This window comes from Nyctereutes procyonoides, unplaced genomic scaffold (assembly GCF_905146905.1).
Source record: "Nyctereutes procyonoides isolate TBG_1078 unplaced genomic scaffold, NYPRO_anot_genome, whole genome shotgun sequence".
NCBI classification, from domain to species: Eukaryota; Metazoa; Chordata; class Mammalia; order Carnivora; family Canidae; genus Nyctereutes; species Nyctereutes procyonoides.
The window spans coordinates 48,431,244-48,503,332 of record NW_026575142.1 but is presented as its reverse complement, the minus strand read 5'-3'; the positions used below and the strand labels follow the sequence as shown (position 1 = coordinate 48,503,332).

Below are 72,089 nucleotides of genomic sequence, written 5' to 3'. Positions count from 1 at the left end.
TTAACTATAGGACATACATACATACAACACATTGACAACACACAAACAACACACATACACATACGCACACACTGCACAAACCCCATGCACACACCCTGCTGTCCCGCGAGGGCTCCAGAGGAAGTAGGCTAGAATAGAACTCCAAGAATTATGGGGAGCAGATGAGTGGTGAGTTTACAACTCGAGAGCATAACCCCACAGCCCCCAGACAATCCACACATCATTAGAGTCACTGTAAAAAAAGCCTATTAAAATACACACATGTTAACCACATGTGACCCAAGGGTTACATGAAGTCACTGACACCCACTAACACATTAGCACAAATTTACTGAGCACTGGGGGTGTGTGGGGGGGTAATCTTTTGTCACAGGGTCACAGTGGAGAAGAATGATAACCAGCCTTTAAGGATTCCTGACTATGTGCTGACACCATTCCAGAGGCTTGTGTGCTTTCTTTTCTTAATGCTCGCAGCACCACAGCTCACAGTGCTGTGAGCACCAACATAGCCCCAGTTTACAGAGGGGAGCCCAAGCCTCAGAGAAGCAAGGTGGCCCACCCAGGATCACATAGCTATGTAAGCAGAGGAGCTGTGATTAAATACTGCCCCAAAGGCACTCACAATTAGTTGGGAGATAGGTACAGAAGAAGATCCAAAACAACACAGGAGGGGCTAGCAAAGAGCAACCTCCTTTTCTTTCTGCCTGTCTCTCTAAGAACTTACCATGTTTAATTTGAGGAGCTTCGCCTGAGACAGAAGTGACTCTGCGTTACCTGAGACATTAACAGCTCTGTCACCTGAGCCATATGACAGGCTAACATGGTGCCAAAGGGTTCAGTGGCAGGGAGAGAGGCCTTGTGGGGTTGGTGGCAAGCTCCCATGGGACACTCACAATGAGACCCCTTTGTTCTCCAGCAAGGTCCTGCCATCTGCAGCAGAGAACTATTCATCAACCAGCAAAACAAAAGAAACTTCCATGGGACACCAAGTGACCATACAGCTGAAGCTGCTCATCCTGAGCTGGGTCTGGTTAGGATGGAAGGCTGGGCAGGCATGGCATCAGTCCCTTGTACAATGGAGATGGTACCTCCAGGACTGAGCATGAGCAGGAACAGAAAGTACAGGTCAGCTGTGTCTCTCCAACCCCCCCACCCCGACTGTTGTCCCAACAGCTCACACCCACAGCAATAGGGATTCCTGTCCAACCAGCTGAAGGAGGAAAAAAAGCCAGAGCTGGGGTTACGGATGGGCCAGCTTCCTATGCATGTGCCAATCGTAAATGATGGTAAGGAGTGGCCTTGAAAAACATGGGTGAAAACCCTCCAGTAAAAATGGAGAGTTATGGATAATGCAGCTAATCATTTCCTTTGTGTGGACAGAGAAGTGTCCTGAAGTTAAATGTGTACAATGTGTGGGCAGTGGCTGATGGCATGGCTGGTCAAGGGCCTGAAAGGAAAAAAGATTAGAAGATTAAGATGGGGAGGATCAGGGTAGGGGATGTTGGTAGCCCTAAAGGAGTAGGCCAAAGTGTGGAGATCTCTGTGTCACATGTTAACACCCACCGGAGAGCATCTACTATAGAAAAGACACAGAACAACTAAGTACACGAAATGACCTAGCCAGTGGACATTGGTCAGCCTCTGTCATTAGACACCCCAGTGCTGGCACGGTGAGCAGTGGCCACAGTGCAAAGATGCGGGTTACACATGGACGCAGTGGCCTGATTCTCCCTACCCAAGCCTCATCCAGGTACATCTAGGTACTTCTTCCCCTGAACTCCAACCTTCCAGGATGTCAGGGAAATTAGAGAGGCTCATGAGAGTCACCACCAGGGGGCACTGGTTGAACAGTTACATCCTTGGGTGGCAAATGACCCACGAAATGTGGAGAGACTCCCTTGTGGGGAGGACAGGTGTTTTTCTTTTCCTAGTTACAGAGAGTGGAGCCAGTGAAACTCCAGCAATTAGAAAGATAGGAAGAGAGAATCAGCCTCTACCCAGGACGGGGCAAGGGAACAAGGCTCCTCAAATACCTAAGCTCCTTGGAATTTGAGGAGCTTGACTAGTGCTGAATCTGGGTAAAGGGAGAGGTCTGTCTTTCTTTCCTTCCTTCCTTTCCTTCCCTCCCTTTCCTTTCTCCCTCTCTCCCTCCTTCCTTCTTTCTTTCTTCCCCCTTTTTTTGTGGTTTAAGAATACATTGTATTGGGGCACCTGGGTGGCTCAGTGAAGCAGTCTGCCTTTGGCTCAGGTCATGATCCCAGGGTCCTGGGATCAAGCCCCACGTGGGGCTTCTAGTTCAGCGGGAAGCCTGCTTCTCCCTCTCCCTCTCCCTCTGCCACTCCCCCTGCTTGTGCATGCTCTCTCTCATTCCCTCTCTCAAATAAATAAAATCTTTTCTTTTTAAAGAATACATTGCATTATATTAGGATTTTAAGGTTTTCAAAGTACACCCAGGTAGAATTTTTAGTTTAGCCTAGCCTCAAAACAATCTCGAAAAGTAGGTATTGTCATCCTCATCTCACTGAGAGGCTCAGAGATCTTCGTTGACTTGTTCAAGGTGACACAGCTGGCCAGAGGCTGGACCTGAACCCAGGACCTTTCCAGCTTGAATGACTTGGCTTCAGACTCAATCTCAGCACACCTGGACCTGTGGCCTTATGCCAGAACCTCAGGTGTTCTTTGTGACTCAGTTTCTATCCAACGGAGGGAGAATAAGGAGGGCTTAGTCACCACTGTTCCATCTCTTAACAGGTACCTACACTCGTACAGCCAGTGGTGTGCTGGAACCAGAGCCCTCCAGGCCTCCCCCCAAACACACCCCAGATCCCTTTGATAATGTTCACAACACATCACGGCGTGCAGGCAGGGCAGACATGGAGATCTTGACCTTTACATCCGGGGGGGCCTCAGCACTGCCCAACAGCCCGACTATAATCCTCCAGACCCAGTGACCTTCAGCTCAGGCTGCACCATAGCATCTCCCGGGCAGCGTTTTTTTTTTTTTTTTTTTTTTTCTTTTTTTAAGATTTGTATTTATTTCTTCATGAGAGACACAGAGAGAGGCAGAGACATAGGCAGGGGGAGAAGCAGGCTCCATGCAGGGAGCCTGATGTGGGACTTGATCCAGGCATTCCAGAATCATGCCCTGGGCTGAAGGCAAACACCCAACCGCTGAGCCACCCAGGCGTCCAAAGCCACTTGGTTTAAAGGGCCCTGGGCTCAGGGCAAGACTCTGCCTCTTGAACCAGCTGGGGGGTCTAAGTTACTTCTCTGATCTTCTCTTTCTTCATCTATAAAATGAAGATAATACCCACTTACCAAGATTGTTTTGAAGTTTTGATTAAAACCATCTGTATAGAGGGGTGCCTGGGTGGTGCAGTCAGTTAAGCATCCAACTCTTGGTTTCTACTCAGGTCATGATCTCAGGGTGGTGAGATCGAGTGCCAAGTCCAGCTGCACGCTCAGCACAGAGTCTGCTTAAGATTCTCTCTCCCTCGCCCCCTGCCCTTCCTCACAGAGTGCACTCTCTCTCTCTTTCTAAAATAAATAATCCTCTTTTTAAAAAAATCTATATACAGATGCTTTGATAACCTTGAAACACTAACACAAAGTTTTAAATTCTGTTTTAAAATTCACTTATTTTTTGAAACAAGAAATAGATTAGATGGACAAAATTCAAAAAAAATAAAGGACCCTCCCTCCCTTGTCCCTGACAACAATTTCCACCCCTAGGAGGTGACTGCCCTTACCAGTTTCTGTGTGGTAGCTAATGCAGTCCTAACAGGAGCTCTGCTGAGCCAGCCAATCGCTATGTGGATCATGAGGACTCCCAGAATGTGCCAGATTCAGGCTCATCTCATGTTATGGAGCACTTTACTACACCCCAGGCTCTTTTCCACATAGCTCTCTTTTTATCACCAAAAAAAAAAAAGAAAGAAAGAAAAAGAAAGAAAGAAAGAAAACAAAACATAACAAAAACAAACCAGTGATACCTCGAGAGCCCCAATTCAGCTCCTCAATGTCATTCGCCAGAACCACCACACTCCTGCCCCAAAACACCCACATTACCTCTCAACACATACAAAGCCCCCCTCCAATCTGAGCCCCAAGCTCACCCAGTCACTGCGGCTCTTGAGTCAGCCAGCTCTTCACTGTGCTTGGCCTGTCTTTGCATCATTTATAAGCTTGGCGTGTGTGAACATGGCATGCTGGAGCAAGCCCTTCCTTTCGGAGGAGACTGGGTGCCCCCCTCCCCCCAAGGAAGGAGGTGGTGGGCTACCTCCCATGGGCCTCCCAGAGCCCTAGCCAGGGCAGACCCACCAGAGACCCACCCAGCGGCCCTGGCTGGACTGCGGGGGCTTCAGCCCAGATGGCTGGAATGACGCCTCCTTCCACACAGCCCCCACCCCCCTACAAATCACTCTGATCCTGTTTCCCCTGGAATCTTCTCCCCTGCCCCAGAGGAGGCTGCCACAATCCAGGTGGGAACACCAGAGACCACAGGACCAGGAATATAGAAGGTTCTCCTGGAGCCAAGCTCTCACCCCCTGTCTCACTGTCCTGAGTTTCACACAGTGCCCAAAGGAGTCCCAGAAAGAACCCACCACTCCCCATCCCTAGAACCTAGCGCCCTGATCACCCTCTGGGTGCAAGGTCTTGGCCTCCGGTGGTGGTGCCTGGGGCTGCAGGACAGTCGTATGGGGAAGAGATAGCCCTCCATACACCTCTCTTCTGCTCGAGGAAAGGGAACCTTGAGATGAGGGTTGGTGTCTGGGAAGGAATTTCTCATTTAAACAGATGGAGCTTGTTGGAAGTCATCCTCTCCTTCTGGAGAGACTCAGGAAAGTTCTCCAGGATTGACTTGAATGACAGGAAAGGGCAGAGATAGGCAGGGAAGGCCGGGCCAAGGAGAGGCTGGGAGGAGGCTATAAGAGAAGGCAAAGGCTGAGAAAGAAGGCGGGAGGGCTCCCCAGACACCTGGTGGGATGGCTTTAAAATAGAGGATGAGCAAGTGACAGAGATGGGAACCCGACAATAGACTGCCTGGTGGGTCGCCTCTTCTTGAAAGGTCATTAATCAATCAGTCAACATTCCTGTGGTCCATCCCTCCCACTCGGCTTTCAAGAATGTTTAGATTTTCATTCACCCTACTAGTTAACTTTCTATCCTCCTTTTTTTTTTAACCCGACGAAAAAGAGAATTTTAGGATTTTTGAATTATGTATCTGAGCGGAATCCCCATTCCACCCTGACCCTGGCAAACAAAGAGTCTAAAAATACAAAAAATACAAAAAAAAAGACATTAAAAAAATGGTGTTAATGAGGCAAAATGAGCTACTTTATTGGGCGTGATTTTCTGCTTCTTAAAGTAATGCATTCTTCTCTAACCTCTCCATGCCTCAGTTTCCTCGTTGGGGACATAAACAATATATACCCTAGAGGTCTGCTGCAAGGATTAAATGAGACAAAGGAGGTACAGTGCTAAGCGTGGTGTCTGGTGCACGTGCACACCAGGTGAATAAATGGTAACTGTTCTTTCATAATCATCAGATCACTTCCGGAGCTAAGGTCCCACTTGTCGTGGTTTGGTCCCCTTCTGCATCTTGACTTTAACAGCTGCTAGTTGTTCACAAGCTAAACATTCACTCACAGGAAGCATGTCTCATAAGACTCTCTTTGAGAGCAAACTCCCCTAGTCAGTAAAAAAAAATGTGATTCAATTTATAAAATTTCTATTTCTGTCCTGCCGTTTTTAGAACCATCTTTCTCCATTAGCTGAGGAATTGGACCAGATAAGCCAGGAGATCTTTTCCAATGAAAAATTCATGACTCTGTTGCAGAAAGTGAGGAACCCTGTCTACTCAAGTATCTTCAGGGCCAAATAGCAACAAAAGCAGATTAATATTTTTGCAGAGAATAATTTGCAGACTGAGAGAGCTGAACACAAACAGCATCCGATGATGAATGTCTTGTCAATAATGAGGTCATTTGTATGCAGTGCATAATTCAGAGAGGAAGCAGGCTCTTGTAGGCTTAATTTAGCAAACTTTTAAAAATAAAAAAGAATTAATCCTAAGGAATCAATCCATAATGCAGAGGGATGAGAACTTTGAGGTGTTCAGCAGTGCATTATTTAGAGACCCAGTGGATATATAATCTAAGTCTCTCACAATATGGAAACGGTTAGGGGAAGTGGGCTCATCCAAACATTCGAAATCTTACACAATCTTCAAATGGATGCGGGACAAAGCTGTGGTTATGGCCACCTGCTCTGGTCTTAGGCTGCCTGAGTTCAAATGTAAGCTCCACCACATATGAGCTCTATGACTTGGACAATTTACTTCATTTCTGTCTCCTGTTTCTTCGCTTGTAAAATGAGATTAAACTCATATGTATCTCAAAAAGTGGTTGAAGATTAAATGTAAAGCTCTTAGAACAGTTGCTGGTGAATGGTAAATATTTAACAAGTGTTAGCTAATATGTGATGTTAATAAACACAGTGCGGCAGAGACTGCTAACTTAATATCAAATCCTTTTCCTCTTCTTTGGGGGCTCCTGGCCAGACTAGTCACTAGCCTCCTTTTCAAGTTAAGTGTATGTAGCCGTGTGGCTACATTCAAGCCAACAGAATGAGGGCCCGTGTGATGGGTGCCCCTGCCAGGCCTGGCCCTGGAAAGCTCCCATGCACCATCTCTAAGCTTTAACTCTGCTGCTGGCTTGATGTAGACAAACGCAATAGCTTTGGAAACTGTGTTATGGGGACGGTAGAGGCCAAGATTCTTAAATCACCACTTGGAGAACTGCCTGCAGATCATGAGCATTCATTTTGGACTTCCCATGAATGAGAAACCTTTTTATATTAAGACATGGGATTTGGAGATTCATCAATTACAGCAACAAACCTTAACTACTTCATAAAGGAGAGTTTCTTACATGAAGTGAAAAAATATAAGAGATAAATGCTATACCAGACACTGAGATGTCCCCCAATATTTGTTCTTGGTTTCCTTTTTTTTAAAACTGAGGAACACTTAAATACAGTGAAATGCAAAGATCTCAAATGTGAAACAAAAAGGTTTTGATTGGGATCCCTGGGTGGCGCAGTGGTTTGGCGCCTGCCTTTGGCCCAGGGCGCGATCCTGGAGACCCGGAATCGAATCCCACGTTGGGCTCCCGGTGCATGGAGACTGCTTCTCCCTCTGCCTGTGTCTCTGCCTCTCTCTCTCTCTCTGTGTGACTATCATAAATAAATAAAGAAAAAAAATATTAAAAAAGGTTTTGATGAATTTTTACTCCCGTGTAACCAGTACACTAATCAAAATGTAGACTATGTCCATCACCCCCAGAAAATTTGCTTGTCCCTAACCCTACAAGCAACCACCATTCTGATTTCCATCACCATGAATTAATTTTGCCCCTTCTTGAACGTCATATGAATGGAATCAAATTATGTACTCATTTCTGTCTGGCTTCTTTCACTCAACGAGCATGTTTTTTAAATTTATGCATGCTGCTGGATATATCAGTAGTTCATTCTTTTTGTTAAATTGTTAAAGAATATTCCATTGTATGAATATGTCACATTTTGTTTACTCATTTTCCTGTTAATGGACATTTGAATAATTTCTAGGTTTTTACTGTTGCGAAAAGAGCTGCTATAAGCATTCACACGCAAGCATTCTCATAGATTTTTAATTTTCATTTCTCTTGGGTAAATATCTAGAAGAGGGATTGCTGGGTGTATTTTTCTATTGCTGCTTTAACAAATTATCACAAACTTTGTGGCTTCAAACAACATGAGTTCATTATTGTATGGTTCTAGTGGTCAGAAGTTGGACACAAATACTGGGCTAACCTGAGCCATTCCTTTCCAGGGATTCCAGGACTGCCTCAGTCATACCTGGCAACCAACACAGAATGCCTAGATGAGGTAGCTTGAAGGACAGAAATTTATTTTCTCAGTTTTGGAGACCAGAAGTCTGAGATCAGAGTGCCAGCACAGTCAGGTTCTGATGAAGATTTTTTTCCCGACCTGCAGGTGGCTCCCTTCTCACTGTGTGCTCACAGTTTATTGGTGAGAGAGACAGTCCGACAGAGACAGAGACAATCTTCTGGTGCCTCTTCTTTTAAGAGGTTCTTTTAAGAGTACCAATCCCTTCATGAGTGCGTCACCCTTATGACCTCATGTAATCTCCATCTCCAAATACTGTCACATTAGAGGTTAGGGCTTCCACAAATGAACTATAGGAGGACACAGTTCAATCTACAGCAAGGGTGAATCTGGTTCTGAACTTTTTTCAGTTTCCAGAAGCTGTCTGCATTCCTCTGCTCCTGCCCTCCCACCTGCCATCTCCAAAGCCTACAAAATCCAGTTGTTCCAAATCCCTGCCAACACTTGGAATTTTCAGCCTTTTTCATTTTACTCATCCTCATGGGTGTGAAGTGATATTTTATTGTGGTTTCAACTCACATTTCTCTGATGACTAAACATGTTGAATATCTTCTCCTGTGCTTATTGGCCAGAGAATCTTGTTTTGTAGTTTCTCTTCAAGTCTTTGATCTATTTTTAATTGGGTTATTTGTCTTATTATTATTGACTTATGAAAGTTCTTTATATATTCTGGATACAAGTTGTTTCTCATATACACAGATTACAAATATTTTCTCAACAAAACTAAAAGACAACCTACAGAATGGGAGAAGATATTTGCAAATGACATATCAGATAAAGGGCTAGTTTCCAAGATCTATAAAGAACTTATTAAACTCAACACCAAGGAAACAAACAATCCAATCATGAAATGGGCAAAAGACATGAAGAGAAATCTCACAGAGGAAGACATAGACATGGCCAACATGCACATGAGAAAATGCTCCGCATCACTTGCCATCAGGGAAATACAAATCAAAACCACAATGAGATACCACCTCACACCAGTGAGAATGGGGAAAATTAACAAGGCAGGAAACAACAAATGTTGGAGAGGATGCGGAGAAAAGGGAACCCTCTTACACTGTTGGTGGGAATGTGAACTGGTGCAGCCACTCTGGAAAACTGTGTGGAGGTTCCTCAAAGAGTTAAAAATAGACCTGCCCTATGACCCAGCAATTGCACTGTTAGGGATTTACCCCAAAGATTCAGATGCAATGAAATGCCGGGACACCTGCACCCCGATGTTTCTAGCAGCAATGTCCACAGTAGCCAAACTGTGGAAGGAGCCTCGGTGTCCATCGAAAGATGAATGGATAAAGAAGATGTGGTCTACGTATACAATGGAATATTCCTCAGCCATTAGAAACAACAAATACCCACCATTTGCTTCAACGTGGATGGAACTGGAGGGTATTATGCTGAGTGAAGTAAGTCAATCGGAGAAGGACAAACAGTGTATGTTCTCATTCATTTGGGGAATATGAATAATAGTGAAAGGGAATATAAGGGAAGGGAGAAGAAATGTGTGGGAAATATCAGAAAGGGAGACAGAACATAAAGACTCCTAACTCTGGGAAACGAACTAGGGGTGGTGGAAGGGGAGGAGGGCGGGGGGTGGGGGTGAATGGGTGACGGGCACTGAGGGGGACACTTGACGGGATGAGCACTGGGTGTTATTCTGTATGTTGGTAAATTGAACACCAATAAAAATTAATTTATTAAAAAAAAACAAATATTTTCTCCTAGCCTGGTGTAACTTCCTTTTCTTTTTCTTTCCTTTCCTTTTCTTTGCTTTTCTGCCAGAAGAGTCTAGACCAATTTATTATTATTTTTGAAAGATTGTATTTATTTTTCATGAGAGATGCAGAGAGAGACAGAGACACAGGCAGAGGGAGAAGCAGGCTCCATGCAGGAAGTCTGATGTGGGACTTGATCCGGGGACTCCAGGATCACTCCCTGGGCCAAAGGCAGGCGCTAAACTGCTGAGCCGGCAAGGGATTCCAATTATTCAAATATTTAAGCCAACCACAGATTTATATGGACTGCTCTATCTGCATCAGGAGCAGATTGTTTCCACTCATCAGACACAGCAGCTGCACTATCTGATGCCCCCCTGCAGACGTAGCCCTTGGGACAGGAGGAGCAGCAGCTCTTGTAGGAGGTACATTTGCAGGAGCTGTTGTCAGTGCAGTGGGGTCCATGCAGCCCAGAAGAGTCACTCAGGCTGCCTGGAGGCATGGTGGTCTTGACTTCATTTTTTTTTCTTTTTAGAGATTTATTTATTTATTTGAGAGTGAGAGTGCTTGTGTCTGCATGTGCACACAAGCAACCAGGGGGAGAGGGGCACAGGGAGAGGGAGAGAGTCTTAAGCAGATTCCTTGCTGAGCATTGAGTGATAAGGAGGGTTGGGGAGAGGCAGAGCTGGATTGTGACCTGAGCCGAAACCAAGAGTTAGACACTTTAACGGAGCCACCCAGGCACCCTGACTTCATGTTCCTAATAGTACCTTTTGAGGAGTAGATTTTAAAACTTTTGATAAGTCCAATATATTATTTCTCCTTTTGGTTTGTACTTTTTGTGTCCTAAGAAATCTTTGCTTATCTCAACATCACTGTGGCAGATTATAATTTCCAAATATAGCTGCAATAATAATTCCTAACCATGTGCTCCTTTACAATATCATCTTGACATTATTTCCATTTTCCTTAAATGTTTGATAGAATTCTCTGATGAGATCATCAGGGTCTGGCATTTCCTTTGTGGGAAGTTATAAAAAAACTATTATTAGAATTCAACATATTTGATGGGTATAGGAATATTCAAATTGTCTTTTTATCCTTGAGTCAGTTTAGGTAAGCTTGCAAAGAATTTGTACACTTCTCGAAAGTTGTTAAATTTATTGGCATAAGATTGTTCATAATAGTCTTTTTAAATTTTTTTTCAGGGCCTGAGAATTCTAATGACTTCCATGTTTTGTCTGGTAGTGGTCATTTATGTGTTCTCTCTTTTTCTTGATCAATTTTATAAAAAGCTTATCATTTTTATTAATCTTTTCACAGAACCAACTTTTGACTTTAATTTTTTTTGTGGTTTGACTATTGTCTATCTTATTGATCTTTGCCCTTTATTATTTCCTTCCTTCTACTTAACTTTGAGTTTAATGTACTCATATATATCTTGTTTCTTAAGCTGTAACATTAAATCATTGATTTGAAACCCTCATAGCTTCTCTGATATAAGCATTTAAACCTATACACTTGCCTCTAAGTGCTGCTTTGGTGCATCTCACAAATTTTGCTGCTTTATACATCCATTATCATCCAACTTTAAATATTTTCTAATTTCTCTTGTGATTTCTTTTTTGGTTTATAAATTATTTAGAATTACTTCATTTGAGGGGTGCCTGGGTGGCTTAGTCGGTTAAGGGTCTGCCTTTGGCTTAGGTCATGATCCCCGCATCAGGCTCTCTGCTCACCAAGGAGTCTGCTTCTCCTTCTCCCTCTGCTCCTCACCCCCACTCATTCTCTATCTCAAATAAATAAATAAAATCTTTTTTAAAAATTACCTTGTTTGAAAATTAGTGAATAAACAAACACAAGGCAAAATCAAATTGAGAGATCGAACTGATGGCTGTAAGAGTGAGGGGGAAGGGGATGGGCAAAATGAGTGACAGGGAGTGGGAGATACAGGCTTCAATTATGGCATGAATGAGTCATAGGAATGAAAGGCACAGCACAGGGAATATAGTCAACGATACTGGCATGGTGTTGTATGGTGACAGATGGTAGCTACATTTGTGGTGAGCATAGCATAGCACAGCATACAGAGATGGTGAATCACTATGATATACACCTGAAACAAATGTAATATTGTGTGTCAACTACAATTTGAAAAAAAAAATTAAAGAATAGGTAGCTATAATTAAGCAATGTGAACGTCAAAAATGAAAATACATTAAATAAAATTACTTTGTTTAATTTCCAAATATTTGGGGATTTTCTAGCTATCTTATCGTTATTGATTTCTCGTTTCATTTTCTTATAGTCAGAAAACATACTCTATAAGATGTCAGTCTTCTGATATGTACTGGGAGCAATATTACGCTCCAGCACATGGTCTATTCTATTGAACATTCTGTGTGCACTTAAAAGAATGTGTAGTTGTTGGCTAGAGAATCTTATAAATGGGTTTCTAGCTAATTTACCCTTTCTTGTACCTTACTTTTACTGGCAATGAATTCTCTCAGCTATCATTTATCTTTAAATGACTTTACCTTCATATTTGAGGCGTATATTCACAGAATGTAAATTTATGGATTGCCAGCTTTTTCTTTAAGCTATGTAAAGATGATATTCCATTGTGTTCCACCCTCCCTTGTTCTTCATGAGAAATCAGTCATCATTCACACATTGCAGTGCTATATATAATGTGTGTTTAATCTGGCTATTTTAAAGATTTTCTTTCTGTATTTGGTTTTTAACAGTTTGACTATGATGGGCGTGTGTATGGTTTTCTTTTTATTCATCCTACTTGAGGTTCACTGAACTATAGGTGATGTTTCACTAAATTTTGGGAGAATTTGGCCATTATTTCTTCAAATACTTTTTTTCCTACCCCATTTTTCTCTTCTCTTTTCTTTCCAAAATCTCTGCTTTAAATATGTTAATTACGAAGAGCAGATTTTGTTGGACAGCTAGTAATCACAGCCATAACATTCCAGCCAGCAGAAAAAGAAAACAAAGAGAAATAGAGGCACACTCCTTTGCTTCTGCTCATATTCCATTGGCTAGTTCCCTGGACAGCCGTGTACCCAAATAAAATTCTCTACCTAGGGAAGGAAGGAATTTTGATTATATCCCCAATGGAGTAACTGATACCACATTCCCACCACCACCACCATAAACAACTGTGAAACTAGACAAAATAAATGAGGCAAATGGCCGTTGGACAACATATTGGACAACAGGCAGTACCAGACTGTGATCCTTTAGAGAAAGGAAATATGAGGTGAATCCTACATGGGCCCTGGCTTTCTTCCTGGGGGTACTTTGTGGGTCACAGTGCGGGGAGACAGCACTCCCAGCGTGGAGCACGGTGTATAGCACTCTTGCTGAGCTGAAGAAGCAGGAAGTCAGGGATGCTAAGTTGGCTAGGATTTTCAGGGCAGGGTAACAAAGATGTGGGAGCTGCATGGGAAATAAGGGTGCTGGAAGGTCTGCACTGGGCTTCCACAGTAGTCCTTGGCTAAAAGTTTGGCCCAGCATGTGCAAGTAGGGACACTGTAAGGCCTAGAAGAAAGTCACTGCTATGGGGATAAGAGCCAAATGGGAACACCAAAGGTTGCATAGTATTGGGAGATGGGGCAGTAAGGACCATGTTTTAGAGTAGGAGCGCTCCTCAGGGTTAAGGACAAAATCAAAACAGATCAAGCCTGAGGGTCAGTAAAATTCGCTAGTAGTTTAACTGCCTTTCAGAACCAAAAGGACAGAGTCCCAAGTGAGTAAATTAAAGAACAAAATTTTGCTATGTAAAAATCATGCCTAAAGAAGAACTTTGACTATAGATACCTGCTCAGGGCCCTGCCAGGAAAAACATGGACTAGAAGCCTACTAACTCTTGGAGAGAATTTTATTTCAGACAAAACAAAACAAAAACCCCATAAGTGAGGTACCTGGGTGGCTCAGTGGTTGAGCATCTGCCTTTGGATCAGGTTGTGATCCTGGGGTCCTGGGATCGAGTCCTGCATTGGGCTCCCCGCAGGAAGTCTGCTTCTCCCTCTGCCTATGTCTTTGCCTCTCTCTGTGTGTCTCTCATGAATAAATAAATCTTAAAAAAAAAGTAAGTGTGACCTAAAATATCCTGTGATTGTATTGATCCCTAAACAGAGGGTCCTCCCAACAGGCACCAGAAGGAAAAAAGGCTGTGAGATCTACAAGTCTCCCTAAAGGGTACACTCTCTGATGTCCACTCAGGATGAGGCCAGGGAGGAAAATAAATATGGAAAAATCCTGCCAAAAACTAGCCTATCCTCTCTGGGGTCAATGGACAAGTGGCGATCCAACGCGCTAACTCCACTGTGAGAGAAGGGAGTGTTTGTGACTCCTGTATGGTAGGATTTGATCATTGCTATGAACTAGTGACAAATAAGTGTTTTCCATTCTTCCATTTTCTGAATGGAAGATCCCATTATTCATCCTATTTCTTTTCCATTGGTGCATATTGGGTATGTGTGTCACTGGAAGTAGAGGAGGTAATTTTCTCTTGCTTATAAGTCACTAGACATAATTAGTTGCATCTGGACCTGGAGGAGAGGACCCTGCAGCACTCAGGGACCCTGAACTCTGAGCTGGAGAAGGGCAAGTGTGTTCTGTGGGTAAGATATGGGTATTTGGCTGCCCAGCTGAAAACCTACCTTGCAGTCAGGTGTAGCAATGTGACCTAGTTCTGGAAAACAGTATGGGAGCATATGTGATGTGCGTGACTCCCAGGTCATGCTCTTAGAGGGAATGGGGTAGGGTGTGCCTTTGATATATTGTTGTCCTTCTTCCCATTAGTTGGAATGCATACATGTTGGCAGGAGCTAGAATAAATGCCTTAGGCTCTGAGACAGAAGTCACATGTTGAGAACAGCAGAGCAACAAGACAGAGGAGCCACAGTCCTAACCTTCTCAAGTTGTCACAGCAGACCTGCACTGCTCACCTGGACTTCCATCTGAAAGAGAATCCAGCTTCTATTTTTTAAGCCACCATATTTTAATATCTTTTTGTTATGGTTACCCTACCTACTATTTTAACGCTTATATTCCTCCCCTTCCTATTAGTTCTCGGAGATGGCATATGGGTACACGGGAGATGGGGCTTCTAATGTGGTTAAAGGTGAAGGAGGGGGGCTAAGTTCCTGAGCACAGGTCCTTGGACAGCTCCATAGCTCCTCCAATTTCTGTAACCATACTTCTTGTTGACCTGGTCACTGGTCAACAAGCATCTTGCTGACATTCATTGCTTACATTTATAACTAAGAAAGTCAAGGTTTTTCTTAGCTCCCTTGCAGTCCAGAGGTCCTTTCAATGGATTCTTCTCCACTTGGGCCCCACAGGTGCCCTGAATCACCTCGAGGCTTGGCTTCAACTCCCTTTGGCTCCCAGCCTGGGTGACTTCCCAATCCTCACATATAGGGCCAGATTTTCCTTCCCAAGGGTATCCAGGAAACTCTGGACATCTTTTATGCCGATGAATGCCAGGAAAGACTCTGGGTAGCCAAATGCTGGTCTTCTCTCTGCCTACCTAGGCAGAAAGTTTACTCAGGGACAGGTACCTGGTGAGTTTTCTCTTTTCACAATCCTGAACTGAAACAGGGTCAGAAGCCTCTCTTCTGCTGTCAACGTTTCTTTTTATCCACCTGTCTGTAACTTTGGGAAGGTTGGGACACAAATCTCTCACCAACTGCTTCTCCTATTCCCATCTTTCTCTTCCTTCCCCAATCCTTGGGGTGTAAGGGATGCAGCTATTTATCCCCCTTCCTCTTGGTAGTAATTCTGTGTAGATGTTTACAATCAAGGCCACCCAGGTGGGTTCTTGATTTATTAAAGGGCAGGATAAAACTATTTCTTTTCTTTCCTTCGCAAAGGCTGGCACATGAGACTCTGGTCTTTCTAAGGGAGTGAAAAAAGTCAGGGTTGAGACTCACATTTTCTAGGGGCCTGTCTGTCCCAAGCAGTTCCTAGCCCTCTTTCTCTGGGCGACAAGCTTCATGGCTCAGCCCCAGAGGAGAGGAGCTGTAATAGTGTGATTTATGGGAAGATAAAGATACATGGCTTTCACATTGCTACTGCTGCATATTTTATCTCAGTTTGTCACTTGTATTTTCACTTTGTTTATGGTGTCTTTCAAGGGCAAACCTTTTTAATATTTATGGTGTCAGATCTGTCAGCTTTCCCTTAATGGTTTCTGGGTTTGGTGTCCTGCAGAGGAAATTTTTCTCTGCTCTAAGACTAAGCAGAACTTCTAGTAGTTGCAAAATATGCCATTGTGCAAACATGCAAACGTGCCCTGATTTACTTACAGATGAATATTTAGTGCATTTATGCTGTTTAAGCTATCATAAATAATATAATGAACATCCTTGGAATATACATTTTCCCTTCTGCAGTTTAAACCATTTCTTTGGGATAGATTCTTAAGGAGTTCATGGGTCTTTCTATTTTAAAAGCCTTAATAACAATTAAATATTTACCTCTTATAAAGTTACACAGGCCAACTAAAATGCCAAAATTACTTTCTTTTGCTAGAACTGCAGCAGCTTAGTGTGATTTATATTTCATATTTATTAGAAGCTACGGTAGTTACAAATGTCTTTGATCAATAAAAAATGAGAAAATCAACTATTAGTTGACAAATGCAATTTGTTTGATAGACTAAATCTTTTCAAAAATAAGGGAGAACATATAAAATTGGTTCTTATTTTATTTTAAGATTTTATTTATTTAACAGAGCCGGCACAAGCAGAGGGAGGGGCAGAGGGAGAGGAAGAAACAGACTCCCCACTGAGTATGGAGCCCAATGCAGGGCTCTAACCCAGGACCTAGAGATCATGACCTGAGCCAAAGTCAGACACTTAACCGACTGAGCCATTCAGGCACCTTGTTTCTTATTTTATAGAGAAGTCATGAGGAGACAAAAAGATCATCTCAAAGATACCTAGTTCATTCCCAGTGATCAACTTCTAGATTTCATGTTATCAGGCCTTCTTTTGAACAATAAACTCATTGTGGCCACCTAACCCCCCATCACATGGCCCTTGTGCTCTGGCCAGCTTCCCTGCAAGCCAGGCCTGAGCTGTGCTATAAAGGTGTCACTACCCCAAGCTCACACATGAAAACACAGAGTTCCAGACATGTGCTTGCACGTGAACGGGAGGGCCAGGTTTCTGCACCTGGGTCTGCCATCTTGTGAGATACAGGACATTTCATTAGCTAAGATATTAGGCTCTAGAGTCAGACATTCTGTATTAAAAAGCCCAGGGCTCTGCCCCTCACTAGATATTGACCCTGGGCAAGTTTATTTAACTCTCTGAGGTTTAATTTCTTCCACTATAAAAAGGAGATAATGAGAGCACTTACCTCAGAGGATCAAATGAGGTGATCAATAAGAAAGTACAAATAATAAGATGACGTATAAATGGAAAGGGCTATGCAGGTCTCTAGGCTCAGCGCTCTCACATAATACAAGCCATATATAGCCATATATATATATATATATATATATATGCCAATAAGAAAACTTCCCTTTAACACTGCCATTTAAACGTACTCCTAGAGTTTGCCAGAACCAAATTTCCCTCAGTGGGACCTGTCCCGGAAGCTCACTTAAGTGAGCACACATTTACTGAGGGGATAAGTTGAGCCCCCTGCCAAGCCCCAGGGGCTGTGGGGCCCCTCCCCAGCAGCCTGTAAATAGATGCTCTGAGCTCAAGAGGAGGAGCAACTAATCCAGTTTCCCACAGAGGCTGAGCTGTGTGAACTTCCGTGTGAGTCTTCTTTTTAAAATAAATAACTTCCGTGGTCTTGAGAGACTCTTTTTGCTTACAACAGGAGCATGCATTTATGGAAGAAATTTTAGAAAATAGACATAACCAAAAAGTAAGAAGTTAATATTGTTTGGAATCCCATCTCCCAGAAAAAGATACAGGTGGTATGTTTTTGCACCTTTCGTGTATGTGTAGCTGTACACATTTGTGTGTTTGTGTAAGACAAACACTTTAAAAGGAAAACAGGGTTCATCCCACATAGACTGTTCTCTCATTTTATCATATAACCTAGATATTTCTTCACATTGATACATAATTCCTTTTTTCTCTTTTTAAAAATTATTTAATTTATATTTTAAAGTAGGTTGTGATGTTCGCCCAATGTGGGGCTTGAACCCACAACCCTGAGATCAAGGGTCCCATGTTCTACCAACTGAGCCAATCAGGGGCCCCTAAGCTACAATCCCTTACACTCTTGTGGCTCATCCTGTAGTCCTGAAGCAGCAGCACAAGAATTACCTGGCAGCTTCTGAGTCATATAGAATCTCAGGTGCCACGTCAGATCTGCTGACTTAGAATCTGCATTTTAATTCACTCTCCCAGAGGATTTACAAGCAGGCACAGTTTGAGAAGCGTGGACTTACAGCACCATTTTTACAGTTTCCTGTAACATAGCTAAACCATAATCTATTTCACCTCTCACTGGTGGGGATTTTTCCCTGTGAAAAGAAGCTGGTCCCTGGAGGACCTTGGGCTTCCCAAAGCCGTCCTGTGCTTTTTCAGATCTTCCCTCCAGCAGGGTGCTCTTCCGTCACTGAGGGGTCCTTTCCCCCACTTTCCAGGTGACCCCTTGGCCCCTTCAGAGTCCATGTCCAGGAAACTCCTGACAGCTGAGGAGGCACTATCCTTGCCTGTTCTCCACAGCTGAGTGCACACTGCCCACCTCCCTCATCACTTTCCCCCACCTGACCTGGAGCTGAACACTTCTCTCCCCTTATGGAGGCTCCAAGCAGAGCCCTTTGCCCTCCCAGGTCCTGCATGGCGTAGTACCCCCCTTTACCAACCCCCCCCCAGGCCAATTCCTCCTCCTTCCTGAAATTCCTTTCATCCTGCTAGTCCACATTCCCTTCTCATTCCTGTAACCCCCAGCTGGATCTGAAAGCTCCCCCCACCCCCATTGCTCTCTGGATCTCCTCTTTGAGCCCTACCTCATCTCCCTATCCTTCCCCTGTCTCTCCCTTCCTCCTGAGCCCCGTTAGGTCCCTACCTGAGCCCCATTAGGTCCCTACCTCTCTGGTCGGGGAAACCTGCCCTCAACCCCTCCCTTCCTCCCCATCTGGTCTCCCTTCTCCCACTGCACCCCCCCTCCCATCTCTTAAAACAGCCTCCCACTTCTCACCCAGTTCTTCACTCCTCCCTTTCCAACTTCCTCAATTCCCACCTCCCCCCAAATTCCAGCCCTGCCCCTGGGAAAGGACAAGCTCCTCAAGTCCCACCCTGCCTGTGTGTGGCCCGCGGTGGGGTGGGGGGCCGCCCACCCCTCTCCCCGGCCTGGGAAGGGTGAATGGAGCCCTGTGTGCCCCGCTCTGTGGGCGGGACGTCAATGGCCTGTGTGTCACTGGGTGAAAAGAGGCCCAAGGACCGCTGCGAGAGGGCCCTGTGAATTAGCCCCCGCCCACCCGCCCAGGCGTCAACCCAAGGCAGGAGAGGAGAGCGCAAAGTAAACTATGGCCCCGACGACCTGGCTGTGTGCTTGGTGGGGGGGGGGGGGCGCCCCGGATCAGAGCCACGGTCCCTACGGTCCCCACAGCGCTGAGCGGGCGGGGGGGGGAGGGCTGCGTGGGCCAGGCCGGACCCGGACCCTCGAGGCTGCACCTGCCGGGGCGCCCCACCCCCACCCCGGGGAAGGACTGCGGGTCCCAGAGCGCCCTCCGCAGTAAAGCTTTTCTCACTTTATAAACGAATGATAAGCAGCTGGGGAACGTGTTTCTCAAAGTAATACAAATAAGCTTCTATTCTGACCGGCCAAAATAGTTTTTTTTTTCTTTCTTTCTTGGTTTTTGTGGTTTGTTTGTTTGCGAGAATATTTAATGCTGACAACGCTGCAGAAGAAACGGTGGCACCAGTGCTCCGCTGGGCGGTGTGAGGGCGAACTGGTCCAGCTCCGGAGCACTGAGAGCCTTAGGGCGCTCACTCCTGTAACCTGCTACTGTAATGCTACCTGTGAAGACGTATCTGAAGGAATAATCCCGAATATTCCCCCAAGTACAGTTATCCTTTGTACTGAAAAATGAGAAAGCACCCAAGTGACAGAGTATATACGGGACAGTCACAAGTATATAAATCAAGCGTAGAAGACTGGAGGAAAATCAGTTAAATGGAAGTAGGTGATTTTTCTCTTTTTTTTTTAAATACTGTTTTATGAATGATCTCAGAGATACATTGAGATATGAGAATAGTTTAGCTATCACTAAGCATTAGAAATGCAACATCTTTCCTTTATTTAAAATTTAAATTCATTCAATGAACATGTAATGTGTTATGGGTTTCAGAGGTAGATGTCAGTGATTCATCAGTCTTAGATAATACCCAGAGCTCATTACATCTTGAAGTAACCCCATCCCTCCCACCTGCCTCCCCTCCAGTGAACTCAGTTTTGTTTCTTATGATTGAGAGTCTCTTATGGTTTGTCTCCCTCTCTGATTTCATTTTATTTTTTATTCTTTTAAAGATTGTTTGTTTGTTTGTTTGATAGAGCTCTCTGGCTCTATCTCTGGATAGAGCCAGAGAGCACAGGCAGGGGGAATGGCAGAGGGAGAAAGAAAGAAGGAGAAGCAGGCTCCCCACTGAGAAGGCAGCCTGATATGGGTGGGACTCCATCCCAGGACCCTGCGATCATCATGACGTGAGCCTAGAGCAAACTTAACCAACTGAGCCATCCAGGCACTTGTCTTGTTTAAATTTTTCCTTTCTGTCCCTGTGATCCTCTGTTTTGTTTCTCAAATTCTACATATGAATGAGATTGTATAATAATTGTCTTTCTCTGGTTGATATATTTCACTTGGTATGATATGCTCCAGTTCCATCCATATCATTGCAAATGGCAAGATTTCATTTTTTGATAGCTGAGTAATATTCCATTATATATACACACACACACACACACACACACACACACACACACAACTTCTTTATCCATTCATCTGGGCTGGTTCCATAGTTTGGTGATGGTGGACATTGTGCAGTGTCTTTCTGGCGAAGCCCCTCAGGGACCCTCACTTACTCCCCAGCATCACTCTCATCCTCACCCCACTGGTAACTGCTCTATACACATTTATTATATACGAACAAATTATTGAACATCATATAATCCTGTTTTAAATATTTCAAACTTTACATACATGATAAAGTACTATATGAATACTTGTGTAATTTGCTTTTCTCCATCAACGTGGTGCTTTGGGGATTTATCCATACTGACTCAGGTTGATACATCTAGCTCAGATTCATTCCGTAGATGAGCTAATATTTATAAAGAACTTAGAATAGAGCCTGGCATGTGGTGCTACCTAAATTTTGGGGTCTCCTTTATATATAAAACTTCATTTTCATGGAAGTATAGTATACTATTGTGTTAATATTATATTGAATTTGTTTATCCATTCTCCTACTGATGAAAATTTAGACTGTTTGCATTCTGTCCTGATTGCTAACAGTCCTGCTATGGACAGTCTAGTCTATATCTCCTGTGCCTGTGAGAGTTTCTATAGGGTACACGCCTAGGATTGGGACTGCAGGGTTGCAAAGGATGCCTCGCTTCAACATTACTAATTACTTCCCACTTGATCTCCAAAGTGATCATAACAGCAATGGATGAATTATTGTGTCCCTAATCTTCTTTTTTTTTTTCCTAATCTTCATCAACACTTGGGATTGTCAGATTTTTTCCCCAATTTAATGGGTTTGGTATTATTTCTTTATGGTTTTAATTTACATTTCCCTGATTGCTATGAGGTTGGAGTTAGGTAGGTGTTCATATGCTTACTGATCATTTGTATATTTTATTCTGTAAACTCCTGTCCACAACCTCTTCCTGTTTTGCTATTGGTTGTTGTAATTTTCTTATTGATATTTAAGAATTCTTTATATAGGGATACCTGGGTGGCGCAGCGGTTTGGCGCCTGCCTTTGGCCCAGGGCGCGATCCTGGAGACCCGGGATCGAATCCCATATCGGGCTCCTGGTGCATGGAGCCTGCTTCTCCCTTTGCCTATGTCTCTGCCTCTCTCTCTCTCTGTGACTATCATAAATAAAAAAAACTTAAAAAAAAAGAATTCTTTATATATCTTGGATATGATTCTTTTTTCAGATGGATGTATTGCAAATATTATCACTCACCCCATGGCCTATCTTATAACTTTTTATGGTGTCTTTTAAGGCACAGAAAATGTAAATGCTAATGCAGCCTAATTTATTTCTTAATCGTTTGTGCTTTGGGTGACTTGGTTAAAAATGGCTTTTCTTGTTTCAAGGTCCTCTAAAAGGGGACCTCTAAAAGTTCAAAAATTTTGTTGTTTTATATTTGGTCCGACATCCGATTCTTTGTGTAAGGAGTTGTAGAGAGATCTTTCTTAATATGGATAACAATTGTGCTCTCACCATTTATTCCAATCATCTGAAATGCTAGCTTTGTCATAAACCAAATTTCCCAAAATGCGTTAGTCTTTTTGGGGGCTATTTTATTCCTTTGGTCTATTTGTCTATTTTTGAGCAATACCACCCTCTTTTAATTACTGTAACTTGATAGGGATCCCTGGGTGGCGCAGCGGTTTAGCGCCTGCCTTTGGCCCAGGGCATGATCCTGGAGACCCAGGATTGAATCCCACGTCAGGCTCCCTGCATGGAGCCTGCTTCTCTCTCTGCCTCTCTCTCTCTCTCTCTCTCTCTCTCTCTCTCTCTCTGATGACTATCATAAATAAATAAATAATTTAAAAAAATTACTTGATAATAAGTCTTGATTTCTGGATGAGCATGTATTCTCACATTTTTTCAAGAATACCTTGACTATTTGGTGTCCTTTACATTTTCTTTCTCTTTTTTTTTAAGATTTATTTATTTATTTATTTATTTATTTATTTTAGACATAGAGAGAGAGAGAGAGAGGCAGAGACACAGGAGGAGGGAGAAGCAGGCTCCATGCCGGGAGCCTGACACGGGACTCGATTCCGGGACTCCAGGATCACACCCTGGGCCAAAGGGAGGCGCCAAACCGCTGAGCCACCCAGGGATCCCCTCCTTTACATTATAATATATGTTTTAGAGTTAGCTTCTTTTATAAAATCTTTGTTGGGGTTTTGATTTAAATAATAACTTCACAGATTAATTTTGGGATATTGACATCTTTATGATATTGGATCTTTTAAACAATATATATAAGCATGGCAAATATCTCCACTTATTTAGGTCTACAAAATCCTACCATGAAGTTTTACATGTTTTCCATATACATCTAACACCCTTTATTAGGTTTATTACTGGATACTTTAAGATTCATTTTCATAATTGAAAAAAACACCTTTACTTATCATTTTAACTGTGTATTTTTTAGTATTGAAGAATTTAAACGACTTGCAGATTGGGTTCATGGGAAAAGTCTACTCTAGTTTTCTCAGCTTTGATAAAAAGTGTTAGAACCTTTGGAGGAAGGAAAAAGGCAAAATATTTTTTTAAAGCAATTGAAAATTGAAAAAAAAAAACTGTGGGTTGGTGGAGGGAGGGAGAGAGGTGTAGAAGAAATTTATAAAATGCCAAAAAGTATAAAGTGTAAAACAATGCAATGAAATTCAATGGCCCAGGTTTTCAGGCTCCCACTAGCTTTTTCCAAAATATCTGCTGCTTAGAAGTCCTTGAATATGTTAGTGTCCTACAATTATTTATATGGTTGATGCTTTCTCAAAATCGATCCCATCCATTTTTGACACAAATGGAAGCATAAATATACAACAATTCAGCTTTTTTCATTGAACAATTTATATGTAATCTTTCTAGCTCATTATGCAAATAGCTAAACAGTAGTTCATTTTCAGTTTCCTATTGGTAACCATTAAGTTGTTTCCAGGCTTCCTCAATAACAATATGGCAATCAATAGCCTTAAAGTATATATGACTGTACACATACAGAAATATAAGATGGACAGACAGAAATGCATATGTAATTTTGATAGAATTCGCCAAATTGCTTTCTAAAAAAGACTGCAACAATTTACAATTCCAACAGATGCAAGAGAATGCCTGTTTGCATTGCCTTCATTCACGCTCACACTTTATATGATCAAATTTCTTAATGAATAAACATCTCATTTTTATTTTCAATTGGCATTTCCTCATTTATGGGCAAATGGAGTGTCTTTCCTTGTCCAACCATTTGTATATCTTTTTCTGCCCTATGTCCATTTTTCTATTTTTGCCTTTATTGATTTGTAACCATTTATGATATAATAGGGAAATCAGCCATTTATCTGACATATGAGTTGCAGTTATTTGATTATTTCTCAAACTTTTCATGTATTTTTTATTTTGTATTTGTTTTTATTTCCCCACTCAGAATTTCTTTTAATGTCCATTTTTTTTCCTTTGGTTTCTGAGTTTTGCCCCTTACCTAGAAAGACTTTCCCCATTCCAAGATTTTTATTTGTTAATTCTTTCATCTTCTATTCTAGTACTTCACATGCTTTTTCATAGTGAAATATATATATATATATATTGTTTAATTAGCTTGTCAATTCCATACAAATCTTTGTTGGTATTTTGATTAAAACAATAACTTCATAGATTAATTTGCAAAGTTGACAGCTTCGATATTGTATTTTCCTATAATAAATATGGTATATATCTCCACACAGAAAACTGTGATTTTATAATCCATATACAGATAGCAAACTGAAATATATATATATATTTTGTATAATAATTTGTATGCAATACTGTCAATGCCCTAACACTTTAGAAGGCTTCTTCCTCCCTCACTGTGCTCTATGTAGATTATAACCTTCTCTTTCCCCAGTAGAGGGAAGAATTTCTAATTCCTGTAATAACTGATTTCTGAAGTAAACTGTGTATGTATCACTAAACAATATAGGTTAGTTTTGCCTTTTGTAAACACTATTCAAATGGAATGATATGATACTATGTGGGATTTTTTTATCCTTTGCTTCTTTCACTCTGTTACGCTTGTGAGATTATTTCCTATTGTTGCATGTTGCAATGAAATGAGCAAATGAGAGCTGATTTTGTATACTGACCTTGCTTCTAGCATCCTTCTTAAATCTACTTATTAAATAAATATGTTGTGTATAGATTATTTTAGATTTTCACATACATAATCACATTATCTAATTGTGTAGGGCACTAAAGGACAATAAAGAATTTAACATTTTTCTTTGTATACTTTTTTACATTAATTTTATTATTATACATACATAATAGTGTTCATTTTTAAAGTCGTTCACATTTTCTACTCTTTTTATGAAGTATTTCATACCTACAAAAATACACAAACATGTATATAAAATATATAAAGAATAATATCGGGATCCCTGGGTGGCGCAGCGGTTTGGCGCCTGCCTTTGGCCCAGGGCGCGATCCTGGAGACCCGGGATCGAATCCCACGTCGGGCTCCCGGTGCATGGAGCCTGCTTCTCCCTCTGCCTGTGTCTCTGCCTCTCTCTGTCTCTCTCTGTGACTATCATAAGTAAATAAAAATTAAAAAAAAAAGAATAATATCTGCGTATCCATCAGCCAACTTAAGAAACAGAATATTACTGCATTTTTATTTTTTTTAAGGTTTTATTTATTTGACAGAAAGAGAGAGAGAGCGAGCAAGTGAGAGAGTGCTCAAGCTGGGTGAGAGGCAGAGGAAAAAGCAGGCTCCCTGCTCATTAGGAAGCCTGATGTGAGACTCAATCCCAGGACTCCAGGATCATGACCTGAGCTGAAGGCAGACACTTCCCAACTGAACCACTCGGGCACCCATTACTGCATGTTTAGAAGTCCCCTATGTACCCTCTTCTTCTCAAGGAATTATTATTCTGAATGTTGTGTTTATCATTCTCTTGCTTATTACAATTTTACAACATATGTATGTAGCCCTAAATGAAATGTTGTTAAGTTGTGTATGTTTTTCAGTTTTATATAAGTGATATAATGTAAAGAAAAATACAAATATGCAGAATACAAATTAATGGCAGTTTTATTTCCTGTTTGCGTAAGTTTTTTCTTTGTTTTGCCTTATTATACTGGCTAGGAGAGCCAATAATATGTTAAACAGAAGTGGTGAAAGTGGGTATCTTTGCCTTATTCCCTATCTCAAGGTAGAGAATGAGGTAGACTTCTAATATTTTATCATTAATTATGATGTTTGCTATAAGTATTTTTGTAGGCACTTTACCATATTAATGAAGTTCCCTTATATTACTAGTTAGCTAAGATGTGTTTTTATTTTTAAATCACAAGCCTAGAAGCTAAGGACAGAAGAATAACACTACAGATATTGAAAGAGGGAATCCGATCCCTGGGTGGCTCAGCAGTTTAGCGCCTGCCTTTGGCCCAGGGCGAGATCCTGGAGTCCCGGGATTGAGTCCCTTGTCAGGCTCCCTGCATGGAGCCTGCTTCTCCCTCTGCCTGTGTCTCTGCCTCTCTCTTTCTGTGTGTCTCTCAGGAATAAATAAATAAGATCTGAAAGAAAAAAGATATTGAAAGAAATGAGAGTCACCTAAGAATTGTATACCCATGCAAGAAAGCACTCACCTGTCCTGTAAAAGAAATATCCATCATGTACTGGCCACACTGTTTTGTGGCCATAAATAAAACTTGACAGATTCAAAAAAGTGAAAATTTCATGGAATATATTTTCTAATCAATATTTTAGAATACAATGAATAATGAATAAAGACCTTCCCAAACTATTAACTACTTAGAATAAAAGTAATCTCTAAATCAATATGTGAATCAAAATTGAAATTTAAAAAGTATTTAGAAAGTAATGAAACCTATGTTTTGGTATATTATACCCATATCCAAGGAAAAAATCATAATCTTAAGTGCCTTCGTTATTAAAGAAGATGGAAATCAAAGAAATTAATAACTCATTTTAGGAAGTCAAAAATGAACCACAAATAACCCAGCCAAAGTAATTAATAAAAATAAAAGCCAAACTCAACACCAAAAAACCCAAATAATCTGATTAGCAAAAGGACAGAAAACCCGAACAGACATTTTTTCAAAGGAGACATATAGATGGCCAACAGACACATTGAAAGATACTCAACATCACTCATCATCAGGGAAATGCAAATCAAAACCACAATGAGATATCACCTGTCACTTGTCAGAATAGATAGGATCAAAAAGACAAGAAATAACAAGTGTTGGCAAGGTTGTGGAAAATAGGGAACCTTCATGTACTGTTGATAGGAATGTAAATTGATGCAGCCACTGTGAAAAACAGTGTGAAGATTCCTCAAAAAAAATAAAAAATAGAGGGACGCCTGGGTGGCTCAGTGGTTTAGCGCCTGCCATTGGCTCAGGGCGTGATCCTGGAGTCCCAGGATCAAGTCCCGCATCAGGCTCCCTGCATGGAGCCTGCTTCTCCCTCTGCCTGTGTCTCTGCCTCTCTCTGTGTATGTCTCTCATAAATGAATAAATAAAATCTTAAAAAAAATTAACCAAAGTCTTAAAAAACAAAATAAAAATAGAAATACCACATGAACTAGTAATTCCACTACTGAAAATGAAAACACTAATTCAAAAAGCAATGTGTACCTCTATGTTTATCGCAACATTATTTACAATAACCAAAGCATGGAAGCAACCTAAGTGTCCACTGACAGATGAACAAATAAAGAAGATGTGGTCTATATATACAGTGGAATATTATTCAGCCATAAAAGAATATGCAACAACATGGTGGAGCTAGAAGGTATCATGCTAAGTGAAATAAGTCAGACCAAAAAAGAATAAATAAACAAAAAGCAGAAACAAACCATAAGTACAGAGAACAAACTGATGGTTGCCAGGGTAGAGGAGGGTAGAAGGATGGACAAAATGGGTGAAGGGGAGTGGGAGATACTGGCTTCCAATTATGGAATGAGCAAGTCATGGGGTTGAAAGGTACAGCATAGGGAATACAGTCAACGGTATTGTAATAGGGCTGTATGGGGACAGTTCGCAGCTACACTTGTGATGTATATAGACTAGCATAATGTACAGACTTCTTGTACACCTAAAGCTAGTGTAACTAGTGTAACCTAACTAGTGTACACAGTGTGTCAACTATACTTCAATTTTTTAGAAAAAAAATTTTTAAGATTTATTATTTGAGAGAGAGAGCAAAAGAAGAAGGAGAGAAGCAGATTCTCTGCCCAGTGCAGAGCTCCATCTCAGAACCCTGAGATCATGACCTGAGCTGAAACCAAGAGCTGGATGCTTAACCAACTGAGGCACCCAGGCACCCCTAGAGAAAACAATTTTTTTTAATTTTTTATTTATTTATTTATGATAGTCACAGGGAGAGAGAGAGAGGCAGAGACACGCAGAGGGAGAAGCAGGCTCCATGCACCGGAAGCCCGACGTGGGATTCGATCCCGGGTCTCCAGGATCGCGCCCTGGGCCAAAGGCAGGCGCCAAACCGCTGCGCCACCCAGGGATCCCGAGAAAACAATTTTTAAGGAAAAGCCAAAATTAGTGAAATCGGCAACGATATATTGGAAAGAATAAATCTTACACCTAATTTTTGTATTGTGATAAAATATACGTAATACATTTGTCATTTCAACCATTCAAAAGTGTACAGTTGGGCAGCCGCGGTGGCTCAGCGGTTTAGCTCCGCCTTGGGCCTGGGGTGTGATCCTGGAGACCTGGGATTGGGTCCCACGTTGGGCTCCCTGCATGGAGCCTGCTTCTCCCTCTGCCTGTGTCTCTGCCTCTCTCTCTCTCTCTCTCTCTCTGTGTCTCTCATGGATAAATATTTTTTAAAAAAGTGTACAATTCAGTGACATTAAATACATTCACAATGTTGTGTAACTGTCACCACTAACTATATACAAAACTTTTTCATTGTCCCCAACAAAAATTCTGTACCCATGAAACAATCTCTTTCTCCCTCCCCCAGCCCCTAGTAACCTCTATTCCACTCTTTGTGAATTTGCTGAATCTAGGTACTTCATGTAAGTGGAATTATACAATATTTGTCTTTTTGTGTCTGGCTTATTTCACTAAGCATAATGTTTTTAAGGTATATCCATATTGTAGCATATATCAAAATTTCATTTCCTTTTACAGTCAAATAATATTGCATTGCATGTATATTCCACATGTTGCTTATCTGTTGCTGGACACTTAGATTATTTCTCCTTTTGGTTATTATGAATAATTCTGCTATGAACAAGTGTACAAGTAACTGTTTGAGTCCCTGCTTTCATCTTTTGTTGTTTTTTTAAAATATTTTATTTATTTATTCATGAGAGACCCAGAGAGAGGCAGAGACATAGGCAGAGGGAGAAGCAAGCTCCATGCAGGGATCCTGGGACTCCAGGATCATGCTCTGAGCCAAAGGCAGGCACCAAACCGCTGAGCCACCCAGGCACCCCCTGCTTTCATCTTTTGAATGTATACACAGGCATGCAATTGCTGGATCATATGGCAATTCCATGCCAAATTTAATTTTTTATAAGATCAACAGATATTTCATGCCCACCATTAAAGACAAAGGAAAAAATCAAATACAAACAATATTAAAAATGAGAAAGATCATAGTAAGATATAAAAGATATAAAAGAATATATATATTCTGGAATATATATATTCCAGATATAAAAGAAAGGAAAAGAATTGTAAAACAATACTACATATAACTCTATGACAACCAACTTGAAAATCTAGAGAAAATTGTTGAATTCCTAGGAAAATACAAAATTGACACCAAAAGAAACAGAAAATTTATTTATTTATTTTTAAAGATTTTATTTATTTATTCATGAGAGACACACACAGAGAAAAGCAGAGACACAGGCAGGGGGAGAAGCAGGCTCCATGCAGGGAGCCTGACATGAGACTCGATCCTGGGTCTCCAGGATCACACCCTGGGCTGCAGGTGGCGCTAAACCGCTGAGCCACCAGGGCTGCCCCAGAAACAGAAAATTTAAATAGATCAGTTACCACAGAAAAGACTGGAAGAGTAAAGGTAATATAGGAATAGACGGGCACTTCTTAAATATAATAAAGAATATTTACCAAAAAAAATTAATAGCAGATAACTTACTAAAACACTGTAAAGCCCTCAAGCTATTTCCATTAGAATTAAGCACAAGAAAGAAATGTTCACTATAACATTATTATTCAACATTATTTGAAAGACCACAGTGAGGGATGTCTGGGTGGCTCAGTCAGTTTTTTAGTTCCATGATTTCCTTTCCCCTTGGTCTTTTGTTCCTGATACCGGAAGGACTGTTGGAGTCTTGTTGGTTTCTTTCTTTTTAAAGCTCTCATGATTTGGAAGTTTAACATTCTGTTTCCAGTCTTCTGGTCTATAGTACCTGTTCAGGGCCTCAGGAGTCATTTTTTTTTCTTTAAGATTTTATTTATTTATTTGAGAGAGAGAGCGAGCAGAGAACATAAACAAGGAGTGGGGGGAGAGAGGCAGAGGGCGAAGCAGACTCCCCACTGAGGGGGAAGCTCAATTTCAGGCTGGATCCCAACATCCCTGGGATCATGATCTGAGCTAAAGGCAGACACTTAACCGACTGAGCCATCCAGGCGCCCCTCAAGAGTCACTTTAAGTATTAACCTCACCCCTCTCTTTACCCACCACAACCCCCCATCCTTTTTCGTGTTTTTAAACATCCTCAGATCTTCCTGATCACTTCAAATCCTTTTAGAAGTAGTGAGTTTCCACATGACTAAGTGACCTTGCCCGGTACATAGATACTCATTTCTCCCTTTTCCCTCAAGAACAATGAAGACCTGAGAGGAGTTGAGGCCAGCGTGGGGGACAGGGGACAGCAGGAGGAGGCCTCCGGCCTTCTTGGGTCCGAGCTGACTCAGACCCTGCTCACTCGAGGACTGTGCCATCCCCACCGTCCCAGCCAGCCCCGGTCCGCACACCCCCCGGGGGACACTGCTCCCAGCTCCCTGCAGGCCGGGGTCGCTCTAGGTCGCTCTAGGTCGCTCTAGGTCCTTGGCACCTTGGTCCCCGCAGAGCCGCGGGACCTCAGGAGGCCCCGAGCTCGGCCACTAGGGGGCACCGGCGCGCTTCCTCGAGGAGACCGTCCCGGGAGCGTCAGGGCTGGCACCGGCCGCTGCACAGTCGCACGTCCGCTGGGACAGGCTCCCGGCCAGGTGCGGGACATGCAGGCTCCTCCCCCCGCCCCCACGGCCAGGCCGGCGCGGGATGCAGGTGCAGCATCTGCACCCCCCCCACACATCCACGCCCCCACCTGCGGAGGGCCTGGAGCGGGCGGCCCCGCGGGCGGGAGGGACCCAGAGCGGAAGCCGCGCGGTTAGAGACCCGAGCCTCAGCCCTGGGCGCGCGGGACCGCGGGGGCTCCCGGTTCGGTTCGAGACCCCAAACTCCCCGACCCTCACCCCAGCCAGGAGCCGTTATCTCAACCCTGCCGCCGTGCCTGAATCTCTACCGTTGGAATCCCTCCATTTATTAAGGAAGACCCGTCAAGGGCACATGTGTGAACCACATGGGTTACCCAGGGACAGACAACTCGTTAACCCTTTGGGACGCAGTGACACGTTAGCACAGATTAATTTTGCGCCGAGGTACGATTGAGGTGGAGAGACCTTTGGGCCGTAGGTCCCTGGGGATGTGGCTATTATTACCTGGAGGACTAAAATAATAGTCACTGTTTATTGACTTGGTCCTCGCCAGGCAGCTGGGAGCTTTGTCGCATCATCTCTTGATAAAACAGCATTTTGAGATCACTTGGTTAAGGTGAGATCTGCTGCTTTTCTCCACCGTGATGTTACTATTTTTCCCCTTTGTGCTCAATAAATATTGGGGGGGGGGGATACTTTGAGACTATGACATACTGTTTCTCAAGTTTGCCCCCTGCTTCTCAGTGTCCTTGGTCTGACTCTGGAACACCACTCCATGCTGTCATTGATGGTTTGGGCACTTGGCTCACAGCCTTCCTGTCACCCCAATCCTGCCATCTGCCTAAGTCAATGGTATTAGCCTCCCCTTGCCCCTCAACTCTGGTTCCCTGGTTACTGCCTCTTGCCCTGGTTTGACACTCCCCTGACTCAGCTTCCTCCTCTGCTTTCACATGACTCGGATCCTTTCCCTCCCTCTCCCCTAGAGGACTCTACCTTGGCAGTTACTTCGCTGCTGACTTCCCACATCCTTCTATCTCTGCAAATAATATCACTTATCACTTTACTGGGAACAACCAAGCCTCCAGCCTGCACTGCTTCAACTCCCTAATCCTTTCTCTATGTTCTCCAAATATCTCCACCTCCACAGTCATCCTCCTTCTAACCAATTTCGGGCCAAGAAAAGGGCTTTCTGAGGCCAGCTGGAGCTCTGAGAGCAGCCTGGTAGACTAGGAAGGACAAGGACTTTGGGGTAAGTCAAGGTCTGGTGTGGATCTTGGTACCCCCCGTTTACTAGCCATACTTTACAACCAAGTTGTTTTGGGTTTTTCCCCTTTGAATTTCCTGAGCATCAATGAACTTACCAATGATGTCTGAATAGAAATACTAATTGTTAGGGATTTTAAGAATTAATATCAGTGTGTGACAACTGCCTGAAATGGATATTGTCATGTAATGTTCAATAAATGGTCGGTATTATGGGTATAATTATTCACGGTATGGGTCCCTGCTCCTCTAAAAACATCATGCATTACCTCTCCTCTTCCATATTTTCAGCCTGTCACTCTCAACTGGTTTCTTCCCTCAGCTTATAAACCAGGTCAACTCTCTCCCACCTTCAAAAACAAACCACAAGAACAGCACCATAAAGAAATCCACCAAGTCCCTCAAGTACTCTCACACCTTGTCGTGGAAGAAGAACTTCCCAAGCAGGAATTCTTGGCTTCACTAATTCCTTCGAGATTTCTATTTCATGTGGGAATCTCTCCTATGGCTTTTTGATTCAGAGGATTGGCTTATTTCATCAATTCTGGAAAATTCTTAACTCTTAGCTCCTCAAATATTGCCAAAGAAACACATATTAGGTTTTCTGTATCTTCCCCTAATTATCATTTCTGTATTTTCCATCTTTATGTCTCACTAGGCCTCATTCTGGATGATTTCTTCTGACTTATCTTCTTTTCCACTGTCATTAACCCTTCTATTGAGTTCTTAATTGGATTATTGCAGTTTTTAGTTCTATAATAAATATCTAATTGTTTTAAGGTTCTATTATTTATTTATTTGAGAGAGAGGGAGAAAGAGAGTGCAAGCAGGGGGAGGAGGAGAAGAGGGACAAGCCTCTTCTCCTCAGTGAAAGCAGAGCTGCACGTGGGCCTCCATCCCATGAACTTGAGATCATGACCTGAGCTGAAATCAAGTCAGTCGCTTAACTGACTGAGCCACCCAGATGCCCCTCTAATTTTTTATCTGCATTGTTGCTTTCAAAATTTCCATATCCTTACATAAAACTTTTAATTCTGCTTTTATCTCCTTGACACAGTGTGTGTGCATTGCTTTATTGGTTGTACCTAAGAACTCTAATATCTGATATCTTGGTAGGTGTATTTCTATGGTTATGGCTACTGTTGATCCTGAGACATGTTGTTTTGTCTCACATACCTCTATGCCTCTGTTCTCCTGGACATGTTATATGAAATGACTATTTTGAAAATTAAAAGAGACCAAGGATCTTCTTCCAGAGGGGATCCACCTTTCTTTTGCCAGCACCCAAGAGCACTCAGTCCAGGAACAGGGCTTGAGGAATATTCTAGCGGGCAGACTCTCTATGTAAGCAGAGGATGGGCTTATACTGGGTTTCCACCTTGGTAGACAGTGACTGCCAACTCTGTCCCTCCAGCTCTACGTTCTAGATTCTGAGGATTGGCAGACAACCCCTACATGTCTTTAGGACAATGTGGAATGCAATATTGTCCTTCCCAGTCACCCCAGAAGCTTGACCTATTAGCTGCCTTCTCCCAGACAAGGAACAGAGACTCACCATTTAGGCTCTTACCCCTCCCAATTCTACTCTCTTAATTTCTCCTTTTTTTTTCTTAAAGATTTTAGTGATTTATTCATGAGAGACACAGAGAGAAAGAGGCAGAGAAACAGGCAGAGGGAGAAGTAGGCTCCATGTAGGGAGCCTGATGCAGGACTCGATCTCAGGACTCCAGGATCACGCCCTGAGCTGAAGGCAGCCACTCAACCGCTGAGCCACCCAGGTATCCCATTTTTTTGTTGTTGTTTGTTTTTGTTAGGACTTCGATGTTATTAAGAAGATGGTTTGAGGGGCAGCCCTGGTGGCTCAGCAGTTTAGCGCCGCCTTCAGCCCAGGGCCTGATCCTGGAGACCTGGGATTGAGTCCCACGTCGGGCTCCCTGCATGGAGCCTGCTTCTCCCTCTGCCTGTATCTCTGCCTCTCTGTGTGTGTGTGTCTCTCGTGAATAAATAAATAAAATCTTAAAAAAAAAAAAGCATGATTTGAGGTCTCCTGTAATTTCTGTTATTTAGAGGGAGAGTGATTTGTACCTTAGTCCAGGAAAGCAGATGCCAGGAAATTGCTAATGCCCTTCATACTGCTTTTCTGTCTGAACTTAGATCCTTCCTTTTATTCATCTGCAGTTGAACTTTTTATGGGAAGGCATTATAGTCTGGAGAGCAATTTACAGCAAGTGACTGGAGATTGCCTAGCCATGCCCCTGGGTTCACTAGAGGGCTTTAGGCCCATTCAGGAGGGCACCTTCCTGTCTCTTCGACCATCCATCAGGATATGAGCATCGCTGGAGTGGGTGCTGGGCTTCTGGTGTGCTAATCTGATATGGATTTGACCCCGAGGTCTATATAAGTGGGTGGACAGTGTGAGCAGACCTCTTTGAAGGGAGCCACCTGGGAAAGAGGCCTGTTCTTAGGTAGGTAACACTTACTCAGACATGATGCCTTCTTCATGAAGCCTGCTCTGACTCCCCTAACATGGACAGGGTCTCTCCCTGCCTTGTCTCACACGGTCCATTTTCAGTGCCTGCTACGGAGTCCACATCACCCTCTACCTAGTGTAATCAAGATTTTATGTACACATCATGCTTTCTCTTTTGTGATGGTGGGGTTGTTTTTTGTTTGTTTGCTTTTTTTTTTTTTGTCTGTTTCATTTTGTTGGCACTGGTTGACGAGGCTTGAATTACTTCTATTGCTCAGTGCATGTCATTTGCACAAAGTCCTTTGGTTATTTTATGGATTAATGTGTCCTCTTTTATCTCTCTTCTCTGCTCTCATTCCCCTTTCTCTACAGGTCATTCTTTTACTGTATTTTTTTTTAAGATTGATTGATTGATTGATTGATTGATTGATTGATGAAAGAGTGCAAGCTGGGGAGGGGCAGAGGGAGAGGGAGAAGGGAGTCTTCACTGAGCAGGGAGCCCGATGGGGGGCGGGGGCGCTCCTAGCTGTCAAGGCCATTGTCTGTGGGCTCTCAGCCCCCGAAACTCAGAACAGCTGGTAGCAAAAGTGGATCTCCTCCATGATGACAACACCACAGGCCAAGAGAGGGCAGGAAGGCTGTGATCCAGGTGCTGCGGCTTTTCAGGGGGCTACTGAGGGCAAGAGCTGTACAATGAGTGCCCAGCGAGCAGCATGGACAGTATGTCTGCAGCTGACCAGCAACATGCTGCCAGGGTAACCAGAACTGACTCTTGGGCAGCAAGAGTCCATAATCATCCTTAATGTAGGAGCTGAAGGGAAATTCTGCATGATTCTAAGGCCCTCTGTGAAAAAGCAAAGACTAAGACCCATTAGAATATAGATGCTCAGGTAAATCAGACTGGACTGATAGCCCCAGGCTGGTGAAACCTGGTGTATTGGTACCACAGTCATAATAACAAACACAACCGTCATGCTGTGTACCTTCCTCACACGTTAGCTTATACCTGGGCAGAACAGAGGCATGAATGACAGCACGGAGACCAAAGAAGTATTATCAAGGCACCCTCTTCTGTCCTTTGTGAGCACCGACCTGAAAGGTGAGCCCACCTAGTCAGCCATCGTTGGGCTGTCCTCACCCTCCTGGCAACTTAGAAAGTGCATGGCAGGGGATCCCTCGGTGGCGCAGCGGTTTGGCGCCTGCCTTTGGCCCAGGGCGCGATCCTGGAGACCCGGGATCGAATCCCACGTCAGGCTCCCGGTGCATGGAGCCTGCTTCTCCCTCTGCCTGTGTCTCTGCCTCTCTCTCTCTCTCTGTGACTATCATAAATAAATAAAAATTAAAAAAAAAAAAAAAAAGAAAGTGCATGGCATTTCCTGTGAGAAGTCCTAGGCACTTCCCCTCAGGGTGGCATCCTGCCCTATGGGGACCACGTCCTACCAAGAGACATGAGGACAGAGGTGGTGGCAGCAGGTGCCTGTGGAAGAGGGGGAAGAAGCTGTTGCTTCTCACTGACGTCCTTACTAAGTTCTTCTGTCCTTCAACGACAAGCAGATGGTGACAGGGGAGACAAGGGTGACAGGGGAGGGCCTGAGGGGCTGCTCTCCCTCTCCACGTGCTGGGATAAGCAGGTCACTGTGTCTAGTATTCTTCCTGCTGAGCTCGTGGTGGCTGTAATGAAACACACATGGCTAGTGCAGCAGCACAATGAAGCTGGGCCAGGCAGCAAGACCATGGCCTGCCCAGTCACTGCAGCCATGTGTGATGATGTGCCTTCCAGCCACAGGAGACCCGGGGCTTCCTCACTACCTTCTGCTGGCACTGCCTCCAGCCTCTGGCACTATGGTTGCTCCTCCCAGCAAAGGGCAGGTTCCAGGTACCACCATGCCCCAGGGGGCCCAATGAAGAGCTCGAGACCCTCAAGGCAGAGGTCACGCTGCAAGATGGCGCATCCAGGCTCAGAGCTGTCCTTTCAAGATGCCCACTGGTGGGCAGACCGAGGTGTTCTGAGGGCCACCACAGTTTGACTTCTTATCTATGCCATGAGCCACGTTCTTATTTACCTGGGCTTTTAGCATCTGGATGGCTTCAGAATCTTTTAGTCTGTATGTCTCATTGTGTAAAGGTGGTTTTGGGGCCTCTGTGGAAGGTCAGAACCAGAGACAGTCTCTCTCCTGACAGGTCTGAGGGTGGAAGGGTAGAGGGAATATGGGAAGACCCCTGGAGAGTGGGCATCTGGATGAGTCTTTCCAGTTCTCACTGGCGTGATTCCTTCAAAGAGGTTTAGGAAGAAGAGTATGTGAGGGGCCCATCATTGACAATGTGTGTGTCTGCATGTTTTTTGGTCCTCTTTGGAGACACTGTTAACAGATCAGAATCCAAAACTGCCCTCTGGGATGCAGGCTGATTAGGTGAGAGAATTCCCTATACTAATCTGAAGAAAGTCTGGATGGAGAGAGAGTCAAGGAACATGCTTAAGCCTGAAGTTGTTGACGGGCTTCTTCTTTCCTCTTTAATTTTAATGTGAATATTTTTTTGAAGCATAACTGAAATACAGGAAAGTATCCAAATCCCAAGTATACAGCTACATAGCTTTCCCCTAAGTCACCTGTGTAACCTGCACCTAATCCTCCTCATGCTAACCACTATCCTGGCTTCCAACACCTTAGGTTAGTTTTGTCAGTTTGGGGACTTTATATGAATAGAACCATATATTGCTGAAGGACTTTTTTTAAAAATTTAATTAATTGATTATTTATTTATTCATGAGAGATTCAGAGAGAGAGAGAGAGAGAGAGAGAGGCAGAGACACAGACAGAGGGAGAAGCAGGCTTCATTCAGGGGGCCTGACATGGGACTCGATCCCAGGTCTCCAAGATCATGCCCTGGGCTGAAGGCAGGCGCTAAACCACTGAGCCACCTGGGCTGCCCCGAAGAACCTTTAAGAACAAAAATATCTGGGGTGCCTGGGTGGCTCAGTGGTTGAGTATCTGCCTTCAGCTCAGGTCATCATCCTGGGGTCCTGGGATCAAGTCCCGCATCGGGCTCCCTGCATGGAGCCTGCTTCTCCCTCTGCCTATGTCTCTGACTTTCTCTGTGTGTCTCTCATGAATAAATAAAATCTTTAATAAAAAAAAAAGAACAAAAATATTTAATACTCAATATCAAGAGTTTTACTTTGGGATGATGTAATATCTAATCATCATCCTCACATATATAATAAAGCCTGCTGTGCACATAAATGCCTTTTGTAAACATTTTTGTTTTGTTTTGTTTTCCAAATGGTAGAGGTAGGAATCAATGAAAAAGGGCTGAGTCTCCCTTCTGGGTCAGTGAGAAACAGAGCAAAGAGTGATGCTGCAGATGTGTGTTCAGGTGTGAACACAGCCAGTGCAGAATGCACTCTCAGAGTTAGAGAGGAACAAAGCCCCAGCCCTGGAAAGTTCAAGAATTTTAGACAGAGCATTGGACTTCCCACACCCCAGAGTATGGGACAGGGCTCAAGTAAATTCATATATATTTCAAAAGACAGAGTAGCTTCTGCTAATATTTGGTTTACAAGTAGATAAGCATCTTCCTAGAGAATACACGAAGAACTCGGGATCCCCATGGACTTATGGTCATCCCTATTTGATGTGAACTGGTGGTTATTCCTGTGTGACATATACCTGCACAAGTTGGATGACAGGGCTGAGACAAACGTAGCGTGCCTAAGTCCGAAAGACGGGAGAGGAAGGCTCCAGCCACAGATACCAGAAGGGACCAGAGAATAAAACCCCTGCTGATAGAGGTTGCCATTCAGCCACCTACACAGAAATGTTGCTACTAAGTACAGAAGGCACCGGGAGGGTTTCCAGGACCAGCGCTGGGCGGGAGACTAAATCTCAAAGGAAAAGTAAAAAGTGAAACTTCTTTGCCTCTAGTAACCCCAACAGTTGAACCACAAACAGCGCCCAGCTGAGCCTCCCGGAGAGGCAGGGAGCCCACGCAGGTGGGAGGAAGAGGGCAGGACCCACCCGCCAACAGTGACCCCAGATGCCAGAGGTGGTTCTCAACCTGACTGCAAGTTCCAATCACCAGAAACCAGTTGGTTTTTTACCTTTTTTATTGTAGATAACATAAAATTTATCATCTTAACCATTTCTAGATGTACAACTCAGTGACGTTAAGTACACTCACACTGTTGTGCAGCCATCACCACCATCCCTCTCCAGAACTCTTCATCTTCCCAAACAGAGGCTCTGTACCAGTTAAACAGAAACTCCCCCAGTCCCCTCTCCCCCCAAACTCCTGGCAACCACCTTTCTATTCCGTGTCTGTGAATTCAATCACTCTAGATATCCCATATAAGTGCTATCTATTCATACACTATTTGTCCTTTTGTGCCTGCAGGGGAGATTTTAAAAACCTAAATCCCAGACCAATTAAATCAGAACTTCCAGGGGAGGATCTAAACATTTAAACATCTCCCTGATGGGCACCTGGGTGGCTCAGTGATTGAGTGTCTGCGTTTGGCTCAGGTCATGATCCCGGGGTCCTGGGGTCAAGTCCTGCATCGGGCTCCCCGCAGGGAGCCTGCTTCTCCCTCTGCCTGTGTCTCTGCCTCTCTCTGTGTGTCTCTCATGAATACATAAATAAAATCTCCAAAAAAAAAAAATTTCCCTGATGATTCTAATGGGCAGCCTTGGAAACCCCTGGGTTAGAAGGTCTGAATCAAATTTACTTTCAGGAACCCCTTCAAATAGCAGACACATCTCAACACCTGCTGTCTGATGCCTCAAATTCCTTTAGTCATGGGCAAAGCTAAAGATTTTCCTCCTTCCACTGGAGATGAGGGGCTTACAATGACTAAAACACATCTGCTAAAGATTAATCTATCAGTCAACAAGTGTGAGTGAGTATTATCAGACACCGTCTCCCTTTGAAAGCCAGAAAGACTCAGAGAGTAGCAGATGGTAAGTAACTGTCCAGTTGGGAGATGGGGAGAGACAGGCACACCCCGCCAGGGACTCGTGGTCACTTTGTGTGTGTGTTGGGCAGGGGGGTGATAAAAGCTAGCCTTGTTCACCTGTAATTGCCCTTAGGACCAACACATCTGTTTACTTGCCCAGTTTACTGGAACAGGGCCACTATGACATATGGTTCCGATTGACTGTATTTTTGCATGATTCTTGAGTCCTCCCCCCTCTGCCCCTTGCTACCCTTTTAATTTAACCACACTGATTTCATTACAAAGGAACTTCACTTACATGGGTTCTCATTGAGGCATGACCATTGCCTTGTTCCTGGAAGACCTCTTTCTGTTGCTTGTTTCTTCAGAACTAGAAATACATAGAAAATGATAAGGTAGATTAAAGAGACGGAGAGAGACAAGACTAAAGGAGAGAGATGCAAACATATATCAGATGACAGAATGACAGGGAAGATCCACACCAAAATCGTGATGTTGGTTTCCCATCATGAAGGGAGGGAGGGATGGGAATGAGACTGGAAAGATCTGAAGGTTTAGTTTTCTAAACCCTGGAAGCAAACATGACAAAAAGTTAACACTTTTTCATTCAGCATTGGCATTTGTTATATTACTTTTTGAACCTGTCTTTGTGCTTTTCAGTCCTTAAAAAAATATCCATATGCATATATTTCTATATAAATAATTGTATGCATAAATATATGTGTATAAAGAAATGTTTTAATGACTGAGGAGAGCTCTTACAAAATGTTTCAGGTTGACAATTTTGTCATAAAATTAAATTACTAAAGCCTCAGGGAACATTTGAAAAATACAAAAAAAAAAATACACAATTTAATAGTCCCCATAAAATTACCACGTAGAAATTACTGCATTTTGATGCCTTTATATTCAAGCTTTTCCTCCATGTATTAAATAATTGCATCATTGATTTCAAATTTTCAGACAAACCATGAGAGACTCTCAACTCTGGGAAACGAACAAAGGGTTGCAGAAGGGGAGGCGGGCTGGTGGATGGGGTAACTAGGTGACAGGCACTGAGGAGGACACTTGATGGGATGAGCACAGGGTGTTATACTATATGTTGGCAAAGTGAATTTCAATAAAAACAAAACAAAACAAAAAAAAAACAAATCAAATTTTCAGACAGTTCCTGATTACAAAAATACTTTTCATTGGGCACCCCCGGTGGCGCAGCGGTTTAGTGCTGCCTGCAGCCTGGGGTCTGATCCTGGAGACCCAGGATCGAGTCCCGCGTCAGGCTCCCTGCATGGAGCCCGCTTCTCCCTCTGCCTGTGTCTCTGTCTCTCAGTCTCTCTCTCTCTTTGAATAAATAAATTTAAAAAATACTTAAAAAATACTTTTCATTGTAATATGCAGAAAAAGATAAGCAGAGACAAATTACTTATGGCTTTATGACCTGAAGAGCCCCCAACAAGGTTCTCAATGGCAAAAACCAAAATGTGATACTAGTTAGGAAGAGAAAGACATAACTGGAAAGATTGCAAATAGGATACATTGTCTATAGAGAGTGGTATTTACTACAGTCTTCGCTTTCATTTATCTCCTCCTCTAGGTCTTTATGTGATAAAGTTATCCAAACATTCAGTCAGATATTGCATGGCTGGACCGTAATACCAATTTGATCTTGGTTTAAATGTTTTTTCTTTTATGGCTCAATCTGAAGGATTCACTCACTATTGCAATTGCCTTAATATTTTCTGAGGGCTTATTATTTAACATCCTCTACCATTTTTTCTTGTTTACTTGCATATTTATTTGTTTCTTATCTCTCTTCTTCATTGTGGTATCCTTAGGGCCAGAGGTTTCTGACATGAGTAGTATTATTGTTGAATGAAAAAATGAATCAGAGCCTTTAGTGGTCCTGCCTACATAGGATTGTGAAAGTGTCTTCCTTTAACTATCATTAGATACAAAGTCTAAGAAGACAACCTGGTGAGGCACCTGCTTTTCATCTACACCTCTTCCTCCCTACCTCCTCATATGGCTGCAATCCTATGTCCTTGTGTTATTCAGAACCACTTCCACAGTCAATACCATGTTCTTCTTTTTGCCTGTTTATCTTGTGCCTTGAGGAGCCTGAAATCTATATGTGATTGCCTCAGCTTCTGGTTCAATGAAATCATCAATGTGTCCTTTGGTGGGCATACTCTTCCCTTTGATACTAAAAATGTTGAATTCTCAGGGTCCAGTATTGTAAGATAGGAAAAAATATTTTGGTTAGCCATTTACTATTGCAGTAGCCTTAACACTTTTTAATTTATCATTTATCATTTTTAAAAAGATGTTATTTATTTATTTGAGAGTGAGTGAGTGGTGGAGGAGGGAGAGAGATAAATAGACTCCACTCTGAGCACAGAGCCCAATACAGGGCTGGGGCTCAATCTCACAACCCTGAGATCATGACCTGAGCCGAAACCAAGGGTTAGCAGCTTAACCTATGGAGCCACACAGGCCCCTCTCATTTATCATTCTTTACTACTTTTCCCATTTGGCACTGAGGAGTGTAAGAACTACATTATCCTCTGTGAAGGGAAGTCTGTGTGGTTAAGGCTACAGATAGGCTCCACCTTTCGTGGATTTGTTGGCAACTCACAACTTTCCACATATGGGATAGATAAAGTTTTATAGTTTATTTTTCTCTTGAAATTAATTTTTAATAGTAATTTTAATATATGATACATTATCAGTTGTAATGTTTAATTTCTTTCTTTTTTTTAAAAAAAAAGATTTTATTTATTTATTCATGAAAGAGAGAGAGAGAGAGGCAGAGACACAGGCAGAGGGAGAAGCAGGCTCCATGCAGGGAGCCCGACGTGGGACCCGATCCCGGGACCCTGGGATCACACCCTGGGCTGAAGGCAGCGCTAAACCACTGAGCCAGTCGGGCTGCCCATGTTTAATTTCTATTACTAAAAAAATTTAAAAATTTTTAAATATAATTAAAATCTTCACTGTTTTTTTAACAGGTCCTGCTTTGGTATTACTCATAGGACTACTTGAACAACTTCAGCATCATAGGAATTCAGCCAGGAATGTTAGAAACAACATAGTAAAATTACTAATAATCACTCACTCAATAAACCATTGAGTGTTTATTATGTATCAGACACTCTACATACCTTATTCCACTGAATACAACAAACCTATGAAGTAATTATTATTCCCATTCTACAGGTCAGGAAACTGAGGCTCAAGAAGACAAAGTAACTTGCCCATAGTCATATGACTTACAAGTGCTGGAGCTGGAATTCATTTAGTCACGTACAAACTCTGGACTTTGTTGGCAGATGAGTAGACCTGGGTCCCCATCCTGGCTCTGCTGTGCTAGCTGCTATATGTGATACCTGTACATGTGGTTTCACCCCCTCTGAGGTTTAATATCACCTATAAAACCTGTTAAACAATAACTCTCTCATAGAGTTGTTGAGGGATTTAAATGATGAAAAAAAAAAGAAGTGATGTGGCTCCAAGAGACAGCCAATATAAGAAAGTCAGCCACAGTCCTTAATTACCTCCTTCCCTCCCTTCTTCTGGAGGGGTGGGGCAGAGGGCAGCAAGGAGAAAGGGTAAACTAGTGCCTGCCTGAGGTGCGCAGGTTGGAATCCCAAGCTTAGCTGACCTAAGTAAGGAACACACCAAGGTGCAGTGCCACAGGCCGAAAGAGATCCCACCCAGGGAGTGGCTCAGATGCTTCCAGCACAGACGTATGTCCCTTCATGTGTAGGAGGTAGGGGTGGAGTTGGATCAGGGAACTCTCACCGCAGCTTAGAAGCAGCCACTCTTGCTGGTGAGGAGGGCCCGGGGAGGCTGCTGCTCGTCTACCTGCCAGCTCTAGCTCTGCACACCCGCGACCATGGGCACCTTACAGGGCCACCTGCTGGCAGGGACATTCTTCCTCATCTTCTCCCTCTACTACTCAGTGATGGTGTCCTTGGCGCTGCTACGGGGACAGAGGTACCTCCGACCCCCTCTGCCCCCGAGGGAGAAGCGAGGACACAGGTGGTGGCAGCTGGTGCCTGTGCAAGGGATAATGAAGGTGCTCATCTCCCTGGGTGGCATCATTCCCGAATTCTTCTACCCCCCAGGAGTGAACCGGCTGATGATAGTAGACTGGGAGGACCCCCGGCGCCCGTTCGTGTTCTACGAGAACTGGGACCACGTCACCATGTACGGCTTCTTCCTGCTTAGCGGCGTGGTGGACATCGTGAGCCGGTCGTGCCAGGCGCGGCAGACCGCGAAGCTGGAGCAGGCGGCGGAGGCCCTGGCCTTCTGCGTGCTGGCGCTGCTGATGGCGGCCCACCTGGAGAACAGGGGCACCCTGGAGATCCGCGTGCACGCGCTCTTCGTGGCGCCCGCCTTCCTGGTTGGCCTGGTGCTCGCCATAGAGGTCTGGGTGCCCGACCAGCCCGCGCTGTGGGTGCTCAAGACCTGGATGGGCCTGGTGCTCAGCAGCTGGATGGTGCAGCTGTCGGTGCTGATGTACGCGCCTCCCTCTGGGCAGCCCTGGAGAGCGGAAAACCCCGAGGACCTGGCCTTCCTCCCCATCTTCTTCTGCTGGCACCTGGCCTTGGGCGCGGCCCTACTGGCCGCCGTCTATGGTCTCTGCAGCCTCTGGCACCATCGCTCCTCCTCTCGGAGAGAGGTCCCAGGCGCCAAGTACCGGCCGTGTCCCAGGGGCTATAGCAACGAAGACCTGGAGAAGCTGGGCACCGAGGGCGTGCTGCAGGATGAGGGCGTCTAGGCATGCAGCGCCTGTCTCCGTGCCCTGCCTTTGGTAAGGAGAGTTTCGAGGGTGCCCACGGTGCATGCAGCACGGAGATGTCTCAGGATCCACGACGTGGCTTTCTGTCACAGGCGTCACCTTCCTTGTTCCTCAATAAACCTTTCAGCTCCTGGGGTTCCTTGGATCTGTTACTCTGTTCTCTCCAGGTCTCCCTCTCTCCTGCCTCACTGTCCAGTAAGGTTCCCGACCAGGGACTTGTGTGGACTCCTGTGATATGAGAACAGTAGGGCTTTACTCTGATGGCTTTTGGGATCCAAGAGAAGGCAATGCAACAAGGAGAGGGAGATGGAGCATCACTGGGGACCCCGGGAGGGTTCTATCAGTTCTATCGCGAGTGTGCAGAGCCAGTTCAGCAGAGCTGGCTTCGTCTGTGCAGCTCAAGTGTTTTAAGGTGTGAAGAGGGGGTTCCTTTAGGCACAAGGGTGAGGACTTCTGTTTTCTTCACTCCTCTCTCTGGTTTATTTACCTTAGGCGCTGAGCAGGATGCAGAACTTGTTTCCTCCTCGCTGTAGTTATTTTACATCTAAATGGAACGAGGCTACTTCTGCCTTCTGTGGGAGCAGAGGGGGTCAGTCAATGTAGCAGGTGCTCAAGTCTGAGAGGAGGCAAAGAGGAAGAGAGTCCCTGAGGTGGGTGGAAGAAGCAAGGATGGTGGAAATTAACTTTCAGTTGCTTGGGTTTTACTGTAATATAAAACTCCATTGTCGCAACTCTTTCACTAAACTCTATGATACCAGTCTATGTGTGTCTTGTGTGAGTGATTCTGGGGCCAGATCAAAGAAAAGGCCCAGATTTCCGTTGGTGGGAGCAGAGGAAGGTGGAGAACTGCTATGAAATGCAGGGTGCCAATAAACTCAGTGCTTCTGAAGATGTAAAAACTTGGAGCGGAGAGAAAGCTGAGAATGTCAGCCCCTGGAACATGCAGAGATTTTCAGCCAGTCATCGAGCTTCTCAACAGAATGAGAGAAGGGGCTAGTAAATGCATATACTCAGTGAAATACGTGAAAGCCAATTATATAAAAATACCTATCCTTGGGTGCAACTAGAAAGCCATTGCTTCTGCTAGCATGAGTCTGCATATGTGAGACGGATAAATCCAGCAATTGGAGATGTGAAGAGGCAGGAGGAAGGGTGGGGGTGCTGGCCACGGATGTAGAGAAAGGACCACAGAGAAAAGCTCTCTGTCTGTCTGTCTGTCTGTCTCTCTCTCTCTCAGCAGCTGCAGTGACACTGCCTCTCATGCAGTTAGAAATGCTGTCCTCAGAGACCAAAAAGCTATCAGAAGCATAGAGAGGTGTTTGCATTTGCAAGATAGAAGACAGGTTGCACTCTGTCATCTGAAATGTCACTGGGCACCCCCCAGTGTGTAGCAGCATGGAAAATCGGCCCTGGAAACCAGGACGAGAGCTTGAGGCAGAGAAGGGAGCGAGGAAAGAGATGAAAGTGGGTCTAGGGCTAGAGTCAGGCAGCTCACACTGTTAGGGCTTGGAGGGGAGGAACACTCTGGATCTAGAGGAAGAGAAATGTGTTTTCCTGCAGCAGCTGGAACCAGGCCAGCCCCAGCTTCCTTCCCAGCAAAGCAAGAACCAGCCTACGGAGAAGCCAGCACCTTTCCTCTGTCCCCACCCTAAAAAGCACAGAAGCAGAGCCAGATTTGCCCTGAAGTGGCTAAAGCTCCAGCTCTAGGCCCTCACTCCACATCTCCAAATGCAAAGCCCTGGGAGGGGCCACAGCAAAGTGCTCATAGGATCACATGTCATGGAAACCTTGCAAAAGCAAGATATTTCTGCATTCTTTTTTCCAAAGAGGGACCTCCTACCGGTATAAGATTTAGGCTCCCCCAAACCTGGCTTTGCCTCTACCCTGAAGGGTTAACACAGTTTTATTTTTAAGATGCCTTATGATAAATACATCCCCTGGCCTGTTGGAGTGGAACATTCCTTATTTGAGGATAATGGTAAGACTCTCTCCTTCAACTTGGAAATAAGAAGCTTAAAACTATTTTTTTTTTAAAGATTTTACTTATTTATTCATGAGAGACACACACAGAGAGAGGCAGAGACATAGGCAGAGGGAGAAGCAGGCTCCATGCAGGGACCCCGATGCAGGACTCCATCTCAGGACCCCAGGATCATGCCCTAAGTCAAAGGCAGGCGCTCAACCACTGAGCCACCCAGGTGCCCCAGAAGGTTAAATTTTTTTTTCTTTAAGATTTTATTTATTTATTCATGAGAAACAGAGAGAGAGAGAGAGAGAGAGAGAGAGAGGCAGAGACACAGGCAGAGGGAGAAGCAGGCTCCATGCATGGAGCCCGACGTGGGACTCGATCCTGGGTCTCCAGGATCATGCCCTGGGCTGAAGACAGCACTAAACCACTGAGCTACCCAGGCTGCCCGGAAGTTTAAAATTCTAATGACATCACCAACTAGCTGAAAACCACCGGCTAAAGTATAATCCATCAGTCAACAAATCCCTCAGTGACCTGTTATCAGATGCTGGGCCTGACTTAATAAAGAGGAATCTGATGTGTGGAGGATTGGTGGCTAGGGGGAAAGGTGGGGAGTGATTTACAGAGGTGTGTCTTGTTTATCTTTGTCTGTGCTATGCAGGGGAGTTTTTGTTCTGCACATCTGGCTTTTGTCCAGGGTATTAGGGTTCTCCAGAGAAACAGAAGCAATAGGATGCAGATAGATAGAAATTTTAAGGAATTGGCTTAGGAGATTGTGAGGGCTAGCAAGTCCAAAATAGGCAGGCCAGCCAGCAGCCCAGAGACCAGGGAAGAGTTTTAATGTTGCCATCTTGAGTCTGAAGGCAGATTTCCTTCCTGCCTGGAGCACCTCCGGCTTGTCTTCTAAGGCCTTCAATTGATTAAATGAGGCCCATCCATGTTATGGAGAGTGCTTACTCAAAATCTACGGATTTAAATGTTAATCACATCTAAAAAGTGCTGGCACAAGGCAATATCTAAACCAGTGTTTGAACAACTGAATGCCAAAGCCTAGCCAAATTATCACATAAAATATCATACACATATCATACTCAGCATAGGGGAACATGGCCACTTAAACATAATTTATGCCAGCTGTGTTTGTCATGACTTTGGAGAACTTCCAAAATAATAACTTTATTATTTTAAAAGAACTTCATCGGGGCACCTGCGTGGCTCAGGCAGTTAAGCACCTAACTCTTGATTTCAGCTCAGGTCATGATCTCAGGGTTGTGAGGTCGAGCCCCATGTCAGGCTCCATGCCCAGCTTAAGATTCTCTCTGGGGCACCTGGGTGGCTCAGTGGTTGAGCATCTGCCTTTGGCTCTGGTTGTGATCCAGGGTCCTGGGATTGAGTCCTGCATGGGGCTCTCCTCCCTGCAGGGAGCCTGCTTCTCCCTCTGCCTCTCTGTGTCTCTCATGAATAAATAAATAAAATCTTAAAAAAAAAAAAAAAAAGATTTTCTCTCTCCCTCTGCCCCTCCCCACGACTTCTGCTCTCTCCCTAAAATAAAAACACAAAAATAGATGGGTGGGGGGATGGGGTAACTGGGTGATGGGCATTAAGGAGGGCACTTGATGTAATGAACACTGGGTATTATATACAACTGATGAATCACTAAACTCTGCCTCTGAAACTAATAATGCATTACTATATGTTAATTGAATATAAATAAATAAATAAATAAATAAATAAATAAATAAATAAACTTCATCATTATAAGTTCTGATTGCAGTGTGACTATGACTATCTAGTGCTATATGGCCTCCTTCCCTTCCTTGTTCCTTCTAGAGAAAGACAGTGATGGGTATACAAGTAAGTGACACTTATTTTTAAAGATTAAAATAATGTTTAGAGAGGATTTTTTTAATTATTCATGTTATACATTTTAGACATCTTACAATATAGCAAAAAGTACTTTAAAGTATTTTGAAATCTATCATACTGCCCCCACCCAGAATTAATTACTGCCTGGGAGAGCTGAAAGAGGAGGAAGTTATTTCAATCAGAGTGGATGATAGGGTTTATATATCAGAGATGAGCTCTTTCTTGGTAATGACGAAGGATGTGCCTGATGACTAAGGTGTGGATGACTAAAGAGACTTGGAGGTGAAGGTCACTGAAGATGAAGAAATCCAGAGCTGGGAGTCTAATGTGGGAAAGAACAGAGCAAGGATCATGAGAGGCCTGGGAAGATGGCAGCCTTGGACTGGTGAACCCCAGAGCCCAGTTCTCAGTGAATCTGGGGATGTGTGCTCTTTGAGGAGAGACCTAAGGCATCAAAGAGAGCAGAAGACAGAAAATGTGGCTAGCATCAGCTTCAAAGGAGGAAGTGACCGGGGTTATGCAGAAATGGTAACACCTACCCCGCAAAGGTATTGTGAGAAATAAATGAGGTGCTGCATATACAACACTCAGTTCAGAGCATGGTGTACAGATGTTCAATTGCTATTAGTTCGAGAGATTGTATGTACAAATGGGCAATGGTCAGACTCTATATGAAAATAAAAATCTGACCTACAGCCTGCAGCAACCAGTCCAGGAAATCAACCCATTTCTACAGTAACTACGCAAGAAGCCAGCCTGTTACCTATAAGTCAGACTGCAGAAAGTCAGTTAGCTATCAGTAGTAACTGGTCCAAGAAGCCAAACAATAACCCCTGGAACAACTGACCCGGAATGGGCAGGATTTGGTTAATAACCAACAGCTTCTCTAATTTTTTCCCTCTTTCCAACTTAGACGAAACAGAGAAAGCTAAATATGCACCCCTAACAAATCACGTAGGATACCCCACTTCTAGCTAGCCCGCCTGTAGCAACAGGCCAACAGCCTCCAATCAGGGAATATCTGAAGCCTCCCCTTCTTGCCACCATGAAGTTTTCCCACTCACTGCCTGGCAAAAAGCAAATGATGATGGCTGACTCCCTTGCTACAGCAAACCAGAGTTTTGAATACATAACCTCTGCTTGGTCTTCCTTTATTTCCACACATTCATTCAATTCTTTCATTTATTCATGCAAGCAGTTACTCAATATTTATTGAGCATCTACTATACACCAGCCTCCATGCTAGGCCCAGAGAATAACAAAATGACCCAGATGCCAGGGTATCTGACTCCAAGCTGATTATGGCTCTGTGGGAGAGGAAAGGCAGAAAAACAGCAAGCTAAGTGCAGTCTGAAACAGGCTGTAATGAAGGGCAGGTAAGCCAGGCTTGGGCACCAGTGAATGCTTCCAAGGAAAGTGATGTCTCTCCACAGGAACCCAAAGGATGAGTGTGGCCAGGGGAGGAGAGGTTGGAGAGATCCCCAGGTGAGGGGGAAAGGGCCAAGGGAAAACTCCTTGGGTCATAGCAGAAACACCAAAGGAAGTAGATGGAAGCAGGATGGTTGGACCTCCGTGTTTGAGCCTGGAGCGGCAGCCATGAAGGTGGAAATGTAGACAAGAGTCAGATTCCTTTTAGACTCCATGAAGGAATTTGGTATTTATCCTAAAGCCAGTGATAATGATCAAATTTCCATTTTGAAAATGTCACCCATACTTGATGTGGAGTGTGGCATTGGGGAGTGGGGGTGGCAGTGGTGTGTGTGTGCACGCAAACCTAGAAAAAGGGACACTGGCTAGGAGACTGCCAGGCTGTGGGGCTGAGATAAGAGAAGAGCTCATTTAGATGGTTCGTGGCCTGGAAGTCATGACTTCAGGTGAAGAAGGTGAGAGAGGGTGAAAGCCAAAGCTTGGACCACTGGGGAGGACAGTAAATGCGATCACTGAGAAAATGAAAATCAGGACCAGGGGCTGCAGGAGAAGAGAGGAATTCTGATTGAAGATACGCAGTTTGAGGTGTTGTTCTAGAAGTAGATGTGTGCAGGAGTCTGGAGCTCAAGAGAAAGAGCTGAGTCAAGAGCTTTGGAAGTCATAAACGGTCATTAAAGCCATTTCTGATCACTCAGGGATGGATAAACTCATCCAGGGAGAGGGCTTGGAACACAACTCTGGGAGGCAGTGTGTGTAACTAGGAAAAAGAAGAGAGGCACTTGTAAAAGCCGACCAAGAAAGAGCAGCCCAGGGAGGTAGGAGGAAAGCCATGGCCTTGTTGTAACACAGAAACCAAATACTGAGATTGTTCCAAAAAAGGGAGTAGCCAACAAAACCCTGTTTCTTATTCCCAGTTCCTCCTTCCTTTCCTTCCCCTCCCAGAGAAGGATGGCCCGCAGGACATTGGGAGGGAACTCACTCTTCTAAGACTAGTGGAACTGGTCCTGCATTGCCCCACAGTGTGGCCCACGCTGCATCAACAAAATGCAGGTGTCGTATGGGTCATAAAGAAAACTGACTGAGGAAAGAATAAGATGAAATGAATATGCTTAAGACAGAAGAGACTTGCCCCCAAGTGATTATGCCCAGCTAAGGATTATACCTGTTATCCTTTATTAACCAGGACTGGAAGTTAATTCTGGGACCTGGTGAGCTCTGTCCTTTTCTGATGATTGCATATGACATAGTTAACTCTTCAGTTCATTAGCCCTGGTTATGGAGTGCCTACCATGCAGCAGGTGGAAACAGAAATCCCATTTCCTCTCGCCTCACTAGTCTATGGGTACAAAATGGACCACAGAGGGATAATGATCCATAGTTCAAGGGCCTCTAACCCCTTAAAGCCTTGCACAGATATCCCTGAGTCCCTACAGATCTCCCTCTATCCCTTCTTCTCTGACCCTCTCAATTTCTCTCCCTGTTTCCCTCTCTTATTATCTCCTTGACCCTCTCCTTTTCTCCCCATCACCTGCCCTCCTTCTCTGTCTTCCTCACCTTCTCCACTACCTAAACAGACTTCCTGCTTCAGGCTTCCCCAGAGATTATCCCTCCCCCTGTCCAACTACCTATGGTGTCCTTGGTAACAAGGACACTTTCTCCTCTACATCAAACTTCTTTGAAGACACAGTGTAGAGCCCACACTTCATCTGGAGAACATCTCCCTGCCCTGTGCACCCACTCCCATGGCCCTTGGGAAAACAGCTCCTTAACTTCCCCTGGCAGCCTTCTCTCTCCCAGGACCCAGCTCCCAAGAAATAGTCTCCAAGACGGAGTGCCTTCTCCAGGTGACAGCATCCTCGTGGTCTTGCACCTCAGCTAGTGCTGGAGCCCTAGGACGGAATCTAGGATTTTCTTTCTTTGGTAGTTCTGATTGTGTTACTATGTACTAGAGAAAGGATACAAGTGATACGCTAGATTTTTTTAATGACAGCAAAATTTTAAAAGTTTGCCAAGAGCACAAAACTGGCTGGTAAACCATAAGGAATGCAAGGAGCCCAAGTCGGCCAGGTTGTCCTCCCACCCTCCACTGCCACCCTCTCATTAAAGGGCTTCTTGCCAGAGCCTGGCCAGGGCGCCAGGGCCCCACAGCCCTGCGTGCATCCTTCCCTGCCCTGCTGGGGGGCTCGCCCGACCCCCCAGCTCCGCTCCAGGCCAGGGGCTCCGAGGAGTCTGGTGCTGGGGAGCGGATTTCCTAATTTGCGCCCCAGGGAGGAGCGCCCCGCCCACGCCCTGTGGCCGGGCGGGCCGCACCTTCACTTCCAACTTCCCGCCTGGGAGGGGGCCGGGAGGAGGTGACGCACCTGCCCCTCCTGGGTCACCAGTGTCCTCCAGGCCTGGAAGGGCACCAGATCGGGGACGATGCATAGGCTGTGCTGGGAAGGTGTCCCGCGGGTCGGCGTGGGTACCCAGGGTGAGGCCCTGGCGCGCCCCAGTGTCCTTCTCCCGATCGCCGGGGCCAGGGCCAACTGGCCCTTGGGACTCACAAGGTCACACACCTGAAGCCAGGGAGATGGATGACTCATCGATTGATTGATTGATTCACCCAGTCAGCGCAAAAGTGTCTCTCTAGCGCCTAGTAAGCACTTGAATCCATGAACAAAACCAAGATTTCTGTCCTGCAGACCTGGGATGGGGAGTGGTTGTTTAGAAAATAAGCAATGACCTTGTAAGAGCATGTACTGATATTTAGTCCTAAGTAATTTAAACCAACTCCTACACTCTATTAAAAGCAAAATTCCCTTGACAAGTCGCTGGTTTAACTTAACAGCCAGTTCCTGGCAGGATGGCTGAGATGCCAGATGTGGTGACCGACAGAAGAAAAAGCACACAACTGAAAGGCAAATGATAGGGATGCGTGAAGATCCTTAGTGGATAACTTCTTTTTTTTTTTAATTTTTTATTTATTTATGATAGTCACAGAGAGAGAGAGATCAGCAGAGAGAGAAGCAGGCTCCATGCACCAGGAGCCCGATGTGGGATTTGATCCAGGGTCTCCAGGATCGCGCCCTGGGCCAAAGGCAGGCGCCAAACCGCTGCGCCACCCAGGGATCCCAAGATCCTTAGTGGAAACAACAAGGCTTAATGCCCCAACAATACTGCCCAGTGTATCCAATTAACAGGGAAGGGTGAGACAATGACAATAGTTTGCTGTGTATTTAGTGTGAGAACTTTTTTTTTTTGTAATTTGACACCGGGCACACATTTAAGCAGCATTTTACACAGCCCTACATTTACACACAGGCAAAACTACACGCTATGGTTTACCTGTAGGCAGGGTCAAGTTCAGAAATTTCTATCCGTGTCCTACCAAATTCAATGCCCTCTTTGTATAAAATACTTTGTAAAGCCCCTTTACTATCTTGAAATGAAATCCATAGATAATATGATCTACTTACAGATATAATTGCAATTATATATAAATATGTAGATGTATATCACTAAAATATCTGTTGGTGTCTCCCAACCAAAGACCCTCAGGAACACAGTTGTAGTTGAACGTTGCAAGGAGGGAGAATTTGCACCTCTTTTCACGTGGTAGAAAGGATTTGTAGGATTTAGGTTGGTGTTAGGTGACTTCATGGAGGACTCACAGATGCAGTGCTTTGCTTTGGCTTGGATGCTGTCAAGAAGCAGGACCTGTTCTATAATTGGGCATTTTAATACATGTTACCCAGAAGGAGGGCAGACTAGAGCAAAGCTAAAGCTATCGTCATAAAGAGAAGCCGTCACTTGTTTTAGCCAAGACCAGGAGATGTTTAGTCACTTCTGTGGTTTGGACCATGTTCATATTTTGTCTGTGTTCAGACACCATTACAGAACGCTCTTGTTTTTATCTAGATCCATGAAGGTCAGAGTGGCCTTGTCAAACACTGGTGTCCTGTGAAATTGCTTATGTGCAACAGAATACAATGAGTATTCTTAGTGCCATGCTGACTCCCAGGGATCAGGGACTGCTTTTCTCTTTCTCATATCCTAACTGAAATAAAAAGGAGATATAAAAGCAATCAATAATAAAATAATATACACTTCCATATAGAAACACTGTAGCACAACTATACTACATACATAATAGATTCAGATAGTTGTACTTTCTTCATTTGAGTCAGTTTGGAGTTAAAGTAAGAATATTAGAAGTGTTTCCTTACTGTAAATACAGAAGAATGAGAGGGGTCCAGAATTAAAATCAGAATTAAAGTTAGAATTAAGACAAATAAGAGGCACCGGGATGGCGCCATAGGTTAAATATCAAACTCTTGATTTTGGCTCAGGTCATGATCTCAGGGTCATGAGATTCAGTCCCCCCATCAGGCTCTGCTCTGAGCATGGAGCCGGCTTGGGATTCTCCTTCTCCCACTGCCCCTCTCCCTGCTTATGCTTTCTCTCTCTCTCTCTCTCTCTCTCTCTCTCTCTCAATAAATAAAATGTTAAAAAAAAGATAAATAATAGCATGCCCCATTCATGCGTATGTGATAATAGAAAGAAGGATTAACCTTGATGGAAATAGGAATAACATTAAGTAAATTACAGGCTGACAAAAATGAAAATAGAAAGAAGAACAATATTCTCATAGTAATGTTGACTTTATATGAACAGCAATGAAAAAAATTCTTTCTATGTGGAACAAGCTAGTGATGGACTATCTCAAAGATCATCTCTCCAGTCATGAAATTTCAATATTCATTCCAGGCATGCCTCCTACTACTTAAAAAGACCTTGATGAGCATGTACAATAAACCCTAAGATAATGCATATTTTAATCTAATGGGATTTGCTCCAGGCCCCTGACCAGCACTGGTTCCCAAACCTCACACTGAGGAGGTAGACTAAAAAGACAATGACACTTACCCTGCAGGCTGGGTGCTATGATTAGAGATAATGTTTGAGATGTGCATGGTTCACAGTGTTCTAAGAGTTAGCATTGTCATCATTCCAGTCTGTGCCCGCACGCACACGTACACACATTAAAAAAAACAGAGGACGTGTCCTTGCTTGGGTCTCTGGGACTGCAGGGAATGTGCTTGTTGTGCATGGTCATGTTTGCAGGAGAGTCCTAGGCAAGGCTGTTGTGGGGCAGTGTGGGCCAGTATTGGGGGGTCGTGGGGGCTGGAAAGGACAAGTTGCACATGACAGAATTGGGACTTGCTTGGGTGGATATATGGAGACGGAGAGCTGTGTACAACATGCTTTCATATATTTACCTCTATGTCTTTTTTCAGATAGTACAGATCTTCTGGAACATAGTTTCTTGGTTAACATTACAAAAATGCAACCCTACGTTTCACAGGGTTGAGTTTTGTACCCCATTTATTTCATTGTGGCCTGGGGTTATTTTGTGTCATCGGGTGATGGAGAATAGAGGCTGGATTGGAAAGGAATACAAAACATCTTAGAGAAGTCAGGCCTTCAAAGGTGGACCACTTAGGACGGAATCAGAGTAACGGTAAAGATCCTGGAGAACAGCAAGGAATCCAAAGTCAATGAAATAATACATGATTTTCACAAAATATTTTTCTTTGCATTGTGCTAAACATCTGGTGTTAATTTTTTTTAAAGGCCTACAAACCCCGTGCCAACAAATTGTAGCTGAGGCTCAATCTGTGGCACATACAATGACATTGGGAAAGGGAATTGTTTTTTATGGAATTATTTTTAAGGGTTTCGATCACTGTCAACGCCTTTGTAGCCATTGTCAGTAACTTCGAGAATAAATTTCCACTCTGGCTGTTTTCATTCCTTAACCTTATCCATGTGAACAGGGAGCTTCCTTATCCCACCAGGGCTCTCATTCGCTAGTAACAAAAATGAGCTTGCCTGATCTCATTACACAGATGATAGTCAACAGCTTTCACCATCTCATGGATGTTTCTTAGAACAGTATCATCAGAATTAGTGGAAGAAAAATCATTTCAACTGGACTTTTTTTCTGTTATTATTCTAGTAACCTATCATTTGCTGGTAACTTGAGTTTCTTCTACAATGGGTTGCCTATTCTATTTTGCAAGCATTTGTATTATTTTGAAAGGAAACAGCACCAAATTTACCTTCTAGTCAAAGATGTTGTTTTTAGCATTCAAGTGAAAATTCTAGTTTTCAAACTTTTTCTTTAAATCTCAGATGAATGATACACTGCCAGGATAATAAATGTGTTTCTTTGTAGAACCTTCACTTTATCTTGAAAGGTCACTGTTTACTTAAAAAGAACTGCAGAGCTGGCACATTGGCAACTGTTCGCATATGGGCAGATATAAAACCAGATTTTCAGTATTCAACTGAATATTGTTGACTGTTTCCTTTATATTTGACATTTTGAGACACGGGCTAAATCAGCATATTACCATGTAAATGTAGAATCACCATGAAGAGGACAGTTAACATGCAGTAGATTTGGTGGCTCCAGTGATAAAGGAGGATTGCTGTCAATGACTTTGAAAAACCGTGAACTCAGTAAAGTTTTAAATACAATAGCACAACCTTTCCTTGATGTATACAATTGTTGCTTCCTAGGAAATTTGGTGCTTATTAAACCTTGCTTTAAAAAAGCAAAAACAGAGGCACCTGGGTGGCTCAGTGGTTGAGCATCTATCTGCCTTCGGCTCAGGTTGTGATCCTGGGGTCCTGGGATTGAGTCCTACATCAGACTCCCCACTGGGAGCCTGCTTCTCCCTCTGCCTGTGTCTTTGCCTCTCTCTCTGTCTCTCATGAATAGATAAATAAATTATTTTAAAAAAATTTAAAAAGCAAAAACAAAAGATAAAAACAAATGCTTTACGCTCATGTGTAAAATAGAATTCATTCTGGGCTCAAATAATTGTATGCTAGTTTTTCATCTACATAATTCTATTAGATTCTAGAATTGGATCATTATAAACAGGTTTTTCACTTACATTTGAAAGTCCTAAGGGACACAGGAGAAATCTTGGTCATGCTAATCAGGCCCCACTAAATGCCAGCAGTAACCCCTATTTCATAATGACCAAAACCAAATAAACATTTTCAAAATACCCCTGGGAGCAGTATTGTCCTGCCGAGAACCACTAATTTTTATTAAGATAAAATCACACATCTGTGGTTTACAACCTATGTTACACATGATTTATATAAATACATAATCACATAAACATGATCAGGGCTGTTTTAAGAGCTTTAAGAGGCTCTGGCCCCTAGTTTGGAGGCCCTAGCTTACTTATATCAAGCATATTAAAATGCACACTCATCCTACAGCTAATGCTAATAGCCAGACCTGCTACGTGCCAAGTATCATTCTGAGTATCTTCCAAAAACCCTCTAAAGTAGGCATTATTATTATTTCTGTTTTACAGATGACGAACAGAGAGGTTCAGCTACTTGCCCAGAACTACACAGCTAGTCAATGGTGGAGCCAAAAATACAAAGCTAGGCACTCCAATGCCAACATATTATGGTCTATAGTTTATATTTAAGAATAATTATCACTTATGAGTTAGTTTAGTTGCAGAGGATCTAATGTTTGTCAATTTCAGATGTGGAGTTTGTTTTGTATTTTGAGCCAATCCATTAACTGGAAGTCTCAAACATTATTATAAGGCCCTTGAAAGGTCCCAGATGCCCAGTGTCAAGCCTGCACTGTCTAAAGCCTACAACAGGGATCCCTGGGTGGCGCAGCGGTTTGGCGCCTGCCTTTGGCCCAGGGCGCGATCCTGGAGACCCGGGATCGAATCCCACGTCGGGCTCCCGGTGCATGGAGCCTGCTTCTCCCTCTTCCTATGTCTTTGCCTCTCTCTCTCTCTCTCTCTCTCTCTCTCTCTGTATGACTATCATAAATTAAAAAAAAAAATTAAAGCCTACAACAGCACCCCTCTTGGACACTCACTTTCTCTCTCCTGTGTGTGTGTGTGCGTGTGCAAGTGCATGCATGCAAGCGCACACTGTAAACAATGACAATGACCAACTGCAGAGGTTGTTCTGGATGGGAAACTCCAGAGGACAATTTTCTGAAGGCCAGTCCTTATCCGCTCTTCTTTCTCTGGGCACTAAAATCACCCATCACTTCTCCTGATCACGCTGTCTTCTCAGAGATCCCGTCCCCTACAACCCCAGAGTCCATGACTATGCCAAGTTTCCCCTCATCTCGGCTGCCTGGATCCTAGAAGACCCAAAGCTTGAGGTGGGGCGGGCAGATGTCACCAGTTGGTTCCCCTCTCTTGAGACTGACAGACTCCATGGGCCCTTTCCCCAGAGGTCTCAGAATGAGGCTGAAATAGCCACATTTACTGGGCATGTGGTAGGGAAAGCTCAGGAAGGAAGGGAGTAGAGACACCGGCAGAGAGAAGCAAATAGGAGAGAACTTGTGAGGCCAGAGAGAGGGAGCAGGCATGTGAACAAAAATGAGAGAAAGTCCCCAAACCTTCCTGAGGTGTTCCACCCTTCTTATCTTTAGGCTCCGTGAGATCTGTCCCACGGTGGACCCCAGTCCACTTTCCTCTAGGTAAGCCCTAACCATTGAATGGCTGTACCTGCTCCCTGAGATCCTCCTTGTCATGCTGACTTTGCCAATTCGAGACTGAAGACTCGGCAGTGACACCACCAACGGCCCAAAGCCCGCCTGCCCCACCCACTGGATGGTACCTCTCAGCGAGCTATTTACCTGAGCTTGCTGGGCCCACACAGTGGAGCATCACACAGCCAGTGATGGTCACCTGATGATCTGGAAATTATTCACAAATCGACATCACAGAGAGTAGGTATGTTAGATATGCTTGTAGCATGCATGTCTTCACGTGAAACAGCCTAGTAAGCATCATGGCTGACTTTTCTTCTTTTCTCTTTCTTTCTTCCTTCCTTCCTTGTTTGAGTGGGAGAAGGGGAAGAGCAGAGGGAGAGGGAGAGAGAATCTTAAGCAGACTCCACACCCAGTGCAGAGCCCAATGCGGGGTTCAATCTCACAACGCTGAGATCATGACCTGAGGTGAAATCGAGTCAGACACAACCTCCTAAGGCCAGGCGCCTCTGATTTTTCCTTCTGTTTCTTTTTTTGCTTAAACATTGTTCTGGTTTTACTATTCACCACAACATGAATGAATCTCACAGAGATGATGATAACAGGAAGTATGCACCAAAGAGCAGATACTATATAACTCTATATATATGGAATTTGAGAACAGAGAACCAATCTAGAAGGATAGAAGATGGAATAGTGGTGATTTCTGTGTTGACCAGAAGGGGAGAGAAGAACTCTGGGGGCCAGAGATGTCCTGTCTTGATCTGAGGGGTGGTCTCATGGGTCTATACATGTGTAAAAATCTGTCAAGCAGTACCCTTAAGATTTGTGCACTTAATTGCATGTAAATTATACAACAATTAAAAGTACAAAGACATTCATCATGGGTTCCTCCCTTCCCCTGGTTGGGTATACTCCTCACCCTGCTAATCTATCTTCCTGGATTCCTGACTTCCATTTCCAGTGCCTGGAAATTTTCCTTTCTGGAAGTGAGCTTTGGAGCTGAGAGCTACCAAATGGAATCAAGATACTCTTGAGGGATCCCAGGTTCTGTGCTCCACGTGCCTATCTTCAAGTTCTCCCCTGTCAGCTCCAAGTCTCTTGTTCTGTGATAACGGAGCTGGACCCTAAAACCTTTCCCCTTTGCCAGCTGCTAAGCTTTCTCAGTAGTAAGCACTGGAAGGAGGCTGGAGAGGAAAGGGGTCAGCCTTCCAGGGGCCAGTGTTCTCTCGTGGGCAGCCTCCCACAGCAGGAGACTTTTGCAGCAGCCAGCAGCACCAGCACCTCTCATGACCAGCTCCACACCCCCGCCCCACACCCCAGGGAATTGCTTCTCAGTGAGTCCCGCTGGCACAGCACCTCAGCAGACCTGACCTCCTCCAGTGAGTCCTGGCCACGCCTTTCTGTGATGCGATCTGGATCTCAGCCCTCTTGAGATCTGCTCTCTTGCGGATCTGCTGCCCTAGCTCTGGAGGGAGCGGCTGCTCTCTCTATCTGCTAGCCCTGTGTTCATTTGAGTCTTCTCCACCAATTACTAGCCAATCTTCCTTTATCCCAATGCCCTGTTATAGCCAGTAATTCTTTACAGCGAACTTGCCCTGTTCAAGCCGAGGTGGTTACCATCTTTGGATTGGGCTCTGACCAATTCATTTTCCTTGTGGGGCTTGGGACTGGCAAACAGAAGTGGCAATTGTCTGAGTAGTGAGACACTGAGGTAAAAGGCCCTGCTATCAAATTGCTGTGTTTGGTGTCTTAATCTGGTTAGGCAGCTATAACAAAGTACCTTGGACTGGGTAGCTTGAACAGCAGACGCCTATTTCTCACAGTTCAGGGGGCTGGAAGTCTGTGATCAGGGTGCCAGCAGGGTCAGGTACCTGGTGAGCACCCTCTTCCTGGTTTGCAGATGGGCTCTCCCCATTGAGTCCTCACATGGCAGAGAAAGAGATCCTCTCTCTTTGTCTCATTGTATAAGGGCATTAATCCCGTTCACGAGGTCCACCCTCCTGGCTAGTCACCTCCCAGAGGCCTGCCTTCAAATACCTTCCCCCTGGGAGTTAAGATATCAACACATGAATTTGAGAGGGACACAAACATTTAGTCCACAACACTGAGAAGTTATTCTTCTTCTCTGGCCTCAGTTTCTCCTCTAGCAAAATGGGGAAGGTGTCTACTATCCTCTCCTAACTTTGCAGAGATATTACCAGAAGAAAGTGAAAGCACTGTGAGCTACTCAGTGGAATGGTGCTGCTCAAATTTCTGGAGCTATATGTTGTCACTATAGCCATAAAAACAGCTTTATCTTAAGCACCCACCAGCCTGGGATCACTGCCTACTGAAGGGACTCATAAAATGGACTGTCCTGTAAACTGAGGCCTCTGCATTTATTGCTCCCTCTCCTACTACAGGGAGAGAGGAAACAGGTAGAAGAATGCAAGAAGGCCTGGAGGTGTGGGGAGGTAGCAGGACCTCTGGAAGATTCAAGGCAAGGGCAGATTTTAAGGCCTGCACTCTATCTACACCCTCAGACTAAGCTGACTATATGGGGTTCACTTAGCATCAAATTTGTGACTCTGCTCCACAGTGCTGAAATATGGCTTTTTGTAGGAGGTCTGTTCTGCACAACTGCAGGTGGTGCCATGTGGGTCATAGTTTTGCAAATGGCACTCCCTGGTGTTGTGCAGTGTACAGCCTGGGCAGCCATACACCATAGCCCTGATCAGTTGAGTGAACCTGAGGCTGTTGACATAAGTCCCCTGTGAGTTATCTCCTCCAAGGTCCTGAAGGGAAGGCCCTTCAAGCAAATTTGTGACAACTTGTGAGAATTCGGGTCAACCTCCAGGGGCCATGTAACAATCATACCGATTTCTACCTGACTGTCCATTGTCCCTTACAGGGCAGTGTAACTTCCCTGGTTTCCTTTCCCACCTATAGTTCTTCCACTAGGACCACCATCTTCAGGCTTACAAATTCCCTTACCTGTTAGTGCAATGTATCACACAACCTTACCGCAGAACAGGAACCCACTTTACGGCAAAGGAAGTGTGAAATGGACATGTGATCGTAGGATCTACTGGTCTTACTATATTCTTCAGCACCCAAAACAACAGTGACACCTACTACCTGGACCCTCTGGAATCCTATGCCAGTAGACCAGATTACTGGCAAGGGTGACAATCGACTCTGATTGCCACAAAGACCTAGGGTTGCTATCTGATGGAAGCAGGAAGGACTAGACTGAAACTCAGAGGTTCTATGCTCAGTGATGGTGAGCAGGCAATGATTGCAAGTGCAGCCCAAGGCTCAGACCCCTTGGGGTGAAGGACTAAGTCTTCCCACCAGGCAGCCAACCCATACCTATCAAAGTGCTGGCTGGTGGATAGAGGAACTATGATGGTGACAGGAGAAGGAGATGATAAATGCCAATGTCAGCTTTGGGACTGGCTACATCAGTGGGAACCACAGCTTATTCTAACTTTCTTGGGGTATGTTCTTGCAGAGAGTGTGACTGACCACCTTCTTCATGGGGACACTTGCTGGACTGGACTTGATGGAAGGCAAGAGCAGATCTGAGTGGTATAAGGAACTCTCTCGTACCACTTCAGATCCTCTTGGTCACACTCTTACTCCATCCACTGCTTTGACAACCAGTCTTGCACAGATCTCAATCAGTTCTTTGCCTGTGCAACCTGACAGTGCCTTGCCTTGGGCCCAGTGCCACGTACAACCGACTCTGTCCTCTGTCCTCTGTGCTGTTGGCACCTTTATATGTGCAGCCCAAAATACAGGGAAATTTAAGGCTTATGGGGCTATTCTTAGAGTCTAGGGCTTAGATCGATGGGGGATGGAAGCCAAGGATAAATTCTTCCTCTTTCAACCCCCAAGCAAACAGCCCTGCGATACATTTATGAGGCTTATCAGACAGTGCCCTAGTTTGAGCATCAGTCACACATGGCAATGGGCAACTCAAAAACACCTTCTTCCTTCTCTGTTTCATTTCCTTTACTCTTCACTCTTGCTCCCTGAAATCACACTCCAAACAAACTGCCCACATGAAAGCCTTTATCTCGATCTCTACTGTGGAGGAAACCCAGATAAGATGCATGGCCACACCTAATAACTGCAAAGGAGGTTGCCCAGCGATGTCACTGGGCAGCTCTGTGTCCAGTTCTGTCACTATGGAAGGAGGAAGGGAGTTTTGGTGTCCAGCTAGCAGTTTCAGCAGGGAAGCGTGGAAACATTTGACAAGGGCTCCATCCAAAGAGATAAAAATAATAAAAGTTTTGAGACTTGAAGAAATATGTAGTAAAACTTCCCTTGTCCTGGGAGAGGAGGACATTCCCTTGGCCATGACCAGTACAGTGGAGAGAGAAGAGTGGAATTCCAAGGGTCAGATGGCTAGAATGTGACCACACTTAGTAGACAGGAAGGAAAGAAGGAGCCACTAAAGGAGGAAAACATGAGAAGCTTGCATAAGGGTGAGGGAGGATGGCAAAAACAAGGGGTAAGGTTGCTACTCACAAACCTATTGTGGCCATAGGTAAACTATAAATTTGGCCATAAATACCATCAATACAAGCGTCCTAATTTGCCTCCCTTTCCTGTCAAAACACTTCCCTTTCTTGACTCAGCATCTCTGCTTTCTTTGTTGTCTCAGAAGGAGCTGTTTCTTCTTGCTTACATTCACCCCCTTCCCCTTCCGCCACTATGTCTTAGACTCTCACTTTTTCAGAACTTGCTTCAAATATCCCCGTTCTCTTTCCTCTCTTCATTTTCACAGATTCTGTCTCTGTCTAGATTTCCCTCATTCTCACTTCTTTTCCCTTTCCCCAAACTGGCAGAGAACAGTCCATTTGCCTTGTCTCCGCATCCTCAGCACCCACTCTTAGCTAACCCGGCCTAGCTCCAGTCCTTGTCCCTTAATGGAGACTGTTCCAAGATCAGCAATGACTCCCAGTTGCCACTCTAGGGCTTCTCATTTGTCTCGATCCTACAGGACTGTCTGCACAATTTGTCACTCTTAAGCTCTGAAAACTCATTTCTTCCTGTGTCTTGCTGACCCTTCTCTGACATTTCTGCCCCGTCCTTCTCATTAGCTCTTCTGGTTCCTCCTGCCCTGTAAATATGGGTTCTCCCAAAGCCAAACCTTCTTGTTGTGCATACTCTCTCAAGACAATCTTGTCTATTCACATTGCTTCAACTTTTCCTTTTTATTAAGATATTCCCCAGATAGCCATCTCTACTACTGTATTTCAGACCCACATTCCCAACAGCTATCTGGGCACTTGCACACAGAAAACCAACCAATATTTCAAACTCAAGGAATTCTTGCCAGAGAATAGCTATTTTTTGCTATATGAGAGTTGTAAATTATATGTATTTATTTTCCACTTTTACTATAATGATAAGAAAAGCAAGGTTCAACACACACACACACACACACACACACACACACACACACTACACACACACCACGAGATCCTGAGCATTAGCAAGCAACACTCTGGATTCCCAGTACATGATTTTGTTCTCCTTCTTCCACCACATACTTCCTGGCCATTCTATATATCTGCACTTGTCAATAATTAAAGCCACAATGTCAGTCATGCATCCCAGTTTCTGCCCTCATCTTCTATCTTTCTAGCCCACTCCCTCATTACCCAAACTGCAGAGAACTTTGCCCCACAAGGACCTCAGATCAAGACCCTATCTCCTTTCCCAGTCCTGTGATCCCCAGGTGTCCCCTCTTCCCTCTTTACCAAATTTAAATTCCTCATCCAATTATCATGATTGTTCTGCTTATTGCAATCTTAATTCCTTTGCCCCTCTTTCACTTCACAGTATTCTCTTAGAAAAATCCCTACAAACCAGGTTAAATCCAGCCCTCCACCTCCTCCACACAGGCCCTCATACACTTGAATGTGGCTGGAGAAAGACATAAAACTTTCCAGTTTTCACTCTAAATTTATAACCATAAACCTCAATCACCTCTCTACTGTAACCAGGCAATCATTCTAATCATCCTAAGCCTTTCACTCTCCTATGTCCTAAATAATGATTTTTCCACCTATTTTCCCCTCAGATCCTCAATACCTTGTCCTTCACTCTCACTTGTGATCTTGCTTCCTACTTCACTGAGGGAATTATATCTGTCAGGAGAGACACATCATCCTACTACTGTGCCTGTGCCAGCATATTCTGTTTTACCTTCTTTGACTGTGGATAAACCATCAGTGGTCCTGTCTAAAGCCAAGCTCGCACCTACTCAAGGATCTTTCTCCAGTAACTCTACCCTCATTCTCTCACATCATCAGATTTTCTCTCTACTGAATCCTTCCCATAAGCATATAATCATACTGTTATTTCTCCCATCCTCAAAGGAAAACTCTTTCTTGACCCTTCCTTCTCCTCCAAGTACCATCTTATTGCTCTGCTCTCCTTCACAGAAAAGCCATTTGAAGCATTACTTGTACTTATTGTCTCAAATCCTTCTCCAGTTCTCTACTGAATCCACTGCAGTCAGGCTTTTGCCCCCAGCACACTACTAAGATGTCTCTGAACAAGGTCACCAGTGACTTCCATGTTGCAAAATCCAATGATCAATCCTCAGTCCTCATTTTGCTTAACAGCATCTGGCATAGCTGATCACCCCTTCCTCCTGAAAATACTCTCCACCAAGACACCACACTCAGGGATTTCCCCTCCCTCACTGACTGTTCCTTCTCAGCCTCCTTCCTCTTCACTTTGCAGTACTCCTTCATTTCTTTGTCTATACTAACTCCTTTGGCAATCTCATCCAGTGTCATGATTGTGTTATGATTTTAAATATGCTGAAAATCCCCAAAATGTATCTCTCTAGTCTTGAACTCTTCCTTGAATTCCAAATTTGTATATTCCACTGTCCAAAAGAGAATTCCTGATTTTACACCTCCCCCAAATCTGTTCAACATGCAGTCTTCATGTAATAGTAATTCTATTTTTCCATTGCTCACTCCAAAAATCTTGGACCTTGAGGCTTTTTCTTTTACACCCAAATCCAATCCATGCTTTTGCTCTATATTCAGAATATGTTCAGAATCTCATCACCAAAACTAATACCACCCTGATACAAACCACTATTATTTCTCACCTAGGTTAATACATCAACCTCCTAACTGGTCTTCCTGCTTTCGTCCTTGTCTCCTACCCCATCAACCAAAACAGAAGTCAAATAAAATCACTCCTCTGCTCAAAATCTTCTAATGGTTCCTCAAATCACTCAGAGTAAAAACGAAAGTCAGATGTTAAGAATAGCTACCATGGCTTCCATGGTGAAACCTCAGGTGTGGGGCCTTCTAGCCAGGTGTCTATGACTTTGTATCATTGGAACATTTGTTCTATTCCTAAGGCTATAGCACTCTTCAAGTTTGCTATCACTGAACCAAGAAAGAAGGCATACACAGATTTCTACAGAAATTATAATTCTGTAAAAGGTTCTGAGGAGATGAGAAAGGCTGACATCTTTCAGAGCATGAAGTGATTTGAAATATAAAGAATTTCTTGGGGTGCCTGGGTGGCTCAATTGGTCAAGCGTCTACCTTCAGCTCAGGTTATAATCCTGGGGTTCTAGAATAGAGCCCCTGTGTCAGACTCCCTGCTCAGTGAGAAGCCTGCTTCTCTCTCTCCCTTTGCCCCTCACTCATGTTCTATCTCAAAAGAATAAAATATTTTTTAAAAATTTATTTGGATTGAGTTCTATGGAAGTTTGTCACTGACCTATGTTCCTGAACTGCATCACATGAATATGTAGGCTAAGGAATAGTTTGTCTTGATAAATGCACAATTAACAAGAACAACAACAAAAACCAAAGTTATTTTGGTGGCTTCCTAGGCTCTTCATTCTCCAGCCCCATCTGCAGCTACTCCCCACTCTTGCTCACTTTGATTCAGCCACTTTGGCCTCTTCACTGTTTCTCAGACACTCCAGACCCGCTCATGACCTCATGGGTTTTGCAGAGCAGTGTCCTTTCCAAATGACCTCATGGCCCACTCTCTCAACTCCCTGAAGTCTTGGCTCTAAAGTCACCATCGCAGTTGAGGCCTCCCCTGACCACCCTATTTAAAGTTACAACTTCCCCTCCCAATATTCTCAGTTTCCCCTACTATCCTCCATTTTTTCACATTTATCAGCTTCTAACACATTATGTGATTTATTTATTATGTTCATTGTCTGTTACCCTCACTAGAATATAAGCTCCATGAGAGTATGGATTTTGTTTTCTTTGCTGATGCGTTCTTAGTGCCTAAAATAGGGCCTGAGACATGCTAGACTTAAGTTAATATTTATCCAATGGATGAATAAAGTGGATGGGTCTTGAACATTTATCAGTCTCAGGATGTTTCAATCAATTGGGTTCTACCATAAGGGAGCTGTTTGCTTGAAGTGTTTCCAGAAAACAGGACCACCCAGAAACCCACCAGGGAGCATGCATTTATTTATAACAACCATTGCCCGGATGCCTGGGTGACTCAGCGGTTGAGAGTCTGCCATTGGCTCAGGGTGTGATCCTGGAGTCCCGGGATCGAGTCCCAATTGGGCTCCCTGCATGGAGCCTGCATTTCCCTCTGCCTAGGTCTCTGCCTCTCTCTCTCTCTCTCTCTCTCTCTCTCTCTCGCTGTATCTCTCATGAATAAATTTTAAAAATTCTTAAAAAAAAAAACAACCATTGCCAATGTATTACCACTTATAAAATATCACCCCTGTTGATTTTATCCTCAAAACCTTGTATCATCATTTTTTTTTTTTTGGCTGGGTACAGTATACTTTATTGATGGTACATGACAAGATAGGGCTCCCCAAGCCCCTCCCCTTCCTCGGGGTCTAGGATGTAAATCAGAGGTCAGGAGATTCTCAGTGTGTTGGGGGATTAAGTTGGGGCAGGGACTCCCCAACAGCTGAGGGCCTCTCTCTTCCTCTTGTTCTTGCTGGGGCTGGTGGTCCAGGAGGCTCTTACTCCTTGGAGGCCATGTGGACCATGAGGTCCACCAGCTGGTTGCTGTAGTGAATTCATTGTCATACCAGGAAATGAGCTTGACAAAATGGCCATTGAGGGCAATGCCAGCCCTGGTGTCGAAGGTGGAAGAGTGGGTGTCACTGTTGAAGTCGCAGGAGACAACCTGGTCCTCAGTGTAGCCCAGGATGCCCTTGAGGGGGTCCTCTGATGCCTGCTTCACTACCTTCTTGATGTCGTCATATTTGGCAGCTTTCTCCAGGCGGCAGGTCAGAACCACAACGGACACATTGGAGGTGGGGACACAGAAGGCCATGCCAGTGAGCTTCCCGTTCAGCTCAGGGATGACCTTGCCCACAGCCTTGGCGGCGCCAATGGAAGCAGGGATGATGCTCTGGGCAGCCCCTTGGCCGTCACACCATAGCTTCCCAGAGGGGCCGTCCACGGTCTTCTGGGTGGCAGTGATGGCCTGGACGGTGGTCATGAGGCCCTCCATGATGCCGAAGTGGTCATGGATGACTTTGGCTAGAGAAGCCAAGCAGTTGGTGGTGCAGGAGGCATTGCTGACAATCTTGAGGGAGTTGTCATACTTTTCGTGGTTCACGCCCATCACAAACATGCGGGCATCAGCAGAAGGAGCAGAGATGATGACCCTCTTGGCCCTGCCGTTCAAGTGAGCCCCAGCCTTCTCTATGATGGTGAAGACCCCAATGGACTCCACAACATATTCAGCATCAGCATCACCCCATTTGATGTTGGCGGGATCTCGCTCCTGGAAGATGGAGATGGACTTCCTGTTGATGACAAGTTTCCCGTTCTCAGCTTTGTGCCGTGGAATTTGCCGTGGGTAGAATCATACTGGAACATGTACACCATGTAGTTGAGATCAGTGAAGGGGTCATTGATGGCGACAATATGCACTTTGCCAGAGTTGAAAGCAGCCCTGGTGACCAGGCGCCCAATACGGCCAAATCCGTTCACTCCGACCTTCACCATCGTGTCTCAGGGATGTGGCTGGCACTGCACCAGAAGATGCGGCTGTCTGTCAAACAGAGAAGAGCAGAGAGCCTGTATCATCATATTTTATAGATGGGGGAACTAAGGTGTAGAAATGTTAAGTAACTTCTGAAAGATGACATAGCTAATAAATGGCAGAATTAGGATTCAAATCCTGGCTATTCTGATCGTGTATCATTTCCCTACACTAACCAAATTTTAGCAATGGGGAAAATAATTTTTCTGCTATTTGAATGAGGGGAAGGAAGGCTGAAGTAAACAAAAGTGGAGAAACCCCAGGAATAGAGGGCATGCCCAAGTGCCCACAAGGACACTCAGGAGATGAGAACCAGTTACTGTATGATAAGACAAATAGGCAAGAATTTTAGCTTCATGTAAAGAAGATGTAGCCTTGCATTCAGCTAGAGAGCATGCTTCAGATGTGCTCCCAAGAGTCAGATAGAGATAGACCAGGGGCAAGGTTGGCCAAAGCCAGGGAGATCACTAGCGTAACTGAACACAAGTCTATCTGGCTAGTGCGCAACAAAGCCAATTACTGAAATATCAAGTTTGCAGTGAGAAAAGGGTTTATTTGAGAGGCAGCCAAATGAGGAGACAGAAAGAGGAACCTCAAATCTGCCTCTCCAAAGGGGGAGAGAACAAGTTTTTTATAATCATAGGGGTTGAGATTATATACATATTGATGAAAAAGGAAACCTATGACTATCCATGAGGAAAGATGGAGCATGCACATTGAGGAAACACATATGTAACATACATCCTATAAGCACTTTGGGGTGGAGACTTAACATCAGAACAAGGCAAAATTCAACCCCTGATATCAGGAGGTCATCTTAGGTCAAGGGAAAGGGACTATGGGCATGGTCCAAGAGCCAGGATAAACTGGATGGGGTCTTGGGCTTATCCTGAGTAAAGAAAGCAGGGCCTTGTTTTTGTTTTTTAAGATTTTTTTTTTAATTTTTTTTGTTTTTATTTATTTATGATAGTCACAGAGAGAGAGAGAGGCAGAGACACAGGCAGAGGGAGAAGCAGGCTCCATGCACCGGGAGACCGATGTGGGATTCGATCCCGGGTCTCCAGGATCGCGCCCTGGGCCAAAGGCAGGCGTCAAACCGCTGCGCCACCCAGGGATCCCGTTTTTTAAGATTTTAATTATTTATTCATGAGAGAGGCAGAGACGTAGGCAGAGGGAGAAGCAGACTTTATGCAGGGAGCTTGACGTGGGACTCGATCTGGGACCATGGGATCATGTCCTGAGCCAAAGGCAGATGCTCAACCACTGAGCCACCCAGGCATCCCTTGTTCCTGGACTAGAACCATATTAGTTGACCTAAAGTCCAGTCTTCTGCAGAAATAGCCAGTATGTTTATTAGTGGGGATCTAAAAAGACACAATACCTGATTGGGGAGAAACGGTTCTCTGAAAAGCAAATTTTAAACTTTCTGCTAGTTTCGATCTGGAGCATGGTTTCACTAGGTCAGTGAGGAAAGGGATGTTCAAGTAAGATGATGCACCAAGAACCTCACATTCATTAGTGCACTGAAGTCCCACCGCCAATAAGGTACAGTAGAGACTCTTACCCAATTTGGGCTCAGAGAGAAAAAGAGAAAATGACCTCCCAAGGTCACACAGTGGTCTCAACCAGTCATGTAATATCCTCAAGAGTAGTCCACATTGGCCTGGCACCCAGAGGATTTGTGGGACAACATCAAGTACGTACTCCTCAATCAAAAGTCCAGATTCCAGGGTGACTCTGGACCAACATGGAAATGATGCCTAATCAGTGCATACCAGGGTCACAGAAGAACTCTGATCTTGGTTTCAGAGAAAGACATAAGACCCAGTTTTTTCAGCTCAAAAGAGGGATCCAGGAGGGCTAACTCCCCGGCCTAACATCCAAGCCTTTCCAGTGAGGAAAGGGCTCAGCTCAGGCAAAACGGTAACTCCAGGAGGACAGGGCTCTGTGCTGGGATCCCATCTCTCCCTCAGTGCTTTCTCAGCATGCTTGGGCCTCCTTTTCTCAATAATTCTGTAAGCTCATGAGCAAAACATGCTGGGGCTTGAACAGGTGGTCCACAGGGAAAAAAAAAACAGAACCACACACATAGGGGGGCTGACTGGTTCTAAACAGGGTGAGGGTGCAGGGAGCTCAGGGCTGCTGCTGCTGGTTTGTTTGTTTCTTTTTTTAAGATTTTATTTATTTATTTGAGAGAGAGAGAGCACCTGTGCGCACATGAGTAGAGAGAAGGGACAAAGGGAGTAGACTCCCACCAAGCAGGGAACCTGATGCAGGGCTTGAATCCAGAACCCCAAGATCATGACCTGAGCTGAAGGCAGATGCTTAGCTGACTGAGCCACCCAGGTGCCCCCAGGCTTGGTTTTATATCAGAGCAAGTGCAATCTAATGGGCAGCTCCGATGTAAGGGAAGGTTAAATGAAATGTGGTAGTTCTCAGGACAGGGTAGAAAGTAACTTTAGGGCAGCCCGGGTGGCTCAGCCGTTTAGCGCCGGCTTCAGCCCAGGGCCTGATACTGGAGACCCGGGATCGAGTCCCACATCGGGCTCCCTGCATGGAGCCTGCCTCTCCCTCTGCCTCTCTCTCTCTCTCTCTCTCTCTTTCTGTGTGTGTGTGTGTGTGTGTGTGTGTCATGAATAAATAAACAAAATCTTAAAAAAATTTTTAAAAAAGAAAGTAACTTTAAACAGCAGATGGCACACAAATATCTAATGGCAAGGGAAAGATGCTCCATATAACACATAAGCACATTTTTTGTTAAGTTCGAGACATTTTTCAGCAGGGCATACTGTGGGAAACTTCCAATCCAGGGGCAGGGTCTTCAGGGCCAGCCACCACCATGGATTCTGCTGTGAACCATGAGCTCTGTCAATTCTCAGGCACGACCTTACCAGACTGCCCTCTGTCCTGGAAGCAATGGTCAGGACCACACCCAGCTTCTGGTGGCTTGTATAACCACAGAACCACCCTCTTCCCCTTTCTAATGGGGCTGCTTTTCTTTTAAACCCTCAAAACTCCAAAAGCAGAGATTTTAGGTTGAAGATGGCAGATTAAATCTCTCTGTTTACTTCCATTCCCTCCCACGTCCTCAATAAAATTAAAGTGAAGGATTAAAAAACTAATAAACCTACAGCCAGCCACAAGAGAATGAGATGGCCCATCAACAGATGGGAGATTTTTTTTTAATTTATTTATTTATTTATGATAGGCACACAGTAAGAGAGAGAGAGAGGCAGAGACACAGGCAGAGGGAGAAGCAGGCTCCATGCACCGGGAACCCGATGTGGGATTCGATCCCGGGTCTCCAGGATCGCGCCCTGGGCCAAAGGCAGGTGCCAAACCACTGCGCCACCCAGGGATCCCCACAGATGGGAGATTTTGACAAAATTCTAGAAGATGGGAACAGAAGGAGTTGACAATTCAAGCAGCAGGATGAAGGAAGCTACAGGCTAGACTACTGGCACAGAGGGAAAAATACAGAAAAGAGCTGTTTAGCCCTACAGAATGTCAGAGAAGTGCGGTTCTCTCAGAAATCAGGTACAGTGGTACAGCGGAGGAAAAGATGATATGTGGCTCATTGAAAAGCTATTTATAATATAAAGGATTCCCCACTCTCCCCTTCCCCCAGTTCCCTTGTGGTCAAAAACAGACATTACCCTTCAGAGAAGAGAATAGAAATTTCTGCCTGGGAGAAATGAGCAAGCCCACAGATCATTGCACATTATGGCATTAGAGGACCCCTCAGCAGCCTGGCTGGCTCCAGCACCATCACAATACACACAAGGCTCCCCATAACCTTTTGTAGGCCACACTCTCAAACATAAGCCGTCAATCAGGCATCACTAGAAATGTGAGGAACTCTTCCAAAATGAATAAAACCACGATTTTTAAAAATGACTCTGAGTTCCCATGGGATAATGATGGTTTCCTGTATCCAAATCTCTT

General features: G+C 44.3%; 1 protein-coding gene and 1 pseudogene across 1 annotated transcript; one reads left to right on the top strand and one right to left on the bottom strand.

Annotated features, from left to right (window-relative positions):
• Positions 1–43,416: 43,416 nt before the first annotated feature.
• On the top strand, positions 43,417–44,304 carry LOC129498450 (transmembrane epididymal protein 1A-like). The gene has a single exon (XM_055307760.1). It carries the CDS (start codon positions 43,417–43,419, stop codon positions 44,302–44,304), a length of 888 nt encoding a protein of 295 aa, XP_055163735.1.
• Positions 44,305–66,975: 22,671 nt separating this feature from the next.
• On the bottom strand, positions 66,976–68,107 carry LOC129498801 (glyceraldehyde-3-phosphate dehydrogenase-like; annotated as a pseudogene).
• Between the last annotated feature and the right edge of the window lie 3,982 nt (positions 68,108–72,089).

What these genes read in the sequence shown, in the direction of transcription:
- LOC129498450 (XM_055307760.1), top strand. Translation starts at nt 43,417, where the DNA reads ATGGGCACCTTACAGGGCCACCTGCTGGCAGGGACATTCTTCCTCATC.